We start from the raw sequence: 70,895 nt of genomic DNA, 5'->3' as shown, positions 1-70,895 counted from the left end.
TCTGCAGACCAGCCCAGGGGAGGACTCCAGGGTGGATGGCCTTCGAGGTTCACCCTATGCTGACGCAGAAGCTCCCAGAACACTCAGGAAACCTCTCCGGACAGAGCCCTCTTTGTCAACCCGAGACCCTCCCAAGGCCTCTGCTGCCCTCTGGATCCAGCAGAGGGGGTGGAGGAAGGGCCACTCCCTCCCACCTAGAGCTTCTCCGAATGACAATCAGCTCGTGCCAGGTGGGGACCAGGGCATGACCCCTGGTGCCCAGGTCCTGGGCCTGCTCCTTGCCACCAACCGAACTGTGAATGTAGGGCCCCCAGCCTCACCCCTGCCCCAGGACCAACAACACCCTGGTTTGGTGTTGGGAGGGAAAAGGGGGCGGCCTGAGAGAGCCCCAGGCCCATCCCACCCTCTAGCTTCACCCAGCACTGGAGCTGGGCAGAGACACAAAACCCTGTCTGCCTTTGGGATTCCGGACCTCCCTAGGGCTCCCAACTGACCTCAGGCCTCTGCGTCATTGAATGTCACTGAGGTGGGGGGAGGAGAGGAAGGGGCGAGTGTGCGAGGGGGCTAGGGGACTGACTCTGCTCTTCTCCCTCAGAAGGATCCAGGGCAGAGGAAACCACACCTTCCAGTGCCCCCACCCCCAGCTGCAGCTTCTTCCCCCTTGGGCACCCATTCCCCGCCACCAAGCCTTCCCAGTCCTGAGCGCCTTCTCTATAAAAGAGTGTCACATCACCACCACCACCACACCCCTCCAGCATTTCCTCATCACCACAGCCTGTGTCACTGGCTCGGATGCAGGTCTGCTCACCCCAAAACATGCCTCCCCTCCCCAGCTGCACTGTGCACGAAGAAGGTGCAGGCGAGGAGCTGGGCCCCAAACACGTGGGCTGCCCCCTTCCCAGATCCTCCCAGGGGCCTGGCTTGCTCAGTCTTCTCAGCTCCGGGGACCAGCCCTGGTGGCCATGGGGTAGGGGGCAGAGAGTTGCCCTTGCCCTCCCCCTGGGGAAGCCACTGAAGAATGTTTACATGCCAAAAAGAATGTAACACCCTCCCCAACCCCTCCTAGTCACTGCATGGCCTCTGCCCACCTTGCACCTGTCCACCCCTCACCCCCACCCCCTGGAAGCCCCTGTCATGATTAGATCGGGTCTCGGAAGGGAAGTAGCCATCACACCATTAAAAAGCCTGTGGACCTTTCTTTCTGTTGGCCTGGACTCTTTTTCCTTTGGGAGAGAGGACAAAGCCCAGGCCCTGGGGCTGGGGGTAGACAGGAGAGAAGAGAGCAGGTTGGTGGGAAAGTGGAGAGGGACTGTCATGGAGGCAGATTGTCTACAGAAAAGGATATGGAAGCTCAGGATGGATACCGCAAATTTGCTCAGGGTTACACTGGGGGAAGGGGATGGTCCTGCTGTCTCTGACAGCAAAGCTCAGGCTCTCTTGGCTCCCCTGGCTCCCAGAGACTCTAAGTCTAGCTTTGTTCAGAGAGGGAGGGAGGAAGAATTTTCATTGCCCCAAAATTAACAGACAAAAGTACAAGTGTTTGGAAAACCATAAAGTACAGCAGCTTACAGGCAAGGAAGATAAATGGTCATTATTCTAACAAAATCTATGAAAATCACAAATGAACAGAGCCTCCACTCCTAGAAATGTATCCTATGGATATACTTGTAAACTTGCAAAATTATATGTGTCCCAAGTTATTCATGGCAGCATTCTTTGAACTCTGCAAAGCCTCATCTGCAATTCCGAAAGCCAAAAAGTTCTGAAACTTGGGAGTCTTCCCATTAGATTGGCATAAACTCATTTGGTATCAAAACCTGCCAAGACCATTTACAGTCTTTATTAATTCCATTTATCATACATGTTTGCAGTGGAAATATTAATGTGTTTGATTGCACGGCACTGCCTTAGATCCTACTAGGGTGTTTCATAATATATGGAATATGCACTGAATTGCCTTTCTAAATATTAATATATTCTGGATTCTAAAAGATTTTCAATGGTTTGGGTAAGAGACTGTAGACCTGTAAAAGCAAGCGCTCAGAAGCCATCTAAATGTCCATTAATTGGGGCCTGTTAGTAGAACATGGCCACCCATATGACATCGTGGGGTACTGTGAAGCTCTGCAATGAAGGAGGTGGCTTTTTGTATACAGTAAAAGAACCGTGTGTGTAATGCCCAACTGTGTAGATGAGTTAGAGGACTCTGGTTGCTTTGGGAGGCGAGCTGGGGGGAGGGAGGCTGCAGTGTAGTGTACTTGCTGTACTTTTTGCATTTTGGATCCTAGGTTCACTATGTGTGAATCTTTCACCTAGGCAATACGTACGCAATTTCTGTCCCAGGGTAGGCTCCCAGCCCTGTCTGGGATCAGAGGGAGAAGGGCCCAGGCTTTGATGTCCTGCTCTCCCTCCGAGAAGACCACTCCACCACAGCTCTGACATTCCAGAACCTGTGTAACCATCTCCTGTTTCCCTCCGTGACTTCCTGGGCCCCCCTTTCTTTTGACGTGATGCAAGGGGGCTCTAGGGTCTGATTCACTAGCTTTCAGTGGGGCCCCCACGTGCTTTTACCTTCCTTCTTGTTCAAAAATGTCAAAAGCAGGTCATATTTGTAGTAAAAAGGCAAGTGCTAAAAGCATATAAAATAAAACGTGAAAGCCTCCCATCCACAAATGTGACCATCTACAGGTAACCCCTGTGAACCACTTGGTGTATACCATCTCAGCCCTTCTTTTATGTTTATAATAATAGCACTCTCTCCATATGTATTTCTTATAAATAGAGGAGCATATTACACCTACTATTCTGAAACATGATTTTTACACCCAACAATGTCTTAAAATACAGATCTTCCTTGTTTTTAGTATATCATAGAGTTGTACAACCAATCATCACAATCAATTTTAGAACATTTCCATCACCTCAGAAAGAAACTCCATACCTATAGCAGTCACTCCCATTTCCCCCCAACCCCTCCAGCCCTAGGCAATCACTAATCTACTTTCTGGCTCTATATAGATTTGCCTATTTTGGACATTTCATATCACTGGAATCACACCATATGTGGCTCTTTGTGACTGCCTTCTTTACACAGCTTCCAAGGTGAATGTTTCCAAGGTTCATCATATTTAGTTTTTATCAGTACTTCATTCCTTTTTAGGGCTGAATGATATTCTGTTGTATGGATAGACAACATTTTGTTTATCCATTCACCAACTGATGGACTTTGGGTTGCTTCTACCTTTTGGCTATTATGGATAATGCTGCTATGAACATTCATTTACGAGTGTTTGTGTGAGCATATGTTTTCATTTCTCTTGGGTATATATTCTAAGTATATAGGTAGAATATAGAAGTAGAATTGCTGGGTCATATGGTAACTTTATGTTTAATAGGTTGAGGAATTACCAAACTTTTCCACAAGGGCTATACCATTTTACTTTCCCACCAGCAATGTAGCAGGATCCTCGTGTTCTTTTTAATGGCTACGTAATGGTCCATGGCATGAATGTTCTATCATCTATCTAACCAGCTCCACATTGTGCTTTCATTAGAGTCTTTCCAACTTCTCACTATTTCAATAGTGCCAAAATCAACATCCTGGCTCCAATCTTTGCTTACGTCTACAAGTCTAATTCTAGGAGAAATCCCCAGAATAATCAAGTAGATGAAAAATGATATCTTGTTCTATTTTTAAATTTCTTTTATTATTATGAATGAATGAAAGAATGCCATTCATTGTTGTTTAGAATTCCTTCAATCATTCATTCGTTCAACTAATTCTGAGCCCCACATGTACCAGAGGCTATGCCAGACATGGGACACCATCCAGGAACTGAGACAAGGCAGAGTGTGCCCTCTAGGAGGTGGCTGTAAATTAACTTTCACTTTACACGAGGCTCTATGTGCGCTGATACATGAGGCTCAGGTAGGGCCTCCCAGGCCAGACTGCAAACTTGTAGGAAGGCCCTCCGATGAATATGACTCTTAGACTGAATTTTGAAGGAGAAACAGGAGTTGGGCACATAAAGAGCAGCGGGGGCAAGGTGTGGAGGTGTGAGGACTATGTGTGGTTCAGTGTGGTGGTCACTGGTGTGATTCGGGGAGTAGAGAGAGGAGTGAGGGGGGGCAGGACCAAGCCTGCGGCAGGGGTGGGCTATGCCAAGGAGGACAGCTTTAGAGGGTTACAGAGAACCCCTGCCCGCCCTCCTCCCCCAGGAGCCTGAGACCTGCAAGGCACACTCACTTCCCTCACAGCTTGGCTCCACAGGTGAGGACCTGCCCAGCCCCCCGCTGACCTTCTCTCCACTCCCTCAGAAAGACTATCTTTTCTGTTCTAGGGCCAAGAGAGCTCTGAGGACAGCGGCACAGAGAAATGAGTGGCTTGAGCAAGGTTCCTCAATCAGGGGCTTGATAGGGGCCAAAAGACCCAGGACACTGGAGGGGCCTTTGTTAGTAAAGAGAGGTCCTTGGGGGACACTCTGGAAAAAAGAGACCAGAGTGGGAATGTGGAAGGTGTCATGTCTCTGATCGTCATACACTGGGGCCTGCTGAGGTTTTCCCATTGGCTACTCAGGAGTCAAGGCCAGGATAAGAGCTGAGACCAAGCCAAGACTGAAGGGTAGTCAAGATGAACTTCTAAGTCCTCAGCCGATGCAGGAGCCTAGTCTTGCCCATGGTGATGTGGTGATGGGGGAGGAGAATTGCATGGTCATTGGAATTTGGCCATTAGTCAGAGGGAAATATGAGACAAGCCCATTTTCATCCATTCCAGGTGGCATCTTCTGCATTCCTCTCCATCCCATGTACAATTAAGCCCAAAGCAGTGTAACATCACCCATTGCCACCACCATCAATTTTACGACAATCACCACCTCTATCTCCATTACCTACTTCTAGCTCTATTACCCACCACTACCAGCACCCTTATCACTCAAATCACAGATACCCTTCTCCATCACCTGCAGTCACCACCACCATCACCATCACCACCACTAGGCTCTGATGACACGATTAACAAGAGAGACAAAATTCTTGTTCTTCAGGAGCTTATATATCTTCAACATGACCACCACCACCATTTTCACCATCATCACCACCACCACCACCACCACTACCATCAGTATCATCTACCACATAATCCTCATCACCACCATTGCCCTCATAACCACATCACTATTACCACTATCCCTAGCCCCATACCCTTCATCCCTATTCCAATCACCATCATTTCTGCCATCAGTATTCCCACCTCCATCGCTGGTATACCATCCATCCCATCACCATATTTCCCACTACAATGGATTCTGTCATTACCACCATCATCAATGTAGGAAATGATTACCTGGATTGTAGCAATGATTAATGGTCAGTGAAGCCCCAAGTAAGATAGGGAGGTTACTCAGTGGAGAGAGAGGCAAAAGAGTAAGAAACACTAAAGTGTAAGAAGTCTCTATTGCAGGCAATCCCAAATAGGGAATTGTTTACCCCAGGAACTTATTCTTTCCCAAACCCTCCAACAGTTTTAGCGTAATTTCAAGTAAGGAGTTGTTGTTTTTCCAGGGCACAAGGCTCCTTCTCATCTAGTCTGGTATAAATGAGGGTCTCCTTCTATCTTGGCCTCTGAGCCCAAGTTTGGATCCCCAGGTTGGAGGGGCATGGGGATGGTTAAAAATTTAATCAAAACCAGCTCTTGACTGGTGATTCAGAGCTGATCAGTACTCTGGTTAGACTCCTGGCATTTCCTACCTTGCTTGTCCTTGCTTTTCCAGCCTCCAAACATCATGGTCATTGTCACCACCATTCCTTGATGACATCAGAGAGGAGAGCTGCCGTATGGGGTGGAGGCAGGGAATAAGATGAAGCTGGAGGTACAGTTAATGTCAAATTACTCTCTGTAGAAAGGGGCTTCAGATTTAGATCTGAGTTGCCTAGAAGCCAATGCAAAGAGAGAGAGGTGACTATTAGCTACGTCTCATGTTAAGGCAGGAGAGAACCCTCCACTGTGAAAACGAAGGCACCACAGCCAATGCCCAGGGTTGGCCTCATTGGCTGTTCTCTCTGGCTGTGGAAAAACCTCAGAGTATTCCCCTGTGGAGTCGCTGGAGGGACCATGGTGATGAGATGGCTGCAAAACTTACCTCTCAGGAAACACAAACAGTTATGGTATTTTATATTTTTATAGAAATGATTACATAGTATCAAATGAGGGAGGAACCAACAATGTGGGGGTCGCATATGGGTGAGAGCAAGAGGGAAGGAGTTTCTCACTCTTGAGCTGGTCTCCAGAGTGGCTGGGGCATCCACCAGGTGAATAGGAGGGAGGCCAGGGCTGCCCTCAGGACCGCACCCAGGGTACTGGAGGGTATTGGGCATGGTGGGGAGGGGTCAGAGACAGGCTTGGGGAGAGGAGTCACATGGAGGGTCATATGGCCAAGCTAGGGAGCTGGACTTTCACCCTCCAGCAGAGGGAGCTCTTGAGGGGTTTTTTGTTTGTTTGCTTTTGATGTGGACCATTTAAAAAGTCTTTATTGAATTTGTTACAATATTGCTTCTGTTTTATGTTTTGGTTTTTTGGCTGAGAGGCATGTGGTATCCTAGCTCCCTGACCAGGGATTGAACCCGCACCCCCTTCATTGGAAGGCGGAGTCTTAATCACTGGACCGCCAGGGAAGTACCATGGTGAAGGGTTTTAAACAGAGACATTACCCTGTCAGATTTGTGTTTTAAAATGTTCATTGTGGTGGGTGTGTTGAGAGGGGTGAGACTGGAGGCAAGGGGTGTTGTATCACTTGTTTTAACCCTCTCGCCAGACTGCACGCTCACTGGGGGCAGGGACTGTGGCCGAGGCATCTTTGTACCTTACAGAATGCTGAGGTCGCACTAGAGACTCAATATCTTTTACTATTATCACCTCCTGTCACCACCACCAAATCACTGCCCTCACTCCCAAGCCTATTAGCATCACCATTAACACACACCATGTCAACAATTTAGCTCTTTTCCCAGAGCTTTCTCAGGGAGCCCAGCCTAGGGCAGACTGGAACATCTCCAGCTCAGCAGCTTGGGTCAAAGGCCCGGGCAAGAGTCAGGGGTCCTGGTCCTCTCTCCAGCTCTGCTGCTGAGTCACTGTGTGAACCCAGCAAGCCGTGTTCCCAGCCTCCCAAACAGTTTTTCTTAACTCTTCAAAGTGGGGGCTAGATTAAATAAGAGGTTTTCAAATATTTTTGTAGCTTGGGCTATTTAGAAGCTTATTTGCCAACCTGGTGTTTGGAGAATCAGATCAGAATAAATCTGACATTGCTGGCTTTCCCTGTGCTTTCGCGGCAGGGGGACATGAATGAGAACTGAGTGGGGAGTCAGACAAATTCTGAGTCTTAGGCATTCATTGCAGGCAACTATGCCAGGACCTTGGCAAACCCTTTCCTTCCCTACCACCATCCCCCAGACACCACAGGGTAATCTAGGAAGCTCCTGAAATAGGGGCAGAGGGCAGGCAGAAGGGACTGTGTATATGGGAAGAGCCCCTGAGTGAAGAAGTGGGAGGGTGATAGGTCTCGGACCCCCAGATCAGCCAGGCTGTCCAGTGTGGTTCCAGGTGTGTCTCAGGCCAGGGCATAAGCTCCAGGTAGGGGTACAGGGAGGCCTTGTGGCTCAGCAGGAAGAACCCTTCACCTGGTTAGGGCCTGGCTGTCAGTCTTGCATCCTGAGCTGCTGGTCAGGCTGTGGCTGCAAATAGACAAAACTGAACTAAGGCTTCACAGGACAAAGGGCATCCAGGGAGAGCTGGCACTATGCTCCATGGGACCTCCCCTTTTAGGGACCCTTGGAAGCTCTGCTGACCAAGGGGCTAGGGCCTCACCTCCTACATACCCAGCTACCCCATCATGGCAGCCCAAGGTTGCCCCACTTGGTCCTTGAGCACCAATATGTAAGTCCCAGAGCCACAGAGTCAGTGACCTCTGAATGGATGGTAGCCCCTCCCCCCAGGCACTGGGCCAGACAGGCAGGGATCCCTGGAGACCTGGGTGGCCTGGGAGGGCCCAATTCTGGGCCAGCCCCTGAAGGCTGGATTCTGGCTGCAGGCTCTCTGCTCATCAGTCAGTCTACTCCCGCCTCCAGAGTCCAAGGGTCCAAGTGGTGGGCAGTTTGAGCTGTGCTGGGCACTACAGAGGGAGTCCGTGCTGGAGAAGGTTGGTGGGTGGGCAGCATGGGATTCGAGGAGCTGCTACACAAGGTGGGAGGCTTTGGGCCCTTCCAGCTGCGGAACGTGGCACTGCTGGCCCTGCCCCGTGTGCTGCTGCCCATGCACTTCCTCCTGCCCATCTTCCTGGCTGCTGTGCCAGCCCACCGCTGTGCCCTGCCTGGAGTCCCTGCCAACTTCAGTCACCAGGACGAGTGGGTGGAGGCCCACCTGCCCCGGGAGCCTGATGGCAGGCTCAGCTCCTGCCTCCTCTTCACCCATCTCCAGGCGCTCCCCAACACCACGCTGTGGGGAGGTGGGCAGAGCCCTGGGGAGCAGCTGGAGGGTGAGCCCTCCACAGTGCCCTGCCCTCAGGGCTGGGAGTACGACCACTCGGAATTCTCCTCCACCATTGCAACCGAGGTACCCGTGCTGGGAGGTTGGGGGACATGCGAGTGGATGGGCCTGCCATTGCCTTGGGTGATTACCATGTGGGCATTAGACACATTATTTTACCATTTAGAGTCTCAGTTTACCAATCTGTAGATGGGATCTAGAAATTCAAAGCACTGAGCTTCGTTCCTGGCTTGTAGTAAAGCCCCTATGTGATAGCTGCTATTATTAATTGCAAGGTGATTAGGGCAGGTGAGGGCTAAGATGGCTCTAGGGAGCTGGGGCAGAGATTTGAGAAGGGTGTTTCTGTAGTAAGAGGTGGAGAAACAATAGAGGATTCCTCTCTCTTCCTTTTTTCCGGGCCCCAGGTCTAGGATTTGCATAATCCATCTAGAGGAGTGCAGGTGGGGGCAGAGTCTCTCTGGGAAGGAGCAGAACTCCTGTTGTCACGGTCAAGGCCTTCTATGGGAAGACACTGAGGCTGCAGAATTGGGGAGGGGCAAAGTTTTCCACCCTCCAAGCTGGGGTGAATAGTTGGGGGCTATCTGACATGGAGGTACCAGGATGGCACAGTTGACCTCAGAGGAACCTGGGGTCTAGGAGAAGAGGGATTGGTACCAGCTGGAGAGGGCCCTGTGCCCATAGGAGGCCCCTCCCTGCCTGTCCCTGCAGTGGGACCTGGTGTGTGAGCAGAAAGGCCTGAACAGAGCCACTTCCACCTTCTTCTTCGCCGGTGTGCTGGTGGGGGCCGTGGCCTTCGGATACCTGTCTGACAGGTGGGGTGAGGTAGGGGGGCCAATAAGGGTGTGGGGTGGGGAACCCTTACCACTAGCTGGGGTATGGGCCTAGTATACCTCTGTCTTGGGACTTCCCTTCTACAGGGCGCTGACCCTGCATGACCCCTGTGCAGGTTTGGGCGGCGCCGTCTGCTGCTCGTGGCCTATGTGAGTTCCCTGGTGCTGGGCCTGGCATCTGCAGCCTCAGTCAGCTACACCATGTTTGCCATCACTCGCACCCTCACTGGCACGGCTCTGGCTGGCTTCACCATCATCGTGATGCCACTGGGTGAGGCAGGCAAAGGACGGGTAGGGCCTAGAAGACTGCAGGGAGGCAGTTGTCAAGGGTGAGACTGAGCCCATCTGGCCCTTGCTAACTGTCTTCCTGTCTCCAACCGCACCCTGGGTCCAGAGCTGGAGTGGCTGGACGTGGGACACCGTACTGTGGCAGGTGTCCTGAGCAGCACCTTCTGGACAGGGGGTGTGATGCTGTTGGCACTGGTCGGCTACCTGATACGGGACTGGCGATGGCTTCTGCTGGCTGTCACCCTGCCTTGTGCCCCAGGCATCCTCAGCATCTGGTGAGACCTGGGGGTAGCTGGGGAGTGGGAGATACAGGAGGCCAGAGACAGAATTAATCAGAGGCTGAGATTCAAAGACAGACTGAGAGATGAAGAGAAACTGTCAGTGACCAACAGAGAGAAAGAGAGACACAGATCAATACAAAGAAGATGGCACCAGGCATGTGAAGCAGAGAAACAGGGAACAAAATATAGAGAGATAGAGATGGAATGACAGACAGAACCACTGAGAGACAGTGAGAGACCAGGACCGAAATGCAGACTCAGAGGCACAGATAGAGATGAACACATGAGTGATAGAAGAGACAGAGCCAAGCACAGACGGGCTGGCGCCCTGGAGGGGTGGGGGTGGTGGCAAAGCCAGCACAGGGGTAGGGAGTCCAAGCAGGAGGGTGGGGGGCTGGGTGAGGTGGGCATTTCATTGCCTACCCAAAATGAACTGGTTTTGGATGATCCCTGTGGGTATGTCTGTATGTCTGTCTCTCTTTCATCCTATGCCCTCCTGTCACCTGTGGGTGAAGTGGGTAGCTGGTCCTGGGGGCTGAGGTTTTGGGAGCAAGACCAATTCAGTTGAGTAGAGAAGGGACTCCCAGGCTGTGGACGACCTAGGCCTGGGCAAGGAAGAGTGGGAAGAGGTGGCTTTGAAATTGGGCCTTAAGGGATGAATAATAGTTCATCAGGTGAGGAGGGCTTGGGAAGAGAACACATTCCAGGCTGAGGGGACTGTGTGGGGAAGAGCCTGGAAGCTGACAGCCTGTGGTGTGCCCAGGAGGGAGATGTGGCTTAGAGCGCTCTGACTGAAGGGCCTCCTCCTGCCCCCCAGGTGGGTGCCTGAGTCTGCACGCTGGCTTCTGACCCAGGGCCGTGTGGAAGAGGCCCACAGGTACCTGCTCCGCTGTGCCAGGCTCAATGGGCGGCCTCTGGGTGAGGACGGCCTGAGCCAGGAGGTGAGAGTGAATGTATGTGTGAGTGCATGCAAGTACCCGTGTGTGTGTGTGTGTGCCCTGTGTGTGTGTGTGTGCCCTGTGTCAAGGGACCCCTTCCTGGGGTCCACTCTGTGTGCAAGAAAAGCTCCTGGCCCCCAGTGGAGTGTTCCAAACTCTTCAGGATGTCCTACTGGCCCTGGTGGGCCACACGCTTGACTCAGGGCCCACCCTACTCAGCTCCCACGTGCATCCCCTCCCCCACTACTGCAGAAGAGAAGGATGGAGACCCAGGGAGAACAAGGTGTCTTGCTTGCTCAGGCCACATAGCCAACTCCGATGTCACAAACTCTTCTCCTTCCCCACCAGGCTCTGAGCAAAGTGGCTGCTGCGGAGCGAGTGGTCCGAAGACCCTCATACCTAGACCTGTTCCGGACACCAAGGCTGCGACACATCTCATTGTGCTGCATGGTGGTGTGGTGAGGAGGGGGCTGACCTGGGCCTGGTGGGGTGGGGGAGGGGCACACTCCACTGGTGCTGAGTGTGAGAGGACAAGGGACAAGTGAAACTGTAACTGCGGATGGCAGGAGGATCCGCCTCTAGGGGGGAAGGGGCTCTGGGAGGTCAGGATGCAGCAGGCATCAGAGACACGTGGGGTTAAATTCAGGCTCTGCCACCTCCTTACTGTGAGCCCTTTGACAGGTCACTTAACACTCTGAGCCTCAGTGCCTCTTCTGTACAACCGGACGCTATTAGTTCCTAACTCACAGGGTTGCTGTGAAGATTAGGTAAAGGTGCTTGGGCTACTGGCATGTGCTGCACACTCAGAAGGGATTATGGGGACACGGAAGACCGTGGGCAGCGGGCTCCGAAGGTGGGGGAGACGGTCCCTCTAAAAGGCCAAGGCTCCTGAGGAGAGGACAAGGGGGCGCGAAGGAGGACCCCTGAGTGGTATCCCGACCGCCCTCAGGTTTGGAGTGAACTTTTCCTATTACGGCGTGAGCCTGGATGTGTCGGGACTGGGGCTGAACGTGTACCAGACGCAGCTGCTCTTCGGGGCCGTGGAGCTGCCCTCCAAGCTGCTGGTCTACCTGTCGGTGCGCCACGCTGGACGCCGCCTCACGCTGGCAGGAACGCTGCTCGGCGCCGCCCTCGCCTTGGGCTTCAGGCTGCTGGTGTCCTCCGGTGAGCCCCGCCCCAAGCCCCCGCCCATTCCCGTAGGCCCCGCCTCCTGGCCGAGAACCCCCCCCCCCGCCCCGCCCCCCCGCCCTTTCCCGGAAGCCCCGACTCAAGGCCAGTTAAGTCCGGCCCTCTCCGGAGGCTCCACCTCCTATCCTGGGAGAACCTCCGTTCTCCTGCAAGGCCTGCTCACTACCTGAACCCCTCTTCCTCCAGAGGTGAAGTCCTGGAGCACCGCCCTGGCGGTGATGGGGAAAGGTTTTTCTGAAGCTGCCTTCACCACCGCCTACCTGTTCACGTCGGAGTTGTACCCTACCGTGCTCAGGTGAGGGGTCCCAGGCAAGCCACCTGGAGGGAGGGCTTGTTAGTCACAACTCTTACCAACACGCCTACATACACACACTGCACCCCAGTCCCTGTCGCCCATTCCTTACAGAGCTAATCAGAGCTGTCTGTGTTTGCCTAAGTCTGGGAGGAGGTGGGGCATTTAATCTTCTTTACTAAGTGACCTTAAGCAAGGTCAGACAACTTCTCTGGGCCTCCTTTAAAAGAAAACAGTCGCAAAAGGCCCCATCTGTCCATCCCATCCTACTCAACACAGCCCAAGCAGAACTGCCCTTGGGAGTTGTCTCTGGACATAAGGCCCTGGCCCTTTCAGGTAGCTATAGACAGGTGGGGAGGAGATGGGTAGGCAGCTGGGCATGTTTAGAAAGCCTTGTGTCTCCTCTAACATGGCAGGGTCTGTTCCAGCTGCTGACCCCTTCCTTTCACGCTACCCTTTCCCCATCCTCCTTCTGATGACTTTTTTTTCCTTCAGCAATACCTGATTGGTACTATCAGAATGGGGGCCCACCCTCTGGTGGGTGCTGGCTTGGGGGCCCCTGGTCTGGAGGTGGGTGGGAAGACCACCTGAAAGAAGACTCAGCTTTCTTAGCTGTCTGGGGAGAAGGGGGCACCAGGCCCTGCCAGCCCAGAAAGGGAGCCCCGTGAGGCATGACCGCAAGTAGGTGTGAGCACCAACCCCCTCCTCCATCCTCTCTCTCTGAGCAGACAGACAGGGATGGGGCTGACTGCACTGGTGGGCCGACTGGGGGGCTCTTTGGCCCCATTGGCAGCCTTGCTGGATGGAGTATGGCTGTCACTGCCCAAGCTCGCTTATGGGGGGATCGCCCTGCTGGCTGCCTGCACTGCCCTCCTGCTACCAGAGACAAAGCAGGCACAACTACCAGAGACCATCCAAGACGTGGAGAGGAAGAGGTGTGTGCACAGGACTGTGTCTGTGTGAGCACATGCATGTGGGTATGGGTGCTCAGGTACCTGACACCTTAGGTAAGATTCAGAGAGGAAGACATGTCTGCACATGTGTGTCTGGTGCATGTATGCGAGTGTGCATGGGTGTGTGACCTGAGGTATGTAAACTGCGTGTATAGAAGTGTACATGAGTCCGTACCTGTGTGTGTGTCCAGGAAGAAGAGGATGTGTACACACACTCAGGTATGCCTACATGTCAGGGATGGGTCAAGCATGTGTGGGAGTCACTTGTGGGAGTACATGTGTTTGTATATCAAGAGCTAGGGGGAGCCCTAGGCCAGCCCTATGGGGCAGGCTGGGGCGGTAGGCTGGGAGGATAAACCCCACCATTGCTCATGACTCCTTCCTCCTCAGTGCCCCATCCAACCCTCAGGAGGAAGAGATGCCCATGAAGCAGGTCCAGGACTGAATGGAATCAGGGGCAGGCCCTCCATGGAAGTTCTGCAGCAGGGGCTGGGAGAACAGAAGGGCAGGCCCTCTGAACAGGGCTGGGGGCAGTGAGCCCCCTGCCCAGGCCTGGAGTTGCCCCCTCTCTGTGCTCATCCAGCCTTGACTATTTGGCCTCCAGCAACAGAGCAACTTCCCAGAATGCAGTGGGCTGCTGAGAATTCTGGCACCCCTCTCATGGCTGGGGGGATTCTGTAAATAAAGGTGCCCCTTGGGTTAGGGCAACAGTGAGGAGCTGTGGGATGAGCCCTGGATGGGAAGCCACTGAGTCTGGCCCTGGGTTCTGGTCCCAGCTTTGTCACTGATTTCTGGGTGACCTTGGGCATGTGGCTTTCCCTCTCTGGGTCTGTCTGGTCATCTCTCAAATGGATAATGAAGCCTCTTAGCAGACCTCGCCACAGGATCTATCTGCTCTCATGCTCAAATGAGATGCTGAATAAGGTGCTTCCTCTAGAGATGGTGCTAAAGAAAGAACTGACCTATGATGACTTCTGGTACCAACAGGGCTGGTGGGCATGTTGTCCACTGTGTGGTGCTGGGAGCTGCCCAGTGCCAGAGCCAGGGGACCAGGAGAACAGAGCTCTTTGTTCCCATGGCTGGCTTTGCTACCTCCCAGTCACTATGCAGGGTAATGCATCCCCACACCCCTACACTCCCCACCCTCCAACCCACTGTCTAGGCCTCATGCCCAAAGAAGAGTTGAAGGCATGGGAGCCAACATTTTATTGGAGAAGCCAAAATAAACACAAGTTTTATGAGTACCTTGAAGTTACAGAATTTGTTGGGTCGAGGGATTGGGAAGACCAAGACACTAACCTTCAAATGGGGTGGCCTATGTTCCCTGACCAGATAGGAATGGGAAAGGGAGGAGTTGGCAGAGAAAGTCTAGACTCCGGTCTACCATGGAGCCTAGGCCCAGGCCGCCAGAATCCCACCTTCTCCCACCCTCATGGGACTAGAGAATTCTGTAGCTTTCATTGGACCATGGAGAGGATGATGGGAGGCCTGAGTTAGGGTGACCTCTGCTATGAGCATCTCATTTGGATTTTATCTCCACGGGGTCATAGATGTAGCAGCCCACATCACCAATGTTCACACCTGAGGGAGAGAGTCCCATCACCAAGGGCCTTGGGGCTGGGGAGGGTGCTGGGCTGAAGGCTGGAGGGAATTGGGAGGGGTCTGGGGTGTGTTTGACCACAGGGGAAGTTGTCCACACATCCCCACAGACCCACATGCCATACTTTAGGCCCGTTGTCTGGGGTGGGGCTGCCCACCTTTGGGGCCAAACAGGTAGCCATAGCAGGGGATGTGGCAGTAGGGGACGCCGTCATGCTGGGACACAGAGAGAAAGAGAGACGTCTCAGCTTGGCTCTTTTCCCATCTCCAGCCTCCCTCCTCCCAGCATAATCACCCACCCCTGCCCTGCTCACCTCAGCGTGACTCCCAGCAGTCAGGGTCTTCCGGCACCGCTGGCACCTCAGACAGGGTCGGTGCCAATTTCTGCCCAAAGACATCACCTTCTCAGCTGGTGGGGGAGAGATGGTAGTTCAAGGGGCAGGGCAGGGAGACCCACTTGCCTTGTACCACCTCCCTACCCTTTGATGCCCATCCTGCACCCCTCTCTCCTAGCTTTCTGTTGTCACTTACCGAAATAGACGGGTTCCTTACAGCCGGGGCACAGCGAGGTCTCCCCAGTGAATGTCTTCATGTGGGGAGGGCCTTTAAGGGGAAGAGGCCCCCGCTAGGGCTCAGGTGGAGGCCAGGCCTAAACAGGGCCCATCAGCCCTGCCCTGCATATGGCACTGTCCTCTTCCAAAAGCCATGCTCATCCCAGAGCCTCCCACCCACATGGACATTAGCCTGCCTTCCTCAGGCAGAGCTGAGTCCCCTCAGACTCCACTTCCTGCCCCATCCCTACCTGCAGGAGAGACCACCTGCTTCCTTCTCATCCTCCCAGGGGCTCAGGTGCCCACCAGCCCAACCCTGTCAGCAACTCAATCCTCAGGAAACCTGAGCTGATATAGGAGCTGGCCAGGGCAGGGGTGTCAGGTGTTGGGGAGCACAATGTCACTGCCCACTCCAGGTGATGGAGGAAGGAACAGGGAGAGGGGAGAAGTGGAAGAATGTAAGGGGCTGGCCCATCTCAATGACCCCTTACTCTAGGTCATTCCTTCCATGGCCCTGGCCTGGGAGGGGCCTGAGTTCCAGGCCAGCTTTGCCTCTGATTAGCTGTGTGACTGCACAAGGTCATTTGCCCTCTACAGACCTCAAGTTTTCTCACCCGTAAAATGGGGGTGATAATGCCACCTGCCCGATTTACCTCTTACTCAGCAGCTGACACAAGGAAACATCAAAAAAGGGGCCACGGAGAAGAGAAGCCTTTGCCATGAACAAAGTTGTAGGAATGTGAAGCAAAGGACTAGGTGGGATACTGCCACCTGGTCCCCATCCCCTGTTCCATCCTGGGAAAGGGTCAGGAGGAGGAGTAGCTGGGGCTCAATCTCACTTACTTTTCTTGCCCTGGGGGAGGCCAGTCCTGGGCCTGGGGGGGCTGAACCTGCTGGGGCTAAGGGGAGTAGCACTGGCAGGGGTGGGGGTGGGGGATTTGTAGAGGTAGGAGCCCACACCACCAATGTTCACCCCTGCAGAGAGAAGAGGGGAGGTCAGGCTTGAGCCTCCAGCTCCCAGCCACACGGAGGGTTCTGCTGTCCCCTGGCCCCTTCCAGGCTGGTACTTACCCCTGGGTCCAAAGAGAGCCCCATAGCATGGCTTGTGGCAATATGGCCTTCCGTTGTGCTAGGCACAAGCAGAGGGAAGAGGACTGCTTAGGGCCCAAGGGGGCTCTCCTGTGCCCCACAGGCTTTTCCCCAGGACAGGCTGCCAGGTATGTCTGTCTACTGGCCTGGGCTGCCGGGGCTGGGAGCAGTGAGGGGTGGGCTGGCATGCCAGAACTGCCATTGTGGTCAGGGAGACAGGGAAAGAGCAGGTCAGGAAGCTGTGCTGCTTCCCTCCCCCACCTGACGAAAGGCATGGGATCCACCAGCACAATTCAGGCTCCCCACATGCTGGCTGTTGTGGTGCCTATTGGGTAGGTGATCTTGGGAGTTGGCTGCTGAGGTTGCCTTTGGTGGGCCGATGGGGCTGAAACCGGGGGCTGGTGTCTCGGCGACAGTGACAGACACAAGGCTGTGCACCCTAGCCCGGCCTCACCTCTGCATGCCCTCCTGGGGACAGGACACTGTGGCAGCGCTCACATTTCAGACAGAATGGGTGCCAGTTCTTGCCCAGGGAGCTCACCTTCTCTGCTGTGGGGGACAAGGTGCAACTGGGCAGAGCCAGGCCAAGCACAAGGCGCCCTCCTTTCCCCCCTATTCCCCCCAACCGTGATTCCTAGAGACGATGGGGAGTGTCTCCGGGAGGCCAGTTCCATCCCGCCCGAGTGCTGTGCGCCCCACAGGTGGAAAAGGGGGCTGGGACCACACCGTCGCCAGCTCCTTGCGTCCTCATGGAGCCCAAAGGCTCTCACTCGCCCCGTCTTCTCCCCTTCCTCCGCCCAGGCCTCACCAAAGAAAACGGGTTGCTGGCAACGCGGGCAGGTCCAGCTCATGGCTCCGCTCTGAGCAGCCGGCGCCGCACACTGTAGTCAAGTCCGCCGGGGTTCAGTTCCCGCCCCCTTCGCTGGCCCCTCCCATGGCTCAGCCTTGAGCCTCTTTGGGCTGAATCCGCTGCTGCTCGGTTCCCACTGGCCGCCAGAAATTTAGAACCACTCCACCTGGAGAACGCAGGCAACTTTGCTGTTACTTCCAAACACTGAAGTCTCGGACCGGTGGACAGGAGAGAAGATCCTGAAGCTAGACTGGGAGGGGAGGGAGTAATGAAGACACCTGGAAGGGTGGCTGGCACTAGTTCCTGGCTTGGTACAGAGAGGAAAACTGTTCATAATGTAGATGCCATGAAAACACTATTATTTCCCCAAAGTGAGGAGTTAGGCATTCTTTGAAATGGTTTCATTCCACCTTCTCCGTGGCAGATGGTTAAGAGCAACAGAATCTGGAGCCCATCTCGGTTACTTACTCATTCTTTGGCTTCAGGCAAATTACTTAACCTCCCTCTGCCTCCGTTTTCTTATCTGTACAATGAGTAAAGTAATAAGTTTCTCCCTCATAGGACTGTGGTGAGAATTAGATAAGTTAATATCTTAACTTTGGGAAAAGTGCCCAAACAGCACGTGGCACCTAAATGTTATAAAAGCGGTAACTATCATTATGATGGATCCCATAGTGAACCCAAGGCTCAATTTGGAAGCCCCAAAACGGGGTCTGCATACTATGGTTTGCTCATAAAATTATAATGCTTATTAAATTTAAAAGTATAATTCAGACACCAATTACATATTCCTAATTTGGTTTAAGATGTTTTAATATTTGTTAAAAGTAGCTCAGCAATGCTTCAAAGGACACTTCAAGAAACATAAACCCACAGAATGAAAGAAAATATTTGCAAACATATATCTGATAAGGATCTAGTAATCAGAATATATAAAGGATTTTTACAACTCAACAATAAAAACAACCCAAAAAACAACCCAATTAAAAAATGGGAAAAGAATTTGAATAGAGATTTTTCCAAAGAAGATATACAAAGGTCAACAAACACATGAAAAGATGCTCAGCATCATTTGTCATTAGGGAAATGAAAATCAGTAACACAATGAGGTAATATTATACACCTACTAGAATGGCTATAATAAAAAAAGATGAGTGTTAGTGAGGATGTGGCAAAATTGGATCCCTCATACAACGCTGATGGGAATGTAAAATGTGTAGCCCTTCGAAAAATAGTCTGGCAATTCCTCAAAAAGTTAAAACTTAGAGTTACCATATGACCAAGCAGTTGCACTCCTGGGTGCAACTGTCCACACACACACAAAAAGCATATGTCCACACAAAAACTTGAACATGAATGTTCATAGTATTGCTATTCACAACAGCCAAAAGATGGAAAAACCTAAAGCCCATCAACTGATGAATGGATAAACAAAATGCGGTCTATCTATGATAACATATTATTTGGCCATAAAAAGGAATGAAGTACTGATGCATGCTACAACATGAATGGACCATAAAAACATTACATTAAGTGAAAGAAGCCAGACACATAACACCACATATTGTATGATTCCATTTATATGAAATGTCCAAAAAAGGGAAATCCATAATGACAGAAAGTAGATTAGTGGTTGCTACGGGTTTAGGGGAGGGACAATTGGGAGTATCTACTAATGAGGACCAAGTTTCCCTACAGGAGAAATGAAAATGATCTGGCATTAGTGGTGATATTTGCACAACCTTGTGAATATACTAAAAATCATAGATTTGTACACTTTAAAAGGGTGAAATTTATGGTATGTGGATAATGTCTTAATAATTATGCCTGAAGGGAACTACTTTTTTTTAAAAAAGGTAGCTCAGTGGACTTCCCTGGTGGTCCAGTGGTTAAGACTCCGCACTTCCAATGCAGTGGCCATCAGTTCGATCCCTGGTCAGGGAAGTTCCTCATGCTGTGAGGTGTGGCCCCCCCGCCCCCCAAAATAAAAAAACGACAACAAAAAAAGGTAGCTCAGCAAATGAGGGGCAGAAGAGAGGCCTGATTACTTTGTGCCAGGGCCCCAGCAGAGGAGACAATCCCTTGATGAAGTATCATGGTGAAATGAAGGGTTTTCCGGGAATAAGTTCCTGTGTTTTGTCAAGTCAGTTCAGAAATGGCTGAATGGGGCGTGTGTACTAAACCCATCATTGGGTTGCAGCGCTGTGCCCTGCTAGGTGAAAGGAGTCCTATTTGTGTCTTAGGAGTTGGAGACCCTCTCTGGACTTCAATCCCCTCAGATGGGCAATGGGGATGGGACTGGTGTCTCTGAACTTCTGCTTAACACTCCTGTTTCCTCACTTGTCTCCATGAGTACTTTTTGCTTCTAACACTTGCTTTATCCTCCTTGATGACTTCTGAAGGTGGAAGGCTTGCACATTGTGAAATGAACTTTTCTACACTTTCTCATTATTTGTTTCTTGTTTTGGGGAACATTTCAAGATCCTTAGTTTTATAACTGTTTCTGGAAGGGATTCTTCTTTAACAAACTTGAAAAGTACTAGTTTTAGTCTCCACTGATATTTTACTCTCGTGTTTCTGCCTCTCATGTGTTTCTTCTTCAAGAAGGCAGCTCAAGTTTCACTGCCTTTTGCTCTCTAAGGCTCACATTAGGAGGTTGGGAGGACTTCATTGTTGTATTTATTCTTGGACATGCTGCCTCCTTTAGGAAGGCTAACTTCATCTGTCCAAGGATCTAGCCTCAGAATTTCCAGGCCACATCAAATAATCCTTTTCTAAGGTTCCCCACCTCTTTCTGCATTCGATCGCCTTGTGCCCATGCCTCAGCCTCTTAGTTGGGTCATCTTTACCCTGGCATCCAGCACAGGGCCCCATATAAAGAAACAAGCACTGAAGTGCTTTACTCCTCTCCGTCTTCTGTGGCCTTCCGATATTGCATGGCCACAACAAACACAGTATGCCTCATCTTTTCTATTTCAGTGCTTATGAAAGACTAGTTGAGGCCCCTCCTTTTCAAATATTTGCCATCCATTTACAGGTACAACAAATCACAGTATTCCACTCTTCTTCCTTGCCTGGCTTCCATTATTCTGACTCTAACCCAAGAGTCTTTGTAAAGAATGTTAACAGGGAGAATTAACATCTCTTGTAGGAATGCGTTTGCAGTCACTAACAGTGGCTGTTTTGAATACTTTGTGTGACTAAAACCTCTAAAATGATGTTTTAACAAATACCGCAAATGGATAAGTCCAGTTGAGTGTAAGTATTGCCTACTCAATTGAGAGGGTGTAGTTTATATTATCTCTTATAAGAGGCAGACCCCTCTTTCATAAAGATAACTATTCCCTTGGTGCCCCGCCCCACTTTTTTCCTGCACAGACCTCTGTCACAGTATCTGTAATGTTGTGTTACACTTATTTACTTTTCTAGCTTTCTTCAGTTGACAGGATTGATTGAGACTTACTTATCTGTGTATCTATAGTATCAAGTATAGTGGGGGTGCTCAGTAAATGATAGTTACTACTACTACTACCATTATTAAAATCTTCCACTAACACTCTTCATGTTTTTATTGTCACGTACACATATGTTTTAGATTGTTGTATTTTCTTGATGAATTGACCCTTTTATTGTTGTTAGGCTGAAGAAACAAGTTTTCAACTCTAGGTGAGTGGTAGTGGGAGATAATGACCTTAAACACCTGGAGGACTGTCACATGGAAGAGGCATTAGGGGTACTACTGAGACCCCTGGATAGAAGTCATAGGGAAGCAGATTTGGATTCAGTCCACAAAAAGAACCTTCTAATAGAGCCAAATATGCAGTGACTGCTTCAGAAAGTAGTGAGCTTCCTGTCTCTGGATGTTATAAGTAATGCCGGAGAACAAACCAACTAATTGTCATTGTTGCAGAAGGAATGCAAGCATCATATGCAGACAGATCTTTAAGGTTTCTTCACAATTTGACGATGTGTTATTTTGTGATTCCACTCCCCAAGAGAGTTTGAAATCTGTGTTAGCAAGAGAGCATTGCTAAAATAGTGACAGCTACCACCTATGGAATGCCAGTCGTAGGCGTTATACTTATTATTTCTGATCCTACAAAACCTGATGAGGGATTTAAACATTACATTACCAACTGTACAGAAAAGGAAAGTGGCTTGGAGAGGTTAAGAAATGGTTCAACACCATACAGACCCTCATGCATTGTGACTCTTGAACTCATACTTTTTCTACTTGATGCTCCTAAGCATGGTTTCTGCTAAGCTACCCATGTGTTTCAGTCTGAAAGGATACTACTCTTGTCTGTACAGCATCTCTGTACCTAATTGATAAGAAGGCCTATCCAGGTAAATAATGGGTTGAGATACAAGAGGCAGGGAAATGCCATTAAAACTTTTCCATGGCTTCTTGGTACTCTCAAGATAAAGTTTTTAACTTGGCTCTAGGACCCTCCACCTTTCCAGTCTTCTAAGCCATTTCTCCTGTTGCCTCAACCTCTGTAATTACAGTAAATGAGCTTCTTAAATCTGCCAAGTTCTTTCCTGCCTCGGGGGCTTTGCAAATGCTATCTTTTTTCTGGGCACTTGCTTCTCCAATATCTTCACCTCACTCCCCCCCCTCACCTATTCAATACCAGACTATTGGCCCCAGGCACTCCCTCCTATAGCATCTTGTGCTGGGGGTAAAGGGGGTACAATCTATGACAGCTGTGTTTTCCCTGCCTGAGTGCTGAACCAAATGAGGGAAAAAGTCAAATGGAGACCCCATGATAAAAGCTGAGTTTGTAGCTTAGTGGGAGGGTAAAATAGGTCTGCCAACTTCCCACCGACCTCCCCCGCCACATTCTAGGCTTTGTCTACCTCATTACTCTGTGAGCCCTATGAGGGCAGGGACCAGGACTGTTCTGCCAACCACTGCATATGCTTCCAATGCCTTGCTCAATCTCTAGCACATGGTGCTCAATAAAAATTTGTTGGTGAATGAATGTTAAATGTTGCACACAAGTCTCCCTCAAGTGTGAGTAGATGAGGACCAGTGGGAGAGATGTGCGATTACGAGTGGACTGGTAGGGGTTGAGAGTTTGGTTATAACAAAAGCCCTGGAGCAAGGGGAGCTCATTTGTCTAGGAGTAGACTCAGGAATTTGTTTCTTAATATACAAGAGGATCAGCATGTATGATGTAAAATGGAATACGATTTAAACTGATCCTGATTATAAATACTAGGAGACTAATACAGTAAAAAGAACTGAAAATTTGCTTTGGCAGCAAATCAGTCCCACTAATTACAGTCATTCACAAGAACTTACTAATTAAGCCTAATTAGCATGTAGCACAATTATGCCTATCATTAAATATATGGCAAAAGAGAGAATGAGGGAAAAGTGTTGTGTAAACTGTAAAGCACCTTACAAATATGGCTGCTATCATGTGTCAGGTTGGCACTGCAGTGAGTTTTGATTATAACTATAAATTCCACTCATTTTATACCTTTGTAGACTTGTTCAAGTACATGGCCATATGCTTGTCACTTTTAGGCATTATCAAAATTTGTATCTACGGATGACTCTTTTAAAAGGTTTCACTCAGTTCTGTATGTTAATGAAAAATCAGTCTTACCTCTTTATCGTTGTGTTTCTCAACCTTTATTACCCATAACCCTTGTGCTTTCTCACTCCATGTTTTGAATGTCCCCTACAACTAGAAAGTTTTACTTTCTATAGTTTATGAACAAAAAATAAAAACAAAAAATAAAAATAGAAACATACACACAAAACAAAAACAGACTGAAATGCTTTCTTAAAATACACTAATCCTCCCACCTGTAGATAATTGCTGCTGTATAATCACACATTATTTATGGCTCTTGCAAGAGTCTGTCCGATTTTTCCCTTGTTTCCCAGCATCAACTTGCCATCATATGAACCTGTTGAGAGCACTCTGTATTAGCTACTTGTGGTTAGCTGCTTAGGGCTATTGAGTGAGCTACATTTTGTGATTCAGTGGCTTCAGCTGGACTAATTCAGAACCAAGACTGCTGGAAAGGACTTCTTGACCCTTCACCATGTCTGCCTTCAACCTACGCTTGTGAAGAAATCAACAACAGCTTTAAATGATGGTTTTCCATGCAAAGATGGATTTGGCCTCTCAAGTATCACTTGGGAATGTGTATTTCATCTGAAAGTATATTTTAGAAAATGACCTCCAAATAATTTGCAGCATGAAAAATGTATCCATATTCTGGAAACTGAGAGAAGAATAAGAGTGAAACTTGGTGGTCAGCTTACTTATAAATCTGATAGATGGTGACAGTGCCCCTTGGTGGAAACTACCAGCAACTTCCTCATCTTCTTACTAAGGTCTGGGGGGTATTTTTTTTTACAATATACAAGAATAGTCCTTCCATGTCACGAGACTATGTAAGAAGACTAAAACAGTTTAATCTTATGAATTCAGACAAATGCAAATGCTTACCTTTTTATAGAGGAGTCTTTCAGTTCCTCTATGAAGCTCAAGGTCACAGAATCAGGAGCCATGTTCTAGCCTCTTCCCAACTCCAAAATGATTGGCTTTTTCTCTTCTTCTCCTGGGCTTTTGGAACAGGTAGAACTGTAAGATCTTTATTTCTAATCTCTTACTACCCCATACCCTCACCACCAAAAAAAGGGCAGCAATTACTAGTATCTTAGTGGGGATAAGAACCTGAGCACCATCTTTTGATAAAAAGCCACAGGGCTTCCCTGGTGGCGCAGTGGTTGAGAATCTGCCTGCTAATGCAGGGGACACGGGTTCGAGCCCTGGTCTGGGAAGATCCCACATGCCGCGGAGCAACTAGGCCCGTGAGCCACAACTACTGAGCCTGCGCGTCTGGAGCCTGTGCTCCGCAACAAGAGAGGCCGCGATAGTGAGAGGCCCGCACACCGCGATGAAGAGTGGCCCCCGCTTGCCATAACTAGAGAAAGCCCTCGCACAGAAACGAAGACCCAACACAGCCAAAAATAAATAAATAAATTTAAAAAATAAAATAAATAAAATAACAAATGTTCAAGTACAATCGGTGTCTTAAAAAAAAAAAAAAAAAGCCACAAAGAGGGAAGGCTACAAACAAGGAAGGCACTGAATCTTCGCAGCTCTACAGGGGACATTTTATTTTCTACTTAGAAGCATTTCCTTTGGAGAACTTCATCTTCCCCCACTGCACATTAATTCAACTTAGTCTAGATTCCTCATTAGGGTAGACCCTGTCTTCCCAGGGTGAGCTTATGACCAGGGCCTGGTCTGGACACTTCATCCACCTGGCCACAGTAATTGTTCAGAGATAGAAATGTGGCCCAAGTCACACTAATCAACATCCTCCCTGAGATTTTTTTGGTGCTATAAGGAAAGATACACCTCATTTTCTAGACAGAGGCCTATAATAACCATGGCAGCTTGAGACTGCAGGGGCTAACTTGCACCTGAGTGGAGAGAAAATAAGAAGTTAAGCAGAGCTGAGGAAATGGGGAACAAAGAGTCCTGATGACATCTCTGACCTCCTGGATCTAATTCTGACTCGGTTTCCCAATTACCAAACCACAAATTACCACCTATTCATTTTTTTTCTTAAGCTTGTTTGAGTTTAGTTTCTGTTACAACCAAAAGAGTCCTAATTAATACAATATGTACCTTTATACAGAGAGAAGTGCTTCTTCTTGTGTTTAAGAATTACATCGTGTTGTGTAAAGTTCTGAAACTGTAGATAGTTTTTTTTTTTTTTAATTTTTATTTATTTATTTATTTATGGCTGTGTTGGGTCTTCGTTTCTGTGCGAGGGCTTTCTCTAGTTGCGGCAAGTGGGGACCACTCTTCATCGCGGTGCGCGGGCCTCTAACTATCGCGGCCTCTCTTGTTGCGGAGCACAGGCTCCAGACGCGCAGGCTCAGTAATTGTGGCTCGCGGGCCCAGCTGCTCCGCGGCATGTGGGATCTTCCCAGACCAGGGCTCGAACCCGTGTCCCCTGCATTGGCAGGCAGATTCTCAACCACTGCGCCACCAGGGAAGCCCTGTAGATAGTTTTATACACACATTTTCTTAATGCATGATTTTCAGGATAACCTTGTAAGAAAAAGACAAGAAAATAATATGTAAGAAATGGATCTTAGACAAGTAATCCAATCAAAAATGGGCAAAGGATTTGGACAGTTCTCCAAAGAAGATATACAAATGGCCAATAAGCACATGAAGAGATGCTTGACATCATTAGTCATTAAAGAAATGCAAATCAAAACCATAAGGAGATACTACTTCATACCCACTAGAATGGCTATAATTAAAAAAGAAAAACAGAAAATAACAAGTGTTGGAAAGATGTGGAAAAAATGAAACCCTCACATTTCTGGTAGGAATATAAAGTGGTACAGCTGCTGTGGAAAACAGTTTGTTTGACAGTTCCTCAAAAAGTAACATATTGTAATGTCACAGAAATGGCACAGCAGAGATCTCCAAGAATCAGTTCCTCTACTGAAGCTATCATTAAGCTGGCAAAAACTGACAGAATCAACTTTTTCAGAACTCTGGAATCTAATAAAAAACTTACAATGGAGTCCAACCAGTGGTGTGCTTAATGAAAAAAGCAGCTGCAAAATTTCAGTAACAAAGCATTGTAGCATTTTTGCTTACCCATCTAACATCCCCCATTCTGCAGCTTGGAGGTGGCCATTGGGACAGCAGCCCATATTCCTGGTGTGGCTTGCGGGTGCCAGGGGAAGATAATATGCACCTTGTTCTCAAAAGATTGTAGCTGTGAATCTTGCCCTGTCTAGTGGTTCCCCAAGGAATCTGTGCTGAGGCTAACCTTGTTTTGCCCCCCTCAAGCTGGAGCAGCTTTCAAAGCATCCACTGAAAGCATTTAAAGACATATACTACCAGTGGCTGCATAGATAAAGAAACAGCGAATGGAACAAGCAGCAGACGGATCTAAAAGTCTGGAAAGGAGGAGTCTGAGGAGGAAGATACATGGGGAAATAAGAACTCTGAAGGGCTACCATGTGTATGGGGAAATCCAGCATGTAAAGTATATGCCCAGAGACAGATGAGAGTTCAGAAAAGACCTGAGAGGACCCTAGGCTTGCACCTTTGGCTGAACTTTGGGTTCCATGCAGCCAGGAGGTGAAGGCTAAGGCAGAGTTTTAGGCAGATTGGCTTAGCATTGAAGTGGTGCCCCAGGTCAGTGTCTGCAAAGACCAAGAGAAGTGGGTTTTTTGTCTGTTTGTTTTTGTTCAGTTTTTCACTCCAGGCATTTAAGGAAATCTCTGTCAGGTCACTGACTGCTGAGATACTGGAACAGAGATTTAAGGACCAAACACAAGCATACAGTCTTAGCAAAAATAGTTTGGAAAAGTCAGTAAACAAATGATGACTACAGACTTCAATAATCAACAACAGCAAAACTTGGGAGGGGGATCTGACTCCCAGATTGACACATCATAATATTCAAAATGTCCAGTTTTAAACAAAAAATCACAAGGTATAAAAAGAATAAAGTATGGTTCATTCACAGGAAAAAAGTTTATAGAAACCATCACCAAGGAAGCCCAGACACTGGACTTATTAGACAAATATTTTAAATCAAATATTGACATAATTGAAGGGGAAATAGACAGTTCTACGATAACAGTTGGAGATTCCAGTACTCCAATAATGAATAGAACATCTAGACAGAAGTTCACTAAGGAAATAGATGACTTGAACAATTCTAAATTAACTAGATCTAACAGACATACAGAATACTTTACCCCAAAACAGCAGAATACACAATCTTCTTAAGCTCACATAAAACATTCTCCAGGATAGATCACATGTTAGGCCACAAAGCAAGTCTCAATACATTTAAAAAGATTAAAATCATACAAAGGATCGTCTCCAACCACAATGGAATAAAGCTAAAAATCAATAACAGGAGGAAAACTGGAAAATTCACAAAATGTGGAAATTAAACAACACACTCTTAAAAAACCAATGGGTCAAAGAAAGATTCAAAAGAGAAATTATAAAATACTTTGAGATGCGTGAAAATAAAAACACAACATATCAAAATGTATGGGGTGCAGTGAAAACAGTGCTCAGAGGGAAACTATAGCTGTAAACATTTTTAAAAAGAAGATCTCAAATCAACAACCTAACTTTTACACCTTGAGGAACTAGAAAAAAAAGAAGCCAACAAAAGCAAGTGAAAAGACAACCTACAGAATGGGAGAAAATATTTGAAAATATCTGGTAAAGATCTAGTATCCAGAATATATAAAGAATTCTTACAATTCTACAACAAAAAGGCAAACAACCCAATTAAAAAATGGAAAAGGACTTCACTAGACATTTTTCCAAAAAAGATATAAAATGGCCAAAAAGCACATGAAGAGATGCTCAATATCATTAGTCATCAGAAAAATGTAAATCAAAACCACAATGAAATATTGGGATGGTTACAATATATGAAAAAGGAAATTAAGTGTTATGAATATGGAGAAACTGGAACCATCATACATTTTACTGGAAGGGATGTAAAATGATTCTGGTGCTGTGGAAAACAGTTTGGTGGTTCCTCAAAATGTTAAACATAGAATAACCATATGACCCAGAAATTCCACTTCTAGGTATATACTGAAAAGAACTGAAAACAAGTACTCAAACAAATACTTATGCATGAATGTTCATAGCATACTATGCACAACAGCCAAAAGGTGGAAACAACCCAAATGTCTACCAATGAATTAATGGATAAATAAATTGTGGTATACACAGACAATGTAATATTATTTAGCCATAAAAAGTAATGGAATACCTATACTTGCTATAGCATGGATGAACCTCAGAAACGTTCTTCTAAGTGAAAGAAGACAGATAGAAAAGGTCACTGATTGTATGACTCCGTTTATATGAAATATCCAGAATATGTAAATCCATAGAGACAGAAGGAAGATTGGTGATTGCCAGGGCCTGTGGGGAGGTAGGAATGGGAACTAACTGCATAAGGGACACAGGGTTTTATTTTGTGGTGGTGAAAATGTTTTAGAACTAGACAAAGGTTTCCGTGGCACAACACTGTGAATGTACTAAATGCCACTGAATTGTTCACTTTAAAGTGGCTAACTTTATGTTATGTGAATTTCAGCTCCATAAAACAAAAACAAAAAGCACCTGAGATAGCAGTTATATTTCAGGAAAGTAGTGACTGCAAGAGAACAGGAGAGGGGCTTCAGGGGTGTTGGTCACATTCCATTTTTTGATTTGGGTGTTGGTTACCCGAAGTGTTACACAAACTGTTCACTTTGTGAAAAGTATTGAGCTTAACACTTGTGTGTGCTTTTGTTTTGTTATATGTACCTTATACTTTAATACAAAATTATATTTTTAAAAAAGTTAGTTGTCATGACCCAGTACATACCCAAGAGAATTGAAAAGTATGTCCACACAAATACTTGTACACAAATGTTCACAGCAGCATAACAGCAAAAAAGTGGAAATAATCCAAATGTTTACCAACCAATGGATAAACAAAATGTGTTTATATCTATACAGTGGAATATTATTCAACTATAAACAATGAAGTACTGATACATGGTACAACATGGATGAATCTTAAAAATGTTAAGTGAAAGAAGCCAAACACAAAAGACCACATATTATATGACTCGAGAATTGTCCAGAATAGGTAAATTCATAGAGACAGAAAGCAGACTGATGATTGCTGGTGGCTTTGGGGTAATTGGGAATGTCTGCTAATTGGTATGTGTTTTTTAAGTGGGGTGATGGAAATATTCTGGAATTAGATAACAGTGATTGTTGCACAATCTTCAACACAATCTTCTTGTACACACTTTAAAATGATGAATCTTATGTGAAATTTAATGTTATATGAATTATGTTTCAATAAAAAAGTAGATTTTAAATATTTAATCATTCGTAATGTATGTGAACTCTAGCATATCAACTTTTAAAAGTCCAAAGGGAAAAATATTATTCTAAATAATGTTTCCTTTCCCTCTGCCCATGCCCTAGATCAGCACATCTCAACGGTGGACTCCAGACATTACTGAAGAAGGGAGGTGTAAGCAGCAAACCAGGGGCTGGTAGGTAGGTGAGTCACATTTAGGAATAAAAGCTGTGACCAACACCCTTGATTGTCCCTGAGCAGAGGAATGTGGTAGCTGATGAGAAACAGATCTTGGACTGGAGCAAGGGAGAGAAAGTAGTGGTGACAAAGTGTTGGCAGCCCTGGCACCAGGCTGCTTTCCATTGCTTCATCCACAGGGTCATGCCTGAAGAATGAGTAGTCATTAACTGATATAAGCTCAGCAAAAAGAGGCCCTGAGATATTTTTTACCCCTTACTTCTTCCTTCTTATTCTATTGATGGCTTTGGTTGTATATTATGCAGTTCTTTATATTTATAGTGTTATGAGTAGTCCCCAAAGTTACCCAAACCACAGATTTATTTGGGCAGTAAAGCAGACCTCCAGGACTCTAAAAGTGCCAGCATTTACAAATCAGAAATAAAACTAGGTTAACAGTTTTAAGGGTAAATTTGGAGTTGGGGCAGCTCAGATTTAAATAAATCTCAGAGTTTAAAGGACTTAAAGGTCAGGTTCTCATCCTCACTGTGTTCCTGAGCCCAGTTCCAAAGCACAAAAGGGCATAAAAGAAGCACCTACTGGCTTTTTAGATGAACAGAGAGTAAGGTGTTTCCTTGGTATTTTGAAATGCTTGCCTGTTTCTGTGTACCAAAAGTTCTACTGTGTGTAGAAGAGGTAGTAAGACTGAATGGAAACTTCAAGACAGCTGTCTTGAAGTCTGAAATCCCAGGATTTTTCAAACACATCCTTTGTGATTGTCCCCCCTTCCTTGAGACTCCTTTGTCTATTTATACCCCACTCCTCTAAGGACATACCCAATTTTTACCCTGATTCTTGTATGGACCAGGAAGGAAGGCTAAAGCCGAGATAGGAGATGTTCTACTTGCTGCGAGCATTGGGCCCAGGGCCCAGGAGGGATGAGAAGATCTGAATTCCACAGCTTTAACGTAAGTATCGTGGCACAAAATGAGAGATGGAAGTTATGAGATAATCTGAGATGAGCAGTGGAAAGTTTAAAATATACACCTTCTATGCCTATCCTCATCATGTTCCTCCTCTACCGGTACAAAGATACAGACATACATAAATAACATATTCGCTCACCCAACTCACCATTTCCTGGCAGCTAAAATAACAGGGCCTTCTCCATAACCCATTCCTGCCCCAGCAACCATACCCACCTTCTGGAGTCAGGCCCTAAAGGTGACTGCCCATTGGCCCCAAGGGCGCTCATCGTTTCTGTGGCTTCTATCCCTGCCTCCCTGGGGCAAAAATGTCTTCTGCAGTCCTTCCTTCTAGAAATATGAAGACTTCTGCAATTGCTCCTGAAAAGAAAGGAAGATAGGTGGGTTAGAGTCGGTAAATGTCATCATAATCATCCTTATGTAGGTATACCGGCTATGGGAGGGCTGGATTGAACTTTAGGAGGGGCAAAGTATCGGAGAGAAGATGAAAGAAAACAGTACCAGAATATGGTTGATTTAATTTTTTTGCTATCTTCCTCTACCGTAATGTAACTCTGTCTCTATTTTTTTGGCCGCACTGTGTGGCATGCAGGATCCTAGTTCCCCAACCAGGGATAGAACCCCTGCCCCCTGAAGTGGAAGCGCGGAGTCCTAACCAATGGACCGCCAGGGAAGTCCCTCTGTCTCTTTTTTTACTCTGCTCTTTCACTTCTCTTAAACATGCTCATTTCCCTTGTTTTCTACAAAACACTTTTCTTGCCTGATGCTCCATGAGTGGAAGGAATAAAAGCCTGTAAAGCTTTCAATCAATACATCTAGATACGAGTTATCTTCTGTCCTTCTGCATGCAACAAAGACTTTGTGGTATCTTTTGTGTACCTGCATTAAAGTAAGCTTTGTGAAGACAGGTATCTTGATTTATATAATGTCCAAGTGCTTGTACAGCATGAATGGAAATGCATAACCAGCTCCACGGAGGTAGGAGCTAGAGAAAGGGAAGAGGAGAGGAAGATGAGTGGTATTCTTGAATGTATGTAACCCAGCCTTGATGGGAGTAGAGGAATTTAGGAAATCTTGAGGGAAAAGCAGCAAGACCTATTTGTAATAATGGAAAACTGATGTGAGGAGTGGAGACAGAGATGCACTGAGTGGGAAGAGACACAACTTTTAAAAAAACCACTATTTTTTAATACATAAAAGTATACAGAAGAGAAAAAAAACCTGGTCTGTAATTCCACATCACCAGATAACCCCTACTGACATAAAAATTTTCTGTATGTGTGTGTACATATTTTATGTGTATAAAATATTTGTATTTTATATAAAATGCATTTTCATAGTCTGAATATTCAAACAAAAAAGATAAAAAATAAAGAGTGAAAGCATCACTCCTTCCTCTTCCAAAGGCAACTTTTTTTGGTTAATTTTTTGGTTTCCTTCCAGAAGTAAAACTGATGGCTTGATTTACAGTTTTGATGACATGACGAGGATGCTGGGCCATGAAAAGTTGAATTACTCCTTCAGCTACATCAGAGAGATTTGGGGTTTAATTTACTTCAACATGCCTGTGAAATCTGGCTGGAAGGAGAAGGGGAGCCATCTGAAAATCAGAGTCCCCAAAGCCTTTTATTGCTAACTCTAAAGTCAGTGTACCCTTACCCTTCCTATCCTGTTTTTCTTCTAGGAGCTTCAGGGGCAATGTGTCCCCCTCCTGGCCTGGCACCATTATTCCAGAATGCTGTTGAAATGAAGGGGCCACGGGCAGCCTTGATATGCACTCACTGCTATAGACAGTGCCTTGTATACAAAGATCTAGGACAGAAGCAAGAGGACAGTTGGCTTCTGCAGTATTAAGCACCCAGCAAATACAATCAGCAATTTACAGCTTTTACTCACTTATAAATTGCTAAGTATTCACAGTTAATTTAAAAAATAGCTACTATTACCACACTGATTCTTTTAATGAATTTTTATTGAGCACTCTTAATGTGCCAGGCAACTGTGCACTGTGAATACAATGATGAAAAAACAGTAAGCAAAGACAGACTTCCTGCTTTCGAGAGTTTATAATCTAGTTGGGGGGGATGGGTGGGAAGGAGGCACATATTAATCAAAGAAACACATAAATGTAAAAGTACAACCACATTAAGTGCTACAATGAAAATGCACATGGTCCTTTGAAAGTGTATAAAGGTTTTTTGGTTAAAAATTACAGACATTATTGTAAAATTAAACTCTAAAAGAAGAAATGTGCTCACAATCCCAAACTATTTTCATTTGTCCATGTTCTCACAGAATTGTCAATGAATGAAGACCTTGCTTAGGTTCTCATCCTGGGCTTGGTAGGTAAGCTTTGTGAAAGTGAGAACCAGGGCTTTGGAATATGTATTTTCTAAAACCCCCACCTCACTTAGTTCCATAATTTATAGGCTGTCACCTCCATGATCCCACCTCCAGCTTTTTTTTTTTTTATAACACACTTAATGTCCCTACTGGATTCCTGTATCCCATACATCCAAACCCCCCATTCCCACTTCCCCATTCTTTTTCAGTCCCTTAACCTGGCAGTCTGATAAATGGACATATGCTCTGGCATGCTTTACTACCAAAACATTAGCTAACTTCTTGTTTTAGAGATGGAGTGGCTTAGCGTAAAATGGGTATACTTAGCAGAAAGGTCACTAAGAGTATTATGTGTCCTGAAGCTAGCTGTGACGGTTTATAAAGCAAGAGGCCTCCATTCACAAAGCCAAGGGGAAGTTTTAGGGGGTTACCTACATAACTTAGGTAAAACTTGGTGTTTGCCCAAATTTAAAACTAACTGCTGATCACCTGTTCTCACAATTGAGGGAGTCAAATAAAAACTGCTCCTGATGTTTGCAGAAATTTAAACCATAGTTATATGACACCATAGGCCACATGTGAAGATTAGGGCTCACTCTTTGCATGTGCCTTTGTCTCCTAAGACGAAAATTTATGCAGCACTGTGATAGTACTGAATAAAAAGAAACAGGCCCTACCTCTAGGCGCTGGCAACTGGATTAGAGTTCTGCCCTTCCTTTCATATGGCTTCTCTAGATAGGCTCCAAAACCTGATCCCACTGATCAAAGAGGAAGCTAGCAACACTTCCCGCCCAAACTACAGAATCCTAAAAGCTCTCCCTCTGCTGGTTCAAGGCAAATATGAAGAACACTGTTGCTTCAACTCTTAGAAGTGGGCATTATTCTAGAAAAAGCCTAAGATTGGTAGGTACCTTTGAGTTATCAAGAGAGTACAAGAGGAGCTGCTCTAAGTACTCCAGCCCCAGTTACTTGAATTAGTTCTGCCCTTCCTAGATTTTGCCTCTTTTCCCTTCTCCACCCTTCTCAAGTGGCCCTCTCTTAACCTAGAGAGTAAGATTCTGACTCCTTCTGAGACGGAGTGAGTTTAGGACTGAGATCTGGATAGGACTAACCCCTCTCCATGCTTACCCTAAACCCACCTGTCTCTCCCCAAAGGGAGGTGGAACTTACTAAGTGAACAGGCCTGAAAATGAGTAATAACTGGCATTTTAAACTCTTATGTTCTCTGAATTCCTGTACATAGGCTCCTAGAATGGAGAGGGAGTAGTTCTCTGGAGAAACAAATGTATCTCTGAAGCTCACCTGGGTTTACGTTCTGCTAAAGGGCACCTTCTGAGTCTGTTTATGGTTTCCAGGTCAGAAAGATGCATTGAACTCAGGCTTCAGCCTAAAAAGCAGACCTAAGAAGACTGCTCAGGACGGCCCGACCCTGTACACATTTGGTGTGAGATGGAGATAATGATCCTCCATATTAAAGAAAAAAAAATCCCTATGGCACAGTGAGGCAAAGTAACTTGTCTAAAATCACAGCAAGGCAAATGGCTGAGGAACATCCAAGGACCTAACTATTCCAAATCTGTGCCCTTTCCACAAGATGAAGAAGGGAGGCCAGTACAACTTCTAAACTTCTAAATTAGTCAAGAAAAATAGCCTCCTCGAACTCAACCTAGGGATTCTGCAGCTCTGCACACAAGGAAACAGGAAAACAAGAATTCTTAGAAAAAAAGATCAGCAACTTTGCATTATTTTTGAGGAGTGGGAGAATAAGACTCTGAAGCCTCTGTTGAGCCAGGTTATAAATTGCTGACAACAGGGGTATCAAGAGGAAACTGGGGCAGAGATTAGAAAATATAAGGACCAAGCTCCCTGATCCCCAAGAGCACCCTCAGCAAGAACATGAGTATTCTTGGGGAGCTCAGTTCCCAGAGGAGCATCGGGAGAGCCAACATAAGGGTATATACAAAACTTCACAATAGAAAGATGCCAAAACCAGACCACTGGTACCTACTCACGACCCATCCAGGAAGCACTGGGGCACAACTATATAAGCTAACAAAAGTAGCCCTAACAACTGGGGAAAGAAGGGTGGGAGGGGGAGACAGGCAATAGGGCAGCAGCATTGTTCTAGTTTCCCTGTGGAGTTCAAATGTGTGTGGTTTCAAAACAAAAATCCAGAAAGAAACATGAGATTAATGCATTTATTCCAAGTAATTAACACATTAAAAATAAAGTTAAACTTGTCCAAGCCACTCATAAATCTTTAATCTTTTGAACAAAATGTACAACCCAAAACATCACACTATGGTGGAAATAACTTGGGAAAGGGAGAGGCAGAGGAAGGAATACATATGAGTGTGGAACAGAGAATGAGTCCAATCCCAAAGCAAGTTTCAGATCTTCTACCTCTTTAGAACAGAAATGGCTGCTAAACAATTTCACACAAAGTGTCAGTGGATCACAATACAGTGAACAAAGGCCATTTCGAAAATAAAACTGACCCCAAAAGCATATCTGCTCCTGGCACTGAGGCATGAATAAGCCTTACCGATTTGTTGTCTTCCAAAAGTGAGCCTGCTAGATTTTCTTCCACGTTTACTGAGGCCATTTCCAAACAGGTTTGTGGATTAGCAGGACCATCTCAAGCAAAGGCAACAGAATGAGGGAAGTGTGGGGGTTGACATGCCACAAGGAAGTAAACAGTAAACAAAAGAGCTACTCACGCTGCATTTCAAACAATGTTAAGGCAGGCCCATCCAAATGGAAGCCTAAGAGATGAACAATCCTTCCTTCAGCAGTAGTTTTCCATTTCAGCAGGTTTTCTTGTGTTTCTCCCAGAGATCCATCAGCTGCCCAAGAAATTGGGTGGGAATACAACACAGCAATTGGAGAAGTCAGCTCTGTCTCCCTCCTCCCCCACATTCCAGAAATGGCAGAGTCAAAGCCAAAATACAATCAAAGCACACTATATGGTGAGCCAGATAGACATTTGATTTTAATGACAAAGTAGGAGAAAATAAATTGGCAAAAAAAAAATAATAATAATAATTAACAGAAAATACTTTTTTACAGATATGTATAGAAATAATGATTGATTTGTCTGGTATCTTAAGGAAAACGGAAAAAAGGAAAGGAGGTAAATTTTTTAGCTTCCATGAACATTTACTCTTAAGATGCTCACTGCATCTCTTGGTGTAGGTTCCAGATGAGATAGCCAACTAGTCCTGGATCATCTGGGCACCTTATTTATAGAAGCCAATTTGATTCATCCACAAGTAGCTCTGAATTTGTATTCTCAGTTGTGAACACTGGATTCTGTGTGGTCCTGGATGGCATCAACTGCAGCTTCTTGTGCAGCTATTTCCTGAGGGGCCATATTGCCTCCAACTACCTGCTCCCTTGTATGGGACCCTGAAGCCATAGATTTTACCATATTCAAAGGGCTGTCATTGTACTCATCTACTTGAGGAATTGCTACCTCCGTGACAGATGCATTCGGTATCTCTAACTGTAGTGGTCCCATCTCCAGGGAACTACACTCAGGAGGGTCACTTGGCTCAGAGAGAGGAGAACATATCTTCTCTTTTTGAACTCCAGATGTCCGCGTGACAAAGTCAACAAGGTCTGGAAGGCAAGGAGATGGCCCAAGGCCTAAAGGATTAATTGTTTCTGATTCCAATCTGAGTGAATCTTGTTTCTCTAACTGAGAAGTTTCTTCTATTTCCTCAGGCATCATTCCTCCTGCTAACAGGTCAAGGGCCTGGTGTGTTCCCTCTAGGCTCCCCAAACCAAGGCCAACATTTTCTATAGAGAGTCCAGTTTTCACAACGTTAGGAGGGATCCTCCCAATTCCCGGATTAGATGAGTTTTGTTCACCCTCTGCTCCGAAGTTAAGCACCAGGGTTTTGGGAGAATCTAATGGAAACTCAGAAAAGGATGGTATTGGTTCAAAGTCAGTGAGAGTGGAGGGATTACTTCCTACAGGTGACACAGAATTTTCTTCACGTACTTTCTGAGACAGGGCAGTTGCAGATCTATGTCCTGGGTCTACCCGAGTATTGCAGAAATCAACACCTATATCCCCCAGGTTCCCCAGGGCAGCAAGCTCTTCTACTTTTAAGTTTGTAACTTCAAAGTTTTCTAAGGCCTTGCTTTCTATTGTCACTGTTAGTTCTGGATGGACATCTCGAAGATCCAGGGCTTCTGCTTTTGGTTTCTCTGGGCTCTCCCAGGTCTCTGGCTTCTTGTTCTCATCCCAAACAGTCAGTTCATAGATCATTTTACCCTGAAACTCTTTTGATCTTTCTCTCTTCAGTTTAAGGCTTCTGTACCTAGAGGCTCTAGAAGCTGATCCTGGAGCTGAATTTTCTAGCCACTCCTCACTAGCAGTTGAAACTCCTTGCTCCTGTTCACTATCTTTCAAACACATATCTGATCTGGCTGGGGACTGAAGAAGCAATTCTGGGGCAGAAATTTTCACAGGTGTATCTTGTGGGTTCTGGAGTAAAGACCTAGCTTCTGACGGAAATGAGTCTATTTTTGCCTTTGTGGAAGAGAGCGCCTGTGCATTCAATTCAGTCACTACTTTACTTTGAGTTTTACTTCCTGTTATCAATTTCTTGGACTGTTTAGCCTTTTTGTCAGTCATTTGCATGTTGGGCTGTTCTACTTCTCCTTCCCACATGTATCTGTTCCCATGGTTCAAATTAGAATCCTCTACACTATTGGGCCCAACATTGCTATCTGTTCCCTCTCCCACTGTCCTCTCAGAGAGCTTCGCTCCCCCTTCTTTTAGTTCAGTGCTTGTCTCTACTTCACTTTTTCCACAATCCTTAGATTGGTGGAGCTCTTGGCTTTCCTCATCCTGGTTACTAGATTCCACAAGGTGGGTTTCTAACAGCTTCTGAGATTCCATGGTATGACAGTGTACATGTGACAGCTCAGGGGCTGGCTTGACATCTGGTGGCCCAGGGTCTCCCAGGTCAAGTTCAATTTTCCCCTCTGGAGATACATCCCTATTAGCATCACTCTGGAAGGAACTAGAAGTCCACATGGCCAAAGTCTCTGTCTTTGGGGTAATAGTTTCATAAGGCCTGTTTTGGCACAACCTTGTCAGAGGCTGTAAGAAGCCATAGCTGCTACCTCTGCGTTTTGAGTCTACATTTTCTACAACTGACCATTTCCCTAGGGACACCAGAGGTTTTGAAATGGGCTTTTCAGGGCTGCTGACTAAAGGAGCAGAGACCAAATTTCTATCTGGAGGCAACTCCTCTTGGGATGCACTGCTGTTCAAAGTAGAAGTGGAAGAGGTGTCTGAACTTTCAGCTCTATTTTCCCCATTAGCCAACGGACCACCACTCAGCTTAGTCTCAGGGGCCCCTTTTCCACCACTACTGTAGAATATGTCATACAGATCCTTAGCATTGGCTGTGGCTAAGCATGAATTTCGCTTTTCCAATTTTTTGGCTTGTTCACTGAACACACTTGAGAGGGGAGGTGGAGGACGCACTAACACAGAGAATAGGGTCTGGTCCCGGTCACTCTCACTCACCCCAGGAGCCGTCTCATCAGAAGGAATGGCAGCTGGCTGTGCTGAGGCCATGATGGCTACCGGTAATACTGGGTTCAAAATGTTAGGACCCAGGAAGCCAGGGCTGACAGTGTGAGATATAGTTGGGTTTGATTTTACTGGAGCCAAAATAGCATTTCCTTGAGCAGGAGATGGAGCAGCTGGATGAGGTATAACTGGGGGTGGTGGAGGTGGCGGTGGAGGTGGCGGTGGTGGAGGTGGTAGCATTTGTTCAGGTATATGTGATGGCTCATTCTTTTCAGCCAGCACCATTTTTTCCTCTGGAGACCCTTTTAGAATCACCTCTTCCCCTCCAAATGCTTTAGAGATGATGTCGGGAGGCAAGAGGAGATCAGCTGAAGACTCTTTAACCACTGGCAGAGGCTTAGCAGTGGTTCCAGAGGACTTGATGGATAGAAAGGTGTTAAGAGGAGCTGGCTTGCTTACTGTGGCTGAACCTGACTTGCGGAGGACTGTGGATGGGATAGGCAGGTTGGGTCGGATCTTAGTCTGAGTTGAAGTTGTCACTACAGGCATCCAAGGGCTAGTATGTGCAACAACAGTTTTCCCAGAGAGCTTGATTTTGATGGGCTTTGCCTTCCCAGCTTCAGCTCTGCCATCCTCTTTGTCCTTACTATTTTCCACAATCTCTTCTTTGGGAATACTTGGGGCCACTGAACTTTTTTCCTCCTCTTTTTCTGGCTTCTTCCAGCTAAATTTCCCAAAAGAGGAAGATGTTGGTGGTTCTTTCTTTACTTCTTCTTTTAATTGGAGTTTGATGCTAGCCTTCCTTTTATTTTCAGCCTTTTCAGGGGAGTTCCCACCTTCAGAAACTTGGTCCTCTAATTCCTCAGACACCCTGTCATCCTCCTTTACTTCCTTCATGATCTTTGCCTTTTTTTCTTTCTTCTCTTCCTTTGGTTTCTCACTGAGTTTGCGCTTTAGCTCACTCTGCCGTCGCCGTTCTGTCTCTAGGACCACAGCCAAGCCAGCTTGGCGGTCCAGATTCCGCCGCTCCTCATACAATGGGTTTTCAACCACATATTTCTAGGAAGAGAAAAGATAAAGGCTCAATAACTGGTCAAAATACTATAAGAGAGAAAAGTTGGCCCTACCACTGTTAGAATTCATTTAGTGGAAATCCTCAGTCACCTTCCTCAAGGATAATGGTTCTCTCAGGTCAGCACTGCTTACTAGGATTGAGGAGAACGTCCCAGTGATTATATGGAATTTGAAATATTAATGAATTTTTTGAGCTTTTTCTGGCTCTGAGTTTGTTTGACAACATCAAAAGGATTACTGCAGAAGGCAGGAAACTCCATAGGCTACTACAAAGACCAACCTTATATTTCTCATTGTGTTGATAACCCTTCACATGTTGCTCTCCAGAAATTGGATCCCCCAAAAATTCCTCACAGAGCTGGCAGTAATATCCAGTGATGGGAATCAGAAACTCAGAGCCTGGAAGAAGTGGAAGAAAGTCAAGAAAATAAGTCATTTCTACCCAAGATGACAGCAACCAAAGGAAATCCCATTTCCCTTCTGTAGTAAAATGGTTAATGGTATAGAGGACCTTACTCACTTTCAAGTCAGAAGGAGCATTTAGATGAATCCCAGTGGTACGTCTTCCCAACTTAAAGCTTGAATTCAGGACCTCTAGCCCTTCTACGTTTTGGGAACACTAACTGGTTAATTCAGGAGTTTTCTGTGCCAGACTCAATTCTGTTGCTGATTCTCCTCAAACTCCAACTAGCACTAAGCATCTTAAGAGATTTAAAAATTATACTCCCAAATAGCCCAGTACTATTGGTATGAGGATCTCTCATGTTGGTATTAATTACTTAAGAATCTATCTTCTACAGATGTAAAGGATGTAGCAGCACTGACTACTTATAAAGGTAAGAAATTAAGAAGTTTAAAGACAAAGAAACTTTCTATTTCTCAACTTAGCCCCTAATAACAACTATTCAAAAATATTTTATAGTTCTTAGTTGAAAAGGCAGTCATATTGCACCTCTGACTGTTCTTTTTTACCTATATTTCAAATAAATACGATTTTGGTGCATAAGCCAGTGACGAAGAAAGCCGTACTTTAGTCTATGTGCTGCCAAAGCAAGCACAAAGAAAGTTACATTTTAGAGTGGTATGTGTATGTTTAACAACTGTTAGATTTTTAGCCATATGGGTAGAGATCATTCTTGTCTTATAGCTCTCTTTATTTCTTTAGGAACTAGTTTTGCACACAGAAGGCAATCTTACAGCTTTGTTAGAAGTAATGGTTATGTCTCACTCTATGCTGCTTCCTTGTACCTTAGTTCAGGGATACCTCTTCCCTGACTGAATGTAAGGAAACCACAAAAAAGACAGGGAGGAAACACACCTTTTGCAGGAACAGTTATCTTGTCAGTGCGCTTTACAGCATCTTGCTTGGCTTCACTCTGGGTCTTTGAAGCCCAAGGTCTGTTGTAGGGATCCAGTGTCTATTTGCAAGAGGCAGAGGTGCTCACACACAGCACTAAAAACTCAATGACCCACTTCTCTCTCTTTTTCTCCCCCACACCAGGGGGACCAGAAGCCCCCAGCTACCCACCCCCACCCACTCTGCCAACTGTTTAAACGGAAATCACCTGTGGAAAAGGTAAACATATGTTAGAGCAAGTACTAGCAATGGATAAAATGAAACAAATAATCAGGTACTCAAGGAATCAAAAGAGGCAGAAGCCTCACTTACACTTGTCATGGTGTTTAGTTACAGGCAGGTCCCCTGGACTGAGCCCTGGGGATGGTGTCTCCTTTGTTGGTATCTCTTGGCTCTTCAGATTGGGGCTCCTGCCCATATGAGAATGTTTCATTTTCCAGCTTCGTAATGCAGATGGGGGTATAGGAGTTTGAGGGGAAGGAGGACAAGAATGGAAATAACAGAGGGCAGGATACCTACCTGTGTGTGCTTCTTATTGTGCATATGAGTGAAGAAGTCAAACATGGTCCCACAGATGGTGTTGCAGTCTTTGCACCAGTGATTGCCAGCATCATAATACTCATAGGTAGCAATGGGCTGATCAGACTGCTTAGCAGCTGGCTGGGGGCTCTCGGCAGGCTTGGGGCTCTTAGTATGGGAATTCTCATTGTTTACCTTTGATTCCTAGAGGGGGAAAAACCTTCACTAAGAAGGAATTCAAAGTAGTCTAGATCTGTCTTCTCTCAGAAAAAGCAAATAGCCTACCACAATAACAGAAATAGGACCATATGACCATATTTCCAGTGCCTAAAGCTGCACAAACTAGGAAAAACCCCTTGAGAAATCTTCCTGCAAGGCTCAAACAGAACTAATTAGATTCCATAGTGCCATGTCATTGTGGAGAATAAATCATAATGGCAATATATTTACTTATATATCCTAAAATATCTAGAAGAATACTCAAGATTATGGAAACACTGGTTGCCTCTGGGAAGGGGTAATACAGAACAGGAATGCATAGAAGTCTTTTACCATATACCCTTTCGTAGATGTTAAATGTGCTACCTATGCAATTAAATACATTAAATTTATCAATCATAATGACAACTAGGGAGGGAAGAAAACCAAAATGGAAAAGGTAACTGACAGATTAAGCAAGTGCAAAAAATAGATGATAGTGAACTCTCTTATCACAGACACATCCTGGTATAGATTAACTAGAGAGCAAGGCTGGCATAAATAAAGGGGATAGTCATCTATGTGGGATGACTTAAAAGGATCTGGGTAAAATATTTCTAACTGCCTAAAGTATCACCATTAGAATTTAACACCTTCGAGTTAACATGAATCCTCTTTTAAAACATATCAACTCCCCAACATTAAGTTATCAATAATAAATACTTTAAGGCCTCCCTGGTGGCACAGTGGTTAAGAGTCTGCCTGCCAGTACAGGGGACACGGGTTCGAGCCCTGGTCCGGGAGGATCCCACGTGTCGCAGAGCAGCTAGGCCCATGCGCCACAGCTGCTGAGCCTGCGCTCTAGAGCCCGTGAGCCACAACTACTGGGCCTTGTGTGCCGCAACTACTGAAGCCCACACGCCTAGGGCCCGTGCTCCGCAACAAGAGAAACCACAGCAATGAGAAGCCCGCACACCTCAACTAGAGAAGGCCCGCGCATAGCAACAAAGACCCAACGCAGCCAAAAAATAAATAAATTAATAAATTAATTAATTAAAAAAAATACTTTAATATGAAATCATTTGTCAGCAAGCTGGGAATAAGACAATTCAGGAAATGAGAATTTTGGATAACATTGGGGAGTGAGGCACAGACAAAAGGTAAATTTTGGAACACAGAGAAGGTAAGTATGAATGAGGTTCCACAGTAGACAAGATCAGGGAACTGGGCACCCTGAATACTGGCTGGTGGGGAGAGGAAGACAATATGGAGAAAGGGAAACAATTAAGACTTCAAAGATAATCTTTCCCTATTAGAGTCCTATTCAAGAGTCACTAAAGAGATCGCACCCAGCAGGTAAGGGATGGGCACATGCATACACTGCTGGTGAGTACTAACTGGCACCATTTTTCCAGAAGATAACCTAGGAATACACATTACATACCTCAAAATTCTTTATACCCTTGACCCAGCAATTCTACTCCTTGACATTTATCCTTAGGAAATTATGTCCAACTACAGGTGATTTGGTTGGTTAAATAAATTTTGGTATCCATACAACAACAAATATAAGGTCGCTAAAAATGATATTATAAAAGTCTATTTATTGACATGGAAAGATGTTCATGATAGACTAGGAAAGTAAGTAACAAAATACATCTGAATAATCAATACAGATATGTAAATAGGCACAGAATGTCAAATGTCACCTTATCCAAAAGACTTTCCCTAACTACTCTATATCCCTTATCCTGTTTTCTTTTTTTAGGCACTTGTCATTACCTAACCTGCACTTGTTTACTTATTGACTATCTTCTCCCATTTCATTAGAATAAGGACCTTGTCTATTTAGTTCCCTGATATACTTCCCATATCTAGAACAGTGTCTGGCACTTTTTTGGAGATCAAGAAATATTTGTTAAATGAACGAACAGAAGAAGGGAATTTGGAATAATAAACACCAAGGTATTAGTAACAATTGTGTCTAGGTGAACGGAACTGTGGAATTGTGTGTATGTGTTTATTTTTATGAAATGACCTATTCAAGAGAAAGAAAATCTCAAACCAACTATGCATTTTAAAAAGAGGCAAAGAAAGAAGAAATACCAAGGACAGGTAGGAAACAGAGCTTGTAGAGAGAACATTCCTTACTGCTGAAATGAAAATCCAATTGCAACATATCCTTGTTAGCTTCAGAGAGCATGAAGGCTCACTCAAGTCAAGATGATAGATTATCATGGGGTTGGTGCATAAATGGAACCCCAAACAATGTGTAAGTCAGCTACAAAGGGTCAGAACTTTCAAGCTCTTCTCCCATCAAAGGCCCTGAACTCAGTGATCCTGATATAAGAATACAGTCTTACCTGGTTGAGAAAGAGAACTCTCCCAGGAAGACATGAAAAAATTAGAGCTTGGTTGACAGAGAACACAGAATATCTTCTTCTCTAACCCCCAACATTAACTGACCGTCTACTATGTACTAGATATACCAGATGCCATGGGACACACAAAAATAAATAAGTTATATTCTGTTATTCTCAAGAAGCTCTCATTTAGTGGAAGACACAGGCATGAGAACAGGCATGATCTTAATCATGTTTTCAATAAGACAGAATGAAATAAATCTTATAAAGAAACAAAGTAATATACTATGGGAGTGCTAAAAAAGGGCTGACTCAATCTGTATGGAATTCAGGAATTCTTCACGGAGGTGGTAGTATTCAAGTTGGACCTTAGTAGATGAGTAGGGTTGGGAGACAGGCTAAGAGGACTATTAATGCAAAATTAGAGAGGCACAATAGCATAATGCACATCTGGAAAAGTGCAAGCATTCTAAGGTGGCAGGAGTATAAGGTGTAGTGTCATATTTCTTGAGCACTACCCATTTGCTACGTGCCAGGCACTGAGCTATGTACTGGGGACTATATAGGAGAATGAGACAGATATGGTCCCTGATCCCTTGAACCTTAAAATCTAACTGGGGAACACATGTAATTATATAATTACAACTGCCATAAATGCTAAGAAGGAAAATGTCAGGTATTATGATAGTGTATATCAGGCAAATTTAAAAATTTAACAACCTGGAAAATGAAGGAAGGGAGTCAGGGAAATAATTTAATCTGCAATCTGAAGATGAATATGAGTTAGTTAGAAGACAGGATAAGAAGAGTGGGTTTCGCATGGTAACCAGAAGGAGGAGAAGACACAAAGACATTAATAATGAAACATTTAAGGAATGAAAATGCCAGTAACGAAATTACAGAGAGCAAAGCAAAAAAGAGGCATGAAATGAGGCTGAAGAGGTAGGCAAGGAAGTATCTCAATCACCAGCTGAATATGGAGAAAGAATTAAGAGTGTAGCAGCACAAGCAAGAACTGAAGGTGGCTTGAACTTGGATGGCAATAGAGATGATGAGATGAATGGAATTGAGATTTACTTTAGAGGGAAAATTGGCAGAATCTGTAACTGACTTGGTGTGTGGAGCAGTTTGGGAGGGGGAAGCACTAAGAATGCTCTTCAGGTTGTTGGCATGAAAACTGTTGGATAGTAGTATCATTCACTGAGATGGGTAACAACAGAGGAAGAAAAAGTTAGAGGGAGGTTGAGCACAATCTTAGTTTACTTTAGGATATATTGATTTTGAGGTGTTTATGAGACAATGAAGTGGAAACAGTGAGTAGTCTGTTGGACACTCAGATTTGAACCTTAGAAGAATCACCTGAGCTAGAATATAAAACTGAAAGTTGTCAGTATGGTATTTCAGCATAGGACTGAATGAAATGACCTAGGTAGAAAGCAGAATTCTAGAGAATTAGGCTAGAACTGAGCCCTGAAGAACTAAAATATTTAAAGATCAGGAGATTAAACAGGAGCAACCAGCATATAGGAGGAAAAGAAATGTGACAGGAGCCAAGGGAAGGAAACATTTTTTTAGGGGACAATGGTTCCCTATATCAAATACTGATTTGAGAACTGAATTTGAGGCTGTACAACATAGTGGTGACCTTGTTGCTAAACATGAACCTACAAAATGGCATTACAAGTTACGAGAAAACGAGAAGCCAAATTGGAGTGAGTTAAGGAGTAAATGCTAGAACTAGAACACGGAGGGCCCAGGATTCTACTTTGTGGGCAATGGGGAACTGCGAAAATTCTAAAGGAGAATACCATGATCTGAACTATGCTTTAAAAAGATAACTCTAGCAAGAGTAAGAACAGGTTGGAAAAGGATGCTAAGAAAATGGTTAGTTAGAAGGCTTCTTTAGGAGTCCATGGAAATAAAAGATACAATACAAATGGAAAAGTTGAGTTGTTACCTTGCTGTTGGAAAAGGAGTTTGAGGACAATGACACTTTTTCTGGGCTCCTGGATTTTTCTGCTTTCCCAGTCTTCTCTGTAGGCTCCCTACTGTCATTTGAAGACTTCTGAGATTTATCCAAAATGTTAATTCCCAAGATCTGAGCCACTTTGTCCAGTTCAGACTGCTTTTTTTCTGCCTCTTCTGCCTCTTGTCGAAGTTCTGCAATGTCCTTCATAATGTTATCCTGAAGCCGACTCACCTCTACCAGGAGTGGGTCTTTGTGACCATCCTTCTCCCTTCGTTTCTTACGCAGCATTTCCCCTGAGTAGTCAAATGTCAACAGAAAGAAGCACAAGGAAAGTTAACAAGTCATTTTTCAGTCATAAGTACTAATTCTCAAGACTTTATGGTCACAAAATCTTTCTCCATAAAACATTCTAAAAGCAGGTGAGACTTGCCTTCCACATGGGCTGGTTTAGTTGAAGCTCCTATGGAGGTAAAGGTTGAGTGATTACATTATTTCTTATGTAGGGGTTATTAGCTAAGGATCTATGGATAGGTTTCAGGGAGGCACTGCATGAATCCCTAAAAGGGTATATACAAGTTTGTGTGCATGTGTAACTATGAATCCCGTGGCTGTCCTCTTCAGAGAACTAAAGAATTATTCAGAGGGCAAAAAACATTCAGTCACATATTTGACTTTATCTGATTTAAGGACCCTTCACCAACACCTCCATTGAGTTTTAGGTTTTGCCTCAAGCTCACCTAATGTTATCTCCTATTCCAAATTGCAGGTCCTCATGAATTAATCCTCACAGGATTAATAACTAAGTTTCTCATCCCTAAACAGCCCGAATCCAAACAGAAGAAATTATATCTTCTCCCACTCTCTACTCTTCCATGCTATTACCAAGCTGTAATATAGAAGCCTTGCTATGTTCTTAGTGTGTATGTGAATTCCTAAAAGCATAGATGAAGAGGTAGAATCAATAGAGGCATCATGGAGCATCTTTTTGTGCGAAAAAGGAAGTACTCAAAAAATGATGGACACAGGAGTCAACTTAAAGGGGGTCTTACTGACCAAATCTGGGGCAATTTGAGCATGAAGATAAATAATAATAGTAAAATATTATAACCTATTAAGAATCCATGAGTTCATACTGTTATAAATGGACAGATAAATGGGGGAGGAGGTGTGGGTGGAAAGCTCCTCCTCATAGTAGAAAGCCAACTAATTAACGAAGATGGAATGATGAAATTACAAAATTACTATTTAACAACCATCATAATAATAACTGATTTGGGCAAGGATCACCAATGAATGCTAAAACTAGTGGGCTAAAATTTGAGGAGTAACTGAATATTTACATAGTCTCAAAGTATCTTCCCTATAAGATACTTATTAACTGAAAAGGGTAAAATAGTAACCTTACAGTGGAGAAACTTGGCAGACGCCACCTTAACCAAATGAGCAAAGTTGACAACACCAGTATGGGATAAATCAACACCTGATATGAACTTAGCATCACTTCTGTGATGTTCCTGCCAAAAATGCATAACCTGAATTTAATCATAAGGACACATCAGACAAACCAAAATTAAAGGACATTCTACAAAATATGTGACCTCTTCTGGAGATTCGGGAACTACTACAGATTAAAGGAGACTAAAAGAACACGACAACTGAATGCAATGTGTAATCTTTCATTTTCTTTTGCTTCAGGACATCATTGGGACAACTGATGAAATATGAGTAAGATCAGTAGACTAGTATATTACTGTTAATTTTCTAATTTTGATAAGCATACTATGGTTATGCAAGGGAATTCTTTGTTGTTAGAAGACACACACTTAAGTGTTTAGGAGTAAAGGAATACATATCTACAACTTACTCTTAAACAGTTCAGGAAAAATTATATACACATATGCACAAACACAATTGAGAGAGAAAAATGGATAAGGCAAATATAGTAAAATGCTAATAATCATGGAACCTGAGAATTCTTTACACTATTAATGCAACTTTTCTATAAGTCTAATTATATCAAAAATTTTTTGAAAGTGAAGCTTCAGTGTCAATGAACCTGTCTGAGAATCCCCAAAGCTCTCCATTTGGGTCTCCTACTAAAGTTACAAAAGGCAGTCATGCAAAGAAGTGTCTGATACCTTGTTGTTTATGAAGCCGCTCCAACTCAGTCCTGAGATAGTACATCTTCTTCTGGCGAGCTTCCCGGTCACTCTTCAGCTTTTCCCTCTCTTCAATAACCTGCAAAGTACAAAATGGTAAGAGATCCTTTAGCCTCCAACATCCCTTTTCTATTGTTCTTTTCCATAAACCTTCACACTAGATAATATCTGAATGCAAGAATCCAAATGTCTGCACACAGAGGCTCTGACTTTATAGTGAAGGTGATATTTCACTCCAATCCAAGTGCCAGAATAGAATTATCCTTTCCAGAACTGTACTGACCGGAAAGTACTTTTTTCGTACAGGAAGCACTACACTATTAGATAGTAGTTCTGAGCCCAAAAGGAGCCATCAAGAAGGGAACTAAAAAAAAAAAAAAAAAGAAGGGAACTAATATGTGTTACAGATGAAGCACTGTGTTAGTTAGTTGCATTACATCTATCACCTTATTTATTCATGATATTATGTTTCACAGTAAGAAAATTGAGGTTGCAAAAGACTAAGTAACATACCAAAAGGTCATATAGTAAGATGATTTAAAATCCAGATACGCATGCCCTAAAGCCCCTGATCTTTCAACTGTATTACTATCACCTAATGGAAAAACAAATATGGCTTGTCTATATAAGGAGCTCATGTGAAAAATCTGTGTATTGTCAGCCCTGACTTAAGTACTAGGTTTTTAAAGGTAAAGTAAAGGGAAAGCACTAGTCTCTAGACAGTGTCTCTGCAGTCTTAGGTTTTGTTGTATGGAACCTATCTTCCTCTTTCCCAAAAGACTTAAAAAAAACCCAAAAGACTGAAGTTCAGGGCACCCAAGTACAATGGAAAATTAAGAGGTGCTTTTTGTCTTCTCAAGGATTAGCTAAATTTCTGTTCAACTGGAAAAAAAATGAGATTAGGCCTACAATTTTGCCTTTTCTACTTTTCTCCTCAGGTCTTAATTATTTTATTAGCAAACCAAATTTACACATATTACAATTTTATCATCCTTAGGTCACCTTGTTTAACAAAGTGAGTTTTTAGTTATTAAGGACCTGTAAAATTAACAGTACATATTAATTTTTCTATTCAAAATTCTTCTATTCTGTATTCCTCATCCCTACATAATTTTTACCTACTGCTCTAAAGCATCTAGAATTATTATATCTTTACCCCAGCCACTGCTCCCTTTCTATAGCCTGGGAACCCGATGAACAGTATAAAAACTACTTTTTTAAAAAAAAGTATAAAAACTACTTTTGACACTATAAAAACTACTTTAAAAAAAAAAGTATCAAAAAAAAATATTATTCCTGGACTCTAAGTTAAACCAGAATAAGCAAAGCTTATTTCTTGGTTTAATTACCAAGCAACAACTAGTTATTAGTTTTTAAACCCCATAATCACTACAGGAAAAAGATCCAAAACTCACTGGGATGGAACATAGATTTCCTGATTTCTCTTTCACCCAGCCCAATTTTGGTTCCTCTCTCCCTGATAAGGTCATATTAAAGACTTCAAGGTTCCCAGCTCCTACCCATAGGATCCTAAGGCTGATAATTCAGATAGAGAAATAAACTTAAAAAAGGAAAAAGAAGTCTAGCAATCACAGTGGGACCTATGGCCAGACTTTAGTCCAAATGAGAAAACATAAAAGAAAAAATTATGGTAAGACAGCAGTCTCTAAAGACTGCCTTGGGCCTTGCAAATTTTCAGCTCCCTCTAAAAGACAAAAATTTATGTTAAAATAGAAGATTCAGGCACAGGATGCCCAAAGCTAATATTCACCTTCTGTTTCTGGGAAGCACGGTTCTTCTCATCAGAGATCTTCTCCGGATTATATCTTATGAGTGATGGGATGGACACATGGACAGGCACTTGGGCAGGAGGAATTGAGCCCAGCACTGACTCCTCCTGCTTGGGCTCATCAGGAGTCACAGTGGGGATCACACGGAGATTGGGACGGCTACGGGTAGCTTGTTTGGTAACTGGCATTATCCTGTGTGGTTCAGGTAGAGGGTGGTTTGAAGGTTGGGAGGCAGGGTACATGGGCCACCTTGAGGCTGCATATGCCATGTAGTGCCTATAGGCATCAAAGGAAGCAGGGGGAATGGCAGGTCCCTGGTAGTTTGGAGGTATCCGAGCTGCAGCAAACTGAGAGGCCCTTGGCATATGAAACTGAGATAAAGAAGCAGGGTGTGGAAGTCTAATTGGGGCAGATGGGGCTGATGGCACCATGCACCTGACTGCAACAGATGACTGAAACCCACTGCCAACCACCTCAGGTCCTGCAATATGACCCATTGGATGGTCAGACTTTAGGAACGGGGGGCTGTTTTTTGTGAGCAGGTAAGGATCCACAGGGGAGACTGGGTGTGGATGGGATACCTCTGGGGAGTGGGTATTGCTATGGTGTGCCTCTCCACTCTCCAGTCTGTGAGGATCTGCAGAGCGCCGATCAGCTGAGAAACGGCGGTCAACTGAGGAACAGCGGTCTGCTGAAAAGTGCCGGTCAACAGAGGAACGGCGGTCAGCAGAGGAACGTGATGGCTTCTTCCCATGAAGTCGTTCCTGGGTGCGTGCAGCCAGTTTACTAATCTCTGCTACTCCAATATCCAGCCCTATGGTCTTGAGCAAGTCATGAATCTTCGCATATTCTGGACTGGTCTCTTCTCTTGATTCTAGCTTTACAGCTGGAGCTGAAGAGGGTAGGGAGCTTCCCTTCTGCCTCATAACTTCACTTTCAGAGCCCCCAAGGGGCTTTGGTGGAGATTCTGCCTTTAAATCCTCTTCTTCATCCCCATAGAGAAATTTCTCCTCATCCTCAATGTCAGGGAAGCTACGTCGCCTCTTTTCCTGTGTACTGGTAGAATCTGCTAACATGCTCAGAATGCAGGAGAAACCACTGCCATCCTGGCTAGCTCTCTCATGAGGAAGCAAGAAGTCTGTGTGTCGCTCTGGTCCCTCAGCCTTCATATCCAATTTTTCCTTGTGGCACAGAAAACTTCCAAACTTCTCTCTGAGGGGACTGCTGTCTTTGGGTATCCCAGGGAGGGGGCCCCATTGGTAGAGGTTGCCCTGAGATTCCTTCAGGGTAGTCTCTACCATAGTTCCCTTGTTGTTTTCAACCTCTGAGGCAAAAGCAGCAATAGCACCACTTAGTGGAAGAGATGAGTGTCCAGAGTAAAGGGAGTGATCCTGGCTGGAGCTGGTACTGCTGGAAAAACTCTCAAGCTGCAAAGACAAACATAACTGAATTAGCCTCTATGTAGAATCTCAGAAAACTAGTAACTGAGATAAATACTTAAATACTTTGTTCTTCTTGAATTAATAGGGAAAAGATAAATGTGGATGAAAGGGAGGTCCTTAGCCTGGTTCAAGATTTGGGTTCCCGTTTCTCCAGATGGTTCTGCTGTAACAGGGGGAAACAGAAAAGAAGGCAGATTGAGTCTTCATTTTTGCCCATTTGTTGTAGTCTTTATCAAGGAATTTGAATTCAAAAGGACTTTAGAGATGCCCTAGCTTACTTGCTTTCTTTTTTATGGATCCCTGAAAGAAAAAAAACGTAAAAGCAGAGAGCTACTTTGGTTGAAGTAGGGTCAGGAAACTCTGTTAACCCTAACTGATTGCCTTCCCTTACGTCCCTAAGTGCCCTCAGGCACTTCTTCAGAAACATTTAGCTCCTAAAAGGACAGGTAAAAACAAGTGCTCATGCCTGACCATCTTTTCATAAGTGAGAAAAAAATATCAAGGTCCAGAATGGTTAGGTGACTTATTTAAAAATCACACAGCAAGTTGGTGGTAGAGACGGGTCCAGAATCAGAATCATCTGATTTCTGGTCTACTGTTCTACCACTCATACATTTTTTCTTCTCTTTAAAGAGAGATGAGGAAAATTCAGCTCCTCCCTTTGCTCTTCAAGCTTCATTTCCAAGAAACCCATATTCAAAGATCCTAAAGGACTATCCAATTTAGAGGCGAAAAAAAAAAACTTTAATAGATACTCTCCAAAATGTCTGTTTAGAAAGCCTAATACATGACAATAGAAGCCGTCTATTGTTGCATTATGAAGCCTACAGTTTCCTTTGGAGAGTCCTGGAAGGTACGGCTCATAGGCATAACAATGTTGGTCCAACACATATTCCAAAGATACCTTAGGGACACAGCCCCCAGGAAAGTAACTAGGCTTTAAAATATTACAGGGACTAGCAAGAGACCCTAGAAGAAATGCAGCATAGACCTGCATGGAAGGCTCCATTTCCACCTCAATCCGCTTTTTCAGAATTGACTTCTTGGGCATCACAGATACTTCCTCTGGCCGATGTAAAGAATATCCTGGCTCCGATGCTGTTAGGACACCTGACAATCCAGGGATGGGACAGCCAGTGCCACCACCATCAACTCCCACCAGTTCCTGACTCAAGCTCCTACTTCGTTCCTCCTCTTCCTCTCGTTTTCGCCTGGCAAGGTCCAGCTCTCGAAACTCAGGGTCTAAAAACCTAGGACTCGGGCTCCGCCTACGCTGTCGATAGTTGCGGGCCCCCGATGTAAAACTTGGGTGATCACCTCCCATGCTGTGTATCTTCTCTGTGTCATCATAACGGGGCCGTTTGGCCTCCCGGCTCCTTTCCTCAGGTCGTATAGAGTAGGAGCCTTTGAGTTTGTCTCTATTCCGTTCTGTTCCCCGCAACAGCTCATCATGACAACTGACATGGGGACTATAATCAGATCGATGCAGGAAAGTTTCTCTTGCTCGGTAGTCCTCGTCAAGTTGTCCCAAGAAGGGACTGAGAGGTGCCTCCTCCCGGGAAATATATCGTTCAAGACCTCGAGAGCACTGGGAACTTCGAGTGAAGACAGAATCATCAGTCAGGTCATCCCTGAGAAAAGAGACAAGCATCACTGAATATAATGGACTTTGAAAGAGCAAGACCAGACAAGGCTAAGAGACTGACATCTGGCAAGGGGGCTGTAGAATGCTTAGAACAAAAGACAATAATCATGAAGTCCAAGAACAAATCTATGTATATACATGGAATACTTCTTCTCCCTTTCCCCAGGGCACAAGCAGCTGTAGACTCTAACCAAAGGAAGATACTACTAATGTACCTAGACAGAATTCTTAGGCTAATCTCTTTGATTAGACTTTGAGGATGCATAGTATCATGCTAGGGTCTGGGAGATGCAAAAACACCACTACCAGACTACAATAAGACATGGGTTACCCAACTTCACACTAGCTAAATTCTAGCTCTTTGCTACTAAAACTGTGGTCTCAATCAGCAACATCAGTATTACCCAGGAACTTTTTAGAAATGCAGGTTCTCAGGTTCCACTCAGGCCTACTGAATCAGAATCTGCATTTTAACAAGCCCTCCAGGTGATCTGTATGCACCTTAAAATTTGAGAAACACCAGTTCAGAGCAATGATTTTCAAGCTGTGTTCCACAGAGATTCTGAAGAGTGCTCAGGAGCTGCCTAAAGGAAGGAGGTAAGAGCCTGCATGGCTCTGGGCCTTCCACCTCACTGAAATCATACTGGTCCCAATTTTATCTGTTTATATAATAAAATTCTATATAATATTTCCTTTGGAAAAAAAGAGTTTCACTGTGGGGAAAAAAAATTTTTTAACCAATGATCTATCCAATTGGCATGATTTTCTCATAAGTTTTAGAAGGTTCTCTAATGCTTTGTTTTGCTGGCTCATATATTAAAAACCATAAAACTCCCTCACAGCCTGTTTTGTTGCCCTCTTTCCTGCCTTGCCTGGATATCCACAAGCACTCTGCTAATCTTCGGCCCAGAAAAAGAGTATGTGATGGTTTATCTCACTATATATTTTTATTTTATAGAAATAAAAAGGTCTTAGACTTTTATGGCATGAAGGTAAAAATACAGGATGGGACATCTGTCCTTTTAGCGCAGATCTCTATACCACACACAATATCCTAATCTTTTTGGGCACTATGGTCAGAGTTTCTACTGCCCCCTAAAAGTTTCTGACTTAAATCACAGATAGAAATAAAGATCCCCTAGCACTTTAAGCATACCACTTTGAAAAACTTACATGTCACTCACATTGCAGAGTGAATTACTGTTCAGAGGATGGTAATTATTGCTGTCTTCTACATGCTAGTAGCTACTTCTGTTTTTTTGTGAGTTTTGAGAAATGACTTTTCTTTGTTTTTTTTTTTTATGGTTGTTTTCCAGTTTCTGGGACTAAGCAGAACATGAAAGAGTTGCTTTTTCTCATTCACCAGCCCAGCCTTTGTTCAGTTTTAGACCTGGGTAACAGCTATAAATAACTTTATGAAAGACTATAAAGGATAAACTTTATCACCTCCTCTATAAGCATGCCACCTATGGGAATTGAGGTTCCTGTTATTCACCTCCTCCCTAAGAATTTGGGGAATTTTGAGGTCCCAATGTACTATGAAATAATAGGAAAGAATGAGAATGACCAAGGATGATCTCCGAAATCAAACATAACTAGAGTAAAACATTTTACTCTGTAGGTTTGTCAGCCACGAAGACATCTATTTCTAGGGAGGAACATCCATGAATTGAGTCACTCCACTGCCAAAACACCATCTACCATACATAGTCTCTGAACACATTAGTGTAGAGGAAAATCACAGGCTCCACGGGTAGTGGCAAGTTCATCCATGCTCCCACATTCTGCTCCTCACCAGAACTATTACATGTCTCCACCAAGCAGCATACTAGCCCAAGATCTAATCCAACATTAAATATCAAGAAGCTAGAAATAATGAAATGGCTCTCAGAAAGACTCACTCTAAACTTGCAATCTCCAGCAAAAGGAGGCAAAAAACAATGAAAGAAGGAATAGAAACAGTTAAAAGAATGAGCTATCATGTAAATACAGGCAGAAATCAGGTTGATTAGAAGCTCACGTCCTCCTTCCCCAGTTCTCCCAAAGGATAAGAGAGAGAACGGGCTGCAATAAAAGTGAGTCCTAAAAAGGGCCCCGATCCCCTGCAGCTCAGAATAGTCCACTGACAAACTCTCTCTGAAAGCTTTGGTTAAGTCCAACTCTTTTCTAAAATAAAATCTACTTAAAAAATTGATTGTTCAATGTAGGTGATGGGTACATGGAGGCTCAGTGTACTATTCTACTTTTTCTGTGTTTACAAATTCCATTAAACAAATTAAAAAAACATATAATATACATCCACAGAAGTTTGTACACCAATGTTCACAGCAGCATTATTCATAATAGCTAAAAAGTAGAAACAACTAAAATGTTATCCATCCATCACTGATGAATAAACAAAACACATACAATGAAATTATTATCAGCAATAAAAAAGGAATGATGCGCTGTTATATGAAAAAACGTGAATGAATCTTGAAAACATTATGTTAAGTGAAAGAAGCCAGTCACCAAAGGACCACACGTTGTATGATTCTATTTCTATGAAATGGCCAGAACAGGTAAATCTATAGAGACAGAAAGTGGATTAGTAATAGGCTTGGGGCAGGCGGTGAGACTAATAGCTAAGGATAAGGTAATAAAAATAAAATTGATCATAGTGGTAGATGTACAACTCTATGAATATACTAAAAGTCACTGAACTGTACACTCTAAATGAGTGAATTGTATGGTACGTGAATTATGGCTAAATAAAGCTGTTTAAAATGTATATAAGGAAAAAAAAAGGTCCTCCAGAACCCAAACTTCCCATTATTTTCCTCTGCTGAATCCCCAAAATGCCTGAAGAAAGCTGTTTGCTTCTGTCTGTTCCCTAAGGCAAATCAGAGGGAAAAAATTCTACTCCCTCAACCTACATCAGGGTAAGGAGGAGTTAGGAGAATTCCATGAATGGAATGTATAATGTGTGTAGTACTTTGATAAACAAGGGAAATCAACCTCACATCCACAAGTTTTTAGAAGCTAAGAGTCTTCATACAACATGTTCACGTTCCCTTTTCAGAATAAGTTACAATCCTACGCACAGAGCTGCCATGGTGAGGAGACTGACAACCCTTGATTTGGCTATAACCCAAACCAGGTATTAAAATTTAACAAATTCAATACGGGAAGAGAAAGAATACAGGGTCTCAGGAAAAAAATAAACACACACCTACATACAAAGGATGGAAATGGCTCATTTCATTAACTGAACACTGGACTCACAGTCAGGAAGACATCTTGAGAATGCCAACATTCCTATGGCCTGGTTTTAGCCGACAGTAATTATCCACACAAACTATATTGAGCAAGAGTGCTGGGGGCAAAAAGTCTAAAGAATGGCCTGGGACCTCCTTTTAGAACCTTAATCTCACTTTCTCTAAAATAAATTTGTCTCTCTGAAACAAGATTCGTGAAAGAAGATTACTACCTCAAACATCCTAAGAGGAAATTTTTAATTTTTATAACTTAAACAGACAATTGGCTATCTGAAGCACACATGCATAACAAAGTTTATGGAAAAGGGAGGTGACACCCCAGAACTAACAAGAGGAAATGCTAAAGTTACCTCAAAACCTCAGCAAGGAAGGAAGAGAATCACACCACGCACCACCTACTCGGACTGCCTACTCAATCATCTCCCAAAATAGAAGCAGCCAGAAATGCAAGGGCTGCTGCCTCAATTAATAGTCACACACCTTGAAACTCAGAAGTTTCAGTATTATATGACTGTCCCGCCTTGCTCCACTACATTGAATAGCCACTGAAGCTTTGAAGTAAATATTACCAAAGGGCAGCAGTGGTCCTCAGATTTCCTGCCCAGCTGTCCCCAACCTGCCTGCCTATACTCTGTGCACTACTGCATGGACAATCTCAGTTTGAAAGAACATTATATTGATTTATTGCTACTGCTAAACATTTGTGAAAACTCCTAGTGTACTGGGCAGAGACCACTAATAGACATGGTTCTCAGCTCTCAGAAAGAGTGCCTTCCCTGCACTCCTATCCTTACTCTTTTACTTTTATGAGGTGAAAAACACCTAATGTGATTATTTACTTCCCAGATATACCTAAGTTCCTAGTACCTGAGATCTACATTTAATACTATGCAGTATTAAATGCCCTTCCTCAGCCCTCAGTGGTTGTAAAGTAGTAACTGAAATTAAACATTTTAGGGACTTCCCTGGTGGTCCAGTGGTTAAGACTCTGCGCTTCCAATGCAAGGGGCACGGGTTCGATCCTTGGTCGGGGAAACTAAGATCCCACATGCCACACGACGCGGCCAAGAAAATATAAAAAAGAAAACACACATTTTAAAAGATTTCTCACTTTCTATTAATGTGTATATGTTTCATATATATATGTATATATATATATATATATGACATGAATTTAGCTAAACCTTTTCTTTTTAATTAATTAATTAATTTATTTATTTTTGGCTGCGCTGGGTCTTCGTTGCTGCTCGCGGGTTTTCTCCGGTTGCGTCGATGGGGGGGCTACTCTGTTGCGGTGCGCAGGCTTCTCATCGCGGTGGCTTCTCTTGTTGCGGAGCACGGGCTCTAGGCGCGCAGACTTCAGCAGTTGGAGCACGTGGGCTCAGTAGTTGTGGCTCGCGGGCTCTAGAGCACAGGCTCAGTCATTGTGGCACACGGGCTTAGTTGCTCCGCAGCATGTGGGATCTTCCCGGACCAGGGCTCGAACCCGTGTCCCCTGCATTGGTAGGCGGATTCTTAACCACTGCACCACCAGGGGAGTCCTACATAATTCTTTCAGAGTCTACCCCACTGAGAAAGCCTTTTCCAATGTTATACTTTGTACTGGATGTAGGGTATAACTTCAGTGCTGTCACCACCCTTTCAAATACACCATTCAGAAAACAGCAACATTTCTACCTTCAAGCACTACTATGGTGTGCCCTGTCTCTGATGAAGCCTACCTGTCCACATCCTCCAGATTATCCACTGGTGACCCCAGTCGATCACTAAGCCGCCGCCGTTCTGGTATGCCAACACAGAAGTGGTCATTGCCAACAGTGATCCTTAAGCTCTGTTCCAAAGAAGAGTCAGAACGCAGACCAGGAGAGCGTCTCTACAAAAGTAAAAAATAACACAATAGTCAATAAGGTCAAGATATCTCTACACTCAAAAATGTTCTCCTCCCTAGTCAAAAAGTTGTGGTCCTACAAGGTGTGAAATGGCTATGGTAAGATTCTACTCCAAAAGTAAAGGACTTTAAAAAAAATTATCATTTTTCTTAGATGAAAGTCCGTGCTTCCAACCCTCCTAATCAGTGACCTCGTATTCTTTAATTTCCTGGTACCAGGCATGGGGCTAGAGGAGTGAATTAAGCCTGCTCCCAGAACCTATACATTTCCAGTAAAGGAGGCAAGCCCAAAACAGGTTAAAAAAAAAAAAAAAGTACTTCTGATAGCACTATAAAGTGCTATAAAGTCATTAAAACACAATAACATGAAAGAGATTGGGGAAAAGGAGCTATTTCAGATAAGCTGGTTAGAGAAGGCTTTCTGAGGTGATACTATTTAATTTGAAGCCTGAATGATGAGACGTCAGCCTTGCAAAGAACAGATGCAAGATGCAAAAGAGCATGTTCAGGCAAAAAGAACATGCTCTGTAATGCGCTTAGCATGTTTTGGGCAACAGAAAGGTGGCCAGTGTGATTGCAGCAAAGTGATAGGAGAAGATAGTCAGAAGCCACAGTTAGGGAACTTGGATTTTATTCGTAGTATAGCAAGCCACAGAAGGGTTTCAAGCAGGGGAGTGATATGATCTAACTACACTACTTCCTCCAGATGCTCACATTGTTCACAACCCTCATCTTCTTCAGGTCTTTATTAAAAAGTCACCTTCCCAGAAGGCCTTCTCTGGCTACCCTATCAAAAATTATAACTCCCTTCTGTTTTCTTTTTCTCTTAGCACTTAATCATATTTAACATGCCAAGACTTTTTACTTCTCTATCTTATTTATTATCTGAATCCCACTGTTACAATATAAGTTCTATGAGGGCAGGGGTTTTTGACTGGTTTGTTCAGTATTGTATCCCCAGTGCCCAGAACAGCATGGTAAATGTTCAATAAATACTTCTCAAATGTATAAAATGAAGGTCTTTAAAAATCATTTTGATTGCTGGGTACAGAAAAAACTGGATGGTAACAAGAGTGTAAAGGAGCCTAATGTAATAACCTGGGCAAGAGGTAATAGGGTTTAGACTAGAGTGATGGCAGCAGGAGGACAGTTTGGAGGATGTATTTTGGAGGTAGAGCTGACAGGTTAGATAGATGAAGTTATTCTTACGGATTGGGAGAAGGGAGATGATCACTGTTTCTGGCTGAGCAATGGGTGATGTCATTTACTGAGACAGAAAAGACTGGAGCAAATAGGTTTTGCGTTGGAGAAGAAAGGGGAGGTTATACAAACTAGTAGTTTTCTGTCTTCCTTACTTTCTCTGTAGTGACTAACATTCAGACTATACATGCTCAGCTATGAAAATCTTAACACAGTGACAAGTCAACTCATCTATGACCAGAGTACCCAGATACTGTTAGAGAGCCACTCAGTAAGACAGAAACTTTGTCACGGGGTGGTTTTTTTGTTGTTTTTTTTTTAAAGATTGGTGAACTGATAATAAAAACAAATTCCAAAACACTAGATTCTGCCAGGAGGCTCTACTAGCAAGGTGGTTATGGTGAGAAGTCAATATTACGTCTAAACTAAACTTCTTAATCTCATGCTCTGTCCCTTTAGCAGGGAAACACAACAGTTAAAATCAGGGTGTTGGGAACCAGGCAGAGATGAACTGAATCACACTCCACCACTTCTTAGCTGCGTGGCCTTGATCAAGTTACTTAAACCTCTTTGAGTTCCTCAGTTGTTAGATAAGAAGAAACCCTCACCTCAAACGGTCGTTAATGTTCAAAGAGAACGTGTAAAGTGAAGGGCTAAGCATCATTCCTGCCACATAACTAGGTAAGTGGCAGCAGCTATTACAATGACTGTGGGTACCCACACTTCGATTTCGGAGACGCAGCTCTATCTTAGAGAGCTAACAGTTTACACTCTCGGTGTCTACCCTGGAACTGTGTAAGCCACCCTAACTCGCCACAAAGACATTTCAGCCATTCCAAGATCCAGGGCGCAGCTCAGGTCTAGGGGGATACAAAACCACGGAACTCTGAGGACACCAACTACTGAAAAAGTACCAGGCACACGGCTTGGAGGAGATTCCCCTTGCCCCGACAAACTTTTCCACACCTCACCCAGAGTGAGAGAATCAACCTATTGCCAGGAAATGCAGCACTGCCTCCCGACCCGGCGCCCGGGCGCGTCCCGAGTCCGTTATTGTGCAAATGAAGCTCCAGGGGCTGACCGGGAACCTCCTGGTTTGGGCGTCACTGAGGGGGCCGGGGGGAACGGATGGCCTTCGATGTGGGGACCCCGGCCTGGAGGCCTCGGGTCGACCGGGCTGAGGGCGTTTCTGGAAGCGGGAACCCCGGGCGAGAGGACTGCAGTAGGAAGGGAGTCCGGGTCGAGGGGTGGGATTACCCGGCTGCCGCTGTCGCCTGGATGGTCTCCGCGGCCGTCCCGGGCGAAGTCGGCGCGAGACTCCCCCCGGCTGCTCCCTCGGAAACCGACCGAGCCCGGCGGGAAGAGTCGTCGGCCCCGCGGCGGCGGCGGAGACGGGGAGCCGCGACGGGCCCGCAGCGGGGACGGGGAGAGGCGACGACCCCGCGGCGGGGACGGCGAGGCCCGGCGGCCGCGGGGCGGAGACGGGGAGCCGCGGCGACCCCGCGGAGGGGACGGCGAGGCCCGGCGGCCGCGGTGCCCTGAGGGCGAGCGGGGTCGGCGAGCCGGCGTCCGCGACGAGGAGGAGCCGGAGGACGGCGGCGAGGTGCGGCGAGACGGGCCTGAGGAGGAGCCGGAGCTGCGGCCGGTGCGCGGGCCGCCCCCGCCGCTCTCTTTAGGCCGGTGCGAAGAGACGGAGGAGCGGGAGCCGCTGCGGTACATGGCTCCGGCAGCCGCGGCCACGGCGGCAGCTCTGACCGGGGGCGCCCTGGACGCGGGGCCCCAGCGCGCCGCCGCAGCTGCAGCCCGGGCCGCCACGGCCGCCGCGCACCGCCCCCGCACCCGGAGCAGCCCCCTCCCCTCCGCCCCGCGCCGCCCCTGGGGCCCGGCCGAGCGCGCCTCCGCGGCCGCGGCTGGCGGTTGGAGGGCGCGAGCACGCGCCCGACACACCCCCCCCCGCCCTCCGGGGCTCCCCGCTCCTCCACTCAGGGAGCGGCCACAGGAGCCAGAAGTGGGGAGGAGCACGGAGGGCGGCGCGGGGCTGGGCGAGGGAAGGCGCGGGAAAGCGCGCGACCTGCTCTCCTCACGCTCCGCCTCCAAGCCGGCAAGATGGCGGCCGCCGAGCCGCCCACTTCCCCTCCCCCGGCGACCACGTGACCCCGAGAGCTCCGCGCTGGTTGGGCCTGCCGGAAGGGAAGGGATTAGCGGGAGTGGAGCCGGGTCTTCCGGGGATGCTCGAGGCCTTGGGACGCTGCGGGCTTCGAGGGGGCGGAAGCATCTTTGCCTTTTCCCTACCCCCAACCGTATTAATTTACGTGGGGACAATAAATGGTTATAAATGATGGGAATATAAATAACCCGCAAAGCGTTTGGTTATGTTGGAAGTTACGCACCTCGGCAAGAGCGACCAAAGAAGTCCCGGATCCCATAGAAGCCGTACGACGGCCAACAGTTAGTTTACTTTCCAGTTTGCCTGTTTTCTTAGAGGTTGAAATTGAGGATGGGGTAGTGCGGAATGGGGGCGGATTCGGGAGCGAGAATCAAACTCAAAGCAGGCATCCGAGTAGAATTGTCGCTGTCTAACCCAGAATACTTACGGGGAAGGTCACTCACCGCTAGGGGTCCACATCGTGACAGATTGGAGGCCTGGATAGTTTTTGCGAGCGATTTGGAACCCCCAGTCTGTGACTAGAATTTTCCTGGACGCCTGGCTGTAGTCGTAGTCCCCAGTCTCAGGGTCCTGCATGCTAAGTACAAAAGTCAAAGAAAGACAACACGTAAAAGAAGAAAAACAATGGTCAAAACCTGAAAAAAAAAAAAGTTGACCCTGACAAGTGAAACTCTTCAAAATAAAGTAATGGCTTGACAGTTTTCATATATCAACTAGAAACACAAAACCCGAAATTGGTATGAAAATCAGGTTTCGGATTGCAAAGCAAAGGCAGGACAAAGAAAAAATTAATTATAAAAAGTTTCCATTTTCTTTTTCTTTTTTTTTTTGGCCTCTCTTCTGAGCTTGCAGAATCTTAGTTCCCAGACCAGGGATTGAACCCCGGCCTGGCAGTGAAAGCACGGAGTCCTAACCACTGGACCTCCAGGGAATTCCCCAAGATTTCCATTTCCTAATTTACATTTTTTCATACTAAATTTAAAAAGTATCCAATGTCACATGTTTGTATAATGGCTTTTGCTTATGTCGTAGCTCAGTAAAAATAAATTGTTTACAATTTGATTGGTCTCACACTCAGCTTTCTTCACTCAACATTACTTGCTTGCTCCCTACAGGCATTTGAATTACCAATTCCTGACTTTTGGATTTTGTCGCTTAAGGCTGTCGCGTCAAGTTTCTTAATATATTCTTCCATATATTTTGTTAACCCATATTCAGTTTACAAGGAGTTTTTTGTGTGAATCCTCACATAATCCATTAAATTAAGATCTGAGATTATTTTTTACAGATGGATAGCCAATTTTATTTGAAACATAAATTGGGATTATCTGTATACTGGGAAGTCATCGTGAGGAAATGAGTTATCAGCTAATGAATGAACACTGCTAAATGCCCATTATCCACACCTCAATCCAATTCCGTTGTTTTCTTTTGACTGTGTAATTTGACAGTAAAGAAAAAAATTTTTAATGTGATTTCTTTGTGAAAAGAAAACTGCCAGGATTGATGGTAAAAGTAAAAGAAAGTAAAGCAATCTGAGAAAGTGATAGCTCTTAACCAGAGAATATGAGTTATGTACAAGGTTTCCAAACAGTCTAAAAACGTATTTCATAATGTGTCCTGTGCAGCAGAGACCTGCAATCAGAGATTCGGATACACCAGCTCAGCAGCATAAAAGCCCTGTCAGAGAAGGGTGACAGCCTCTGTAAGTGAAGCCGCCATGTAAAATGTCATGGAAGTTGATTTTAGTCATCTCTGGGTTGGTGGGATTAGGAGATCTAGGAGACATTACCAGGGCTCACCGATATCTGGGGCTCCTCTCATGCTGGGCACCAGGACAACGCTTCCTTCCCCATTTCAGAAAGGGGAGTCTTATGACTATTTCTAATCACTACAAGCTGTGAATGGAAGCACCTTGTATCACTTCCAGGCAATCAGGAAAGAGGAGTTATAAGATGCTCTTTCTTCTCTTGCTGTGGCAACAGAGGAAGCTACGTGTTCCAGATGGTGCAGCCTGTCAGCCTGGGTCCTGAGTGACTGTGTAGAGCAGAGTACCAATTAAAACTCTGCCAGAGGTGTATACCCTGTCTTTATTAACCTGTATATGAGTTTTGGTTACCCATGCTTTTGGTGGGATCTAAGTAACTATGAAGAAAATGTGAATAGGTATATATAGATACTTGAAGTACATACATTCTAAATCAGGGTTAGTTATACTCTGTATCAACTTTTCCTCCTCAATCCTTCTCTAATATTCAATAACTTTTTATCAAGGGAGCTGGACTCCATGGTATATAATTGGAAAACTGTCTTGCTTCCCCTTCACACCTGCCCTAAACATAACTCAACTCTAAACTTCATTCAAGCTAAAGGATCTCCCTTCCCCCATCTCTTGCCTGCTTCAGGTGTGACGCTTGCTGTGATAAAGGAAGGTGTGCCGAGCTTCTCCACATCCCTGCCTTTACTGCTCAGAGTTTACTCCTCCTCTCCTGCTGGCCAGCTGCTATTTATGAACCCCTCTCCCCCAGGGTTTGGTGAGGAGAAGAAGGTATTAGGGGAAAGGGGCACAGTTTTTTCCAATTGGTGCAGGATACTATTATCTTCGGAAGTTGGTTCCCTATGGACGTGGAGGACTCACAAATGTTGGCTCTTTCTCTCTTGTGTGTGTCACCTTTGTGGGCTTTTTTATGACTCTCTTGCTGGGACCTAGGCAATGCCTCTCCTCTGGTTGACTGCCTATGACTCCTCTCCCCCCAACTTCTTGGCCTTCTGGAGGTTCATCCCACGTAGAACATATTCTCCTGAGGTCCCTTTCCTCTCTGGGTATCCCTCATGGGAAGGACCCTTTTTAAATGACTCCAAGTTGGTTTCCTTCTAGGTACACTTGGCCCACAGGACAACTCATGCGTCTTTGCCTTGCTGGCAAGGGCAGTGCAGCTCGCTCTCCATGCCACCCACCTTACTCACCATCCCAGGGAAGCTGGTCAGCCAGCACCTTGCATCTGGACTTCCTCAGGTGGGAGTTAGAACATTAGTCCCTATGGACTTCCAAACCCCAGGAGATATAAGCCAAACATTCTGAGAGGTGCTAGTGGAGGCCTCTATCTCACTTGGCTTTAGGCAAAGGGAAAAACCTCTCCCCCTCCCTAGAATGTCGAGAGAGGAAATATAGAGCTCACAGGTAACTACCCAACACAATTCTCATTCTCTTGTATTGACTCAGTGTGGATAATTAGTAATGCTGGCAGACTGGTTCACAATCTCTTCCCATCTCCCTTTGAGGTGGATGGGGGGAAAGGTTACCTGGCATCTATTCTTTGCTTTCTGCTTTTGAGGCCTTTGCTGAAACTCCACAGACAACAGGGAGAATCTAATTAAACATCCTGTCACAACTCTTGTCTGTCATCAATTCAAGAAACTCTTACTAGGCTGATGAAAATGGTGAAATGGCTTAAGGCTTTCACAGACAGACACACACACACACACACACACACACACACACACACACACACACCATGTAGCAGACATAGAGCAATGACAGATAAAACTTGAAAAGGGTAAAGAAATCTAAGCTTTAAAACATGAACACCCCTGTGAATTTGCTGAAGCCACAGACCCCCCGGGCTTTGAAAGAAGTCTGGAAGCAAGGGTAGCAGTCAGAGATTTGGCTCCTGTAGATGGAGATATAAGTGCCTCCTAGGAGGTAGGGGACAAGGGCCAGGTTTTCAGCTTGAAGCCAAGGACACCCCTGCCCCTACATGCATTCGAACAAAACTATTGCCAACCGTCTGCTTGGGGCTATAGCCTTATGGAAAGCTGTGTGCCGAGAGGGTGGGACAAAAATGTTGACAGTCTTTAGATGAGAATTGAGCCTAGGCACTCCCTGCTCGGTGAGTGGAATGGCAGTAGTGTGATACCCTATACACCAGTAATAACCAATTAGAAAATATGATATTATGTTAAACATGGTGGATTCAATCCATACGTTTGTCACTATTAAGTCCGTAAACCCCACTAAAGTGACAATAAAGGGTTTTGTTTGTTTTTCAAGACATATATTCATATGTGCAATGTGGAAGTGTGAGAGAGATACTGCCCTGTGGGGTAGAATTTGATCAATGAGAGACATATGTTTAGAAACGTAAATTGCTTGCTAGCACAGAAATAATACTACTTGAGCTTCAAATTTCATAAGTTATAGTTTTGTCTTCTCTCTGTTTCTTTAGCCCTTTTTATTGTCTAAATGACCATTAAGTATGTGATAAGGTGCTATACTGTCTTAGTTATCAGAGAAATGGAAAAATATACGCTACATATTTACTAGAATAATTAAAATTTAAATGATCGCTAGTACCAGGTGTAAGCAAGGGCATAGAGCCATGGGAACTGTCATACAGGGCTGGTGGGCATGTAAATTATTACAACCACTTTGGAAAACTGTTCGGCAATATTTTTTAAAGTTGAATATATACACTATGATCCAGCATTTCCTAAATGTATGCTCATCAGAAACATGCACATATGTGCATCAAAAAGATAGGTACAGAAAAAGTTCTGGAAATGGATAGTGGTGATAGTTGTACAACATTGTGAATGTACTTAATGCCACTGAATTGTACACTTAAAAATGGTTAAAAAGGTAAATATTATGTATGTTTTACCACGATAAAAAAGATATACAAAAATGTTCTCGCGGCATTATTTATAAAAGTAAAAATTTCAGCTGTAGGATGAATACATTATAGTAGATTCATACAGTGGTATACTTTATAATAATGAAAAAGAACAGACTATCGCTAGATGCAACAACTATATGAATACACAGTCCCTGCTCTCATAAAACTGAAGGTCAAGCTGAGAAGACATAAATAAATATAAAATTACAACTGTGATAAGTACAATGAAGAAAGGGCACAGGATGGCCTGAGAACATATAGTAAGGAGATCTGACATGGTCAGAGGGGTTAGGGGGGTTTCCCTGAGAAGTGATGTTTGACTGAGATCTGAAGGTAAGTAGGAGGTAAAAGTGGAGAGTAAAGCCTTCTAGGCAGAGGGAACCCCCTATCCAGTGTTTCCCTACATTTACCTTTTTCATTGTCTTTGGCTCTGTCCACTCCAACCACCTACCCAGTCTCCACGCATCCTCGCTCCAGGGCTGAGAGGAATCATTTCTTGACACACCTGTAACCCATTCCTGACATAAGGTTTGGGAAGCTCTGCCATATGCAAAGGTCCTGTGGCAGGAGAAACCATAGTGATTTCAAGGACCACACAGAAGGCCAGTGTGACTGGAGGGCAGAGAAAAAGAAGAAAAGTGAGAAAGGGAGCTGAAGATGTAGGTGGAGGTTGACTATGTCCACTATATTTTTAACATTAATCTGTGTTCATGCCTGTGTACATACTATACTTGACTCAACTGCTTAATCCTGTTGTATATTTTTTAAGTCTGATATTAACGAGGGCAGCTGGCATAGATGATGGAATTGCTGGCGCATATCCAGACTAGCTCCAGTGTGCAATGACTCCAGCCTTGCACACATTACGCTGGGCCAGGAGAGGGGCAGTTAGCCATCCAGAAAGAATGATATGATGTTCACTCATTTAAGAGTTATTATCTAGAATTGTTGTTTCTTGTTTGTAGGATTATCAGATAAAATACTGTATTTTTATTTACTAAATCTGGCAACCATATCTATTAGGATTTGGGGGTCTGGAAACCCACTCTTCCTTCTGTCCAGGAAGTTGTTAGAATTGATGTATATGCTATGCTTCCTGCTTGTGCTGACATCCTCCTGTATCCTTCAAATAACTAAACTCAGATGGATATACCCACGTAGTGATTGCATCTGTTTTTTCATCAGTATAAGCCTACTATTGTATTGACTGTATAAAGAAATCAGTCATTAACAAAATAAAAACTGATAGATCAAAGAAGAAATCATAGTGAAAATTAGAAAGCACAAGAACTGAATGACAGAGAGTATACTATATATTGAAACTCATGGGATGACATTTGTCAAAATTCATCAAATGGTACATTTAAGATTTGTGTATTTCATTGTATATAAATTTTACCTTAAAAAATAACCATACGTTGCTCAGCAGGCCTGGCCTGGCTTTGGGCCCCAGGTCTCCCAGCTAGGGACTTTGCACCTGTGCCTGCCTGGCAGGCTGGGTGTCTGCACAATCCATGGGCAGCAGTGAGGGCCACAGTGACAGATTATCAAGAGGAACAGAGCAACTGGAGGCTCTGGAGTCCATCTATCCTGACTCCTTCAGAGCTTGATTATACATTGATCCAACCCTCCTAACAACTGGTCTTCCAAAATAGAAATGAACTCTCCTGATACCACTTTCTCCTTCAGTAGTGTTTTAGCTAAATATTATCAGAAAACCCAACCAACTTCACCATTACTGTGACATCTGAGGCTGGAAAAAATGATGAAACTGTCCAGACTATCCTCAAGTTTACATATAGGGAAAAGCACCCAGATGAAGCTCCCCTCTAGGAAATACTCTCCCAGGAAAACCTAGAAGATAACGATGTCTCAGACATTTAAAAATTATTAGCATTACAAACAGAGAAAACCTTGGTATGGTGATGATCTTTACTTTAGTTACAGCTGTGCAAGAAAATTTAAGTGAAATGGTAGATCGAATAAAAACTGGAAGAGAAGGAGAAAAGAAACAAAAGAAGCAGAAGCAGAAAAGGAATTATTTGATGACACTCCTGTTACCATTAAGAATTTCTTAAGTTGGAAGGCCAAGTTTGATGCAGAACTCTTGGAAGTTAAAAAGAAATGAATTAAAAAGAACAAGCAGGAAAAACTAAATTAAGTGGGAAACAGCTGTTTGAAACAGATCATAATCTTGACACATGTAATATACAGCGTGGAGGTAGATGAGCCGTTGGTCCAGGAAATGAATGATTTGGAGCTACAGGATGAGGTGGATGATCCAGACTACAATCCTGCTGACCACAGAGTGACTTGACCAACTAGTAAACTATCCTCATCTTAGAGAGGCTTAACTGCCACAGCATCTGTGTCTATGCTGAGAGTGTGTGTTGATTTTCTTTTCTCTATTCATAAGAAAAAATAATTTTCAGGAGAACAATTTTCTGACAGCTTTCATCATTAAACTTAATAAACTGACCTTAAAATTTCAATCAATCGATCAATGAATAAAAATATTGAACTCCAGGGGCTTCCCTGATGGTGCAGTGGTTAAGAATCCGCCTGCCAATGCAGGGGACACCGGTTCGAGCCCTGGTCTGGGAAGATCCCACATGCCGCCAAGCAACTAATCCCATGAGCCACAACTACTGAGCCTGCACTCTAGAGCTCTTGAGCCACAACTACTGAAGCCCACGTGCCTAGAGCCCGTGCTCCGCAGCAAGAGAAGCCACCGCAATGAGAAGCCCACGCACCACAACAAATAGCAGCCCCTGCTCACCCCAACTAGAGAAAACCTGTGCGCAGCAACAAAGACCAAACGCAGCCAAAAATAAATAAATAAAATAAATTAAATTTTTAAAAAATATTGAACTCCAGGTAGTGATATGTGTGCTGAAGTGTTTAAGAGCAAATGTACTAATGTCTGTAACTTCCTTCAAAATGAATCAAAAATAAGATCCCTGAAATTGATAGAAGAAGGGATGGATAAATGGAAAGTTCCGTGATAAGGCAAATATGGTAAAATCTTAACTGTAGAAATTAGGTGCTGGGCATTTGGGCATCACTACAATTCTTTCAACTTTGTGAACATTTTCAGAATTAAATAAAAACCTCATCAGATTGTGAATCACTATATTGTACTTATATAATTTTGTACATCAACTATACTTCAATAAAAAAATAAGTGTAGAAACAACCCCTCCCCAAAAAAAACCTTCATTGGCTGCAGATAAAGTGATTCATAAAGAGAAATGTGTAGTCCTAAATGCTTATATTACAAAAGAAAAGTTAAAAATTATTCATCTAAATTTCCAGTTCAAAAACTTAAGAAGGGCTTCCCTGGTGGCGCAGTGGTTGAGAATCTGCCTGCTAATGCAGAGGACACGGGTTCGAGCCCTGGTCTGGGAAGATCCCACATGCCGCGGAGCAACTAGGCCCGTGAGCCACAACTACTGAGCCTGCGCGTCTGGAGTCTGTGCTCCGCAACGAGAGGCCGCGACAGTGAGAGGCCCGCGCACCGCGATGAAGAGTGGCTCCCACTTGCCACGACTAGAGAAAGCCCTCGCACAGAAACGAAGACCCAACACAGCCAAAAAAAAAAAAAAAAAACTTAAGAAAAAAACAAGCACAGTAACCTTGAAGAAAGAGGAAGAGTGGCAGTAATAAAAAATGAAAGCAGAAATTAATTGAATATGACAGAGATAACGCGGAGATGGTAAAAAGACAAATAAAATAAAAATAAATATTTATTTTATTCTTTGAAATAAACTAATAAAATAGACAAAACTCTGGCAGAATTCATTGATCAAGAGAAAAAAGAGAGAGAGCAAATAAACAATCTTAGAAAAGAGGGCTACAGATAAGTTATAGCCAGGCTACCACTAACCCTCACAGTACCTTTGTGTGAATTAGGAAAAGGTTTCCCCTTTGGGTGGCCACAGCCCTAATACCTAGGGCTTGTTACTTGGAAAGCCAGGTACAGGCTGCTCCCACTCACTCCTTGTCCAGATAAGCTTGTGCTTAAACCACCTACACAACCATATTGGCAGTCCTGGATCAGCATAGTTTAAAAAGTTATGAGACAATATGAACAACCTTGTGCCAATTAACTTGATAATTTGCACAAATGATTGGTTCCCTTTAAAACTACAGTTTAACCAACTATATCAAGGAGACATAGACAACCTGAATAAACCTATAACCATTAAAGAAATCAAATAAGTAGTTACAAGATCTACTTAAAAAAAGCATGAAAATTCTTATTTTTTCCTATAGTCTAGCATAATTAAACACCATTGGAATCATCTGTTTGCTAAAAGAAATAAAATACAGCTGTGAAACCATGTGGTTCTGGTGCTTTCTTTAAGGGTAAATCTGTAATCATCTTCCTGATCTTTTTTGTGATAACTCGTCTTTTCAAGTTTTCTATTTCTTCATAGGTCAGTTTTGGTAATTTTTTTTCTTTGAGAATATCCATTTCCTCTAGTTTTTCACATTTGTTGCTGTAGAGCTGCACATAATTCTTTCAGCCTCTTTTGTGTCTGTGAATGTATCTCCTTTCTTATTCCTAACCTTGATATTTTTGCTCTCTTCTTTCCCTAACCAGATTCATGAAATGTTGATATATTTTATTGGTCTTTTCAAATAATTAACTCTTGAACTTATTTTTTTCCTTTCTACTATTCTTTTTGTTTTCTAATTCATTATTTTCTGTTGTTGTCTATATTATTTCTCTCCACTTGGGGTTTATTTTGTCATTCTTTTCTTAGTTTCATAAAATGGGCAATGAATTCTTAAAAAAAAAATTCTTTCATAGTGAAATA

At 44.5% G+C, this 70,895-nt stretch overlaps 3 protein-coding genes and 1 pseudogene across 8 annotated transcripts; 2 read left to right on the top strand and 2 right to left on the bottom strand.

Annotated features, from left to right (window-relative positions):
- The first annotated feature begins 8,072 nt into the window (after positions 1-8,072).
- Positions 8,073-14,553, top strand: SLC22A7 (solute carrier family 22 member 7). 2 transcript variants are annotated; one of them, XM_061196175.1, is made up of 10 exons: positions 8,073-8,605; positions 9,248-9,351; positions 9,486-9,640; positions 9,764-9,932; positions 10,756-10,879; positions 11,225-11,334; positions 11,826-12,040; positions 12,251-12,359; positions 13,085-13,291; positions 13,700-14,553. In XM_061196175.1, exons 1-10 carry the CDS (start codon positions 8,210-8,212, stop codon positions 13,752-13,754), a joined length of 1,644 nt encoding a protein of 547 aa, XP_061052158.1. In that variant the 5' UTR covers positions 8,073-8,209; the 3' UTR covers positions 13,755-14,553. The 2 variants fall into 2 exon arrangements, with proteins under 2 accessions (XP_061052158.1, XP_061052159.1); XM_061196176.1 differs by having other exon boundaries at positions 8,073-8,611.
- Positions 14,554-14,580: 27 nt separating this feature from the next.
- Positions 14,581-23,947, bottom strand: CRIP3 (cysteine rich protein 3). The gene is given in 10 exon segments (XM_061196177.1): positions 14,581-14,890; positions 15,067-15,124; positions 15,223-15,317; positions 15,440-15,511; positions 16,303-16,434; positions 16,531-16,588; positions 17,003-17,097; positions 17,357-17,434; positions 17,437-17,648; positions 23,872-23,947. Coding segments are annotated over 10 exon segments (924 nt in total). The 5' UTR covers positions 23,934-23,947; the 3' UTR covers positions 14,581-14,828.
- Positions 23,948-35,074: 11,127 nt separating this feature from the next.
- ZNF318 (zinc finger protein 318) lies at positions 35,075-61,033 on the bottom strand. 5 transcript variants are annotated; one of them, XM_061196171.1, is made up of 11 exons: positions 60,487-61,033; positions 57,863-58,014; positions 52,231-52,870; positions 49,779-51,224; positions 47,987-48,086; positions 45,837-46,141; positions 41,319-41,522; positions 40,761-40,860; positions 39,723-39,841; positions 38,363-39,427; positions 35,075-35,660 (listed from the first exon to the last, which is right to left on the bottom strand). In XM_061196171.1, the coding sequence occupies exons 1-11, from the start codon at positions 60,946-60,948 to the stop codon at positions 35,622-35,624; spliced, it is 4,632 nt and encodes a 1,543-aa protein (XP_061052154.1). In that variant the 5' UTR covers positions 60,949-61,033; the 3' UTR covers positions 35,075-35,621. The 5 variants fall into 5 exon arrangements, with proteins under 5 accessions (XP_061052154.1, XP_061052152.1, XP_061052156.1 ...); XM_061196169.1 differs by having other exon boundaries at positions 35,077-39,427; XM_061196173.1 differs by lacking the exons at positions 35,075-35,660; positions 38,363-39,427; positions 39,723-39,841 and adding an exon at positions 41,112-41,209 and having other exon boundaries at positions 40,782-40,860.
- Positions 60,947-68,389, top strand: LOC133095699 (RWD domain-containing protein 1-like; annotated as a pseudogene).
- The last annotated feature ends 2,506 nt before the right edge of the window (positions 68,390-70,895 follow it).

This window comes from Eubalaena glacialis, chromosome 7, assembly GCF_028564815.1.
Source record: "Eubalaena glacialis isolate mEubGla1 chromosome 7, mEubGla1.1.hap2.+ XY, whole genome shotgun sequence".
NCBI classification, from domain to species: Eukaryota; Metazoa; Chordata; class Mammalia; order Artiodactyla; family Balaenidae; genus Eubalaena; species Eubalaena glacialis.
The sequence above is the reverse complement of the archived record's forward strand: the minus strand, read 5'-3'. Positions and strand labels throughout refer to the sequence as shown.

Excerpts from the sequence above, each read along its gene's own strand:
- ZNF318 (XM_061196169.1), bottom strand. The coding sequence starts at position 60,948 with ATGTACCGCAGCGGCTCCCGCTCCTCCGTCTCTTCGCACCGGCCTAAA. Across the intron at positions 58,015-60,486 it reads CAGGCGACAGCGGCAGCCGG|AGACGCTCTCCTGGTCTGCG; the intron begins GTAATCCCACCC and ends TTACTTTTGTAG. Across the intron at positions 52,871-57,862 it reads AATCTGGAGGATGTGGACAG|GGATGACCTGACTGATGATT; the intron begins GTAGGCTTCATC and ends CTCTTTTCTCAG.
- SLC22A7 (XM_061196176.1), top strand. The coding sequence starts at position 8,210 with ATGGGATTCGAGGAGCTGCTACACAAGGTGGGAGGCTTTGGGCCCTTC. Across the intron at positions 10,880-11,224 it reads AGGACGGCCTGAGCCAGGAG|GCTCTGAGCAAAGTGGCTGC; the intron begins GTGAGAGTGAAT and ends CTTCCCCACCAG. Across the intron at positions 12,360-13,084 it reads TTGTACCCTACCGTGCTCAG|ACAGACAGGGATGGGGCTGA; the intron begins GTGAGGGGTCCC and ends CTCTCTGAGCAG.